Source organism: Dipodomys merriami, unplaced genomic scaffold (assembly GCF_024711535.1).
Source record: "Dipodomys merriami isolate MVZ:Mamm:240054 unplaced genomic scaffold, mDipMer1.0.p SCAF_277, whole genome shotgun sequence".
NCBI lineage: Eukaryota > Metazoa > Chordata > Mammalia > Rodentia > Heteromyidae > Dipodomys > Dipodomys merriami.
Window position 1 is genome coordinate 248,805 of NW_027204237.1, and position 57,027 is coordinate 305,831.

General features: G+C 52.5%; 1 protein-coding gene across 1 annotated transcript; it reads right to left on the bottom strand.

Annotated features, from left to right (window-relative positions):
* Nucleotides 1-212: 212 nt before the first annotated feature.
* LOC138837827 (potassium voltage-gated channel subfamily KQT member 4) lies at nt 213-50,678 on the bottom strand. Its single transcript, XM_070036822.1, has 14 exons — nt 50,365-50,678; nt 20,364-20,454; nt 19,242-19,368; nt 18,836-19,011; nt 17,839-17,964; nt 17,343-17,453; nt 17,120-17,215; nt 14,841-14,929; nt 13,091-13,252; nt 5,766-5,986; nt 4,506-4,605; nt 1,639-1,770; nt 1,075-1,204; nt 213-636 (listed from the first exon to the last, which is right to left on the bottom strand). The coding sequence occupies exons 1-14, from the start codon at nt 50,676-50,678 to the stop codon at nt 421-423; spliced, it is 2,091 nt and encodes a 696-aa protein (XP_069892923.1). The 3' UTR covers nt 213-420.
* Nucleotides 50,679-57,027: the final 6,349 nt, after the last annotated feature.

Consider the following 57,027-nt stretch of genomic DNA (forward strand, 5'->3'; position numbering starts at 1 on the left):
GGGACTTGGCAGGAGGGCTTCCCTGCTCTGCCCGGAGGGCAGGTCAGAGACCTCGCCTTGCATAGCTGGAAGCTGTGTCAGGGCCCAGGGCCCAGGGCCCACTCCCACTCTCAGCACAATGCCCTGCCAGACAGGCCAGGTCAAGCCTTGATGGAGCAGGCAGGGTACTGGGGAGCCCAGAGGCCATGGGGCAGCCGCTGCTATAGCCCTCCACATGGCCTGGCATCTCATGCTCCTGGGGGGCCTGCCACCCGCGGCAGATCCGCCGCCCACCCGCCCAGGCAGCTCAATACTGCGTGTGGCCTCTCTCCCCGCGAGGGAGCGAGTTCAAGTAAGAGAGGAGGCCCGAGGCCTCAGAGGGCGGGCGTGGCCTCCTGGCCGAGGGGCCGGCCGAGTGCCGTCCCGTCCCGGAGAAGCCCCTCAGTCCATGTTGGTGCTGACCGAGCGGGAGATGCTGAGCGTCTGTGCGGAGACGGAGATGTCCTCGTGGTCCACGGGGCTGTGGTAGTCGGAGGTGATGTCGGGATCAAAGAGCGGCACTTGCATGGTGCCCAGGCTGGCTGAGGTGCCGGAGGAGCGCAGGCAGCGCGAGTAGAAGCCCAGCAGCAGGTCCAGCTTGTGCTCGATGGACTGCACCTGGGGGCAGGGCACAGCTGGGAGGCGGGCGGGGGCGGGGCGACGGCGGTGGGCGGTGCAGAGCGAAGGGAGAGCGGGGCTGATAGGCGGTGGGCCTCGGTGGTGGGCGGGGCTCGGTGGTGGGCGGGGCTAATGGAGAGCTGAGGGGCTTTCAATAGCAGTTTGCCCAAAGCTTGGGCCGAGGGGATGGGGGTAGGGGAGGGAGTAGGGGGGACGGGGGCGGGGCGCGCGGGGAGTTGAGCTGAAATTGTTTGAGACACTCCAGGGCAGACAACTGAGAGCCAGAGTTAGAGGGCTTTTGCCTCCTGCGGGCCGGGCCTGGGGCGCAGCGGTAGCCAGCAGTGCCTCTAGGCCGCGCTTCTGAGACCCTCTCCCTCCTCCCCGCATTTCCTCCCTGAAGCCTACCCAAGTCGACTAGCTCGGCCATCCTACACCCACCTGCTTCTCCACCTTGACCACGCGTCCCATCATGCTGATTTCATCCACTGCCTCCGCCTCGGAGGGCCCCTTGTCGCTCTTCTCCCGAGTCTTCCGGTCCCCGGGTCCCCGACCCACAATCTGGTCCACCCTGTAGGAAAAAGGAACCATAAAAGGAGCCCTTCCACAAGAACTCCAAGCCTAAAAAGAGATGTGCGACTCCAGAGGCAAGAGGTGGCCACGGAGGACAAGCTGCCTTTCCCTTTGGGAGATGGGAGGCTGGTGATTATTTTAGGCCCATTGCGTTGGGCCCAGGAAACAGTCGATGTTAAGACTCCTCTATCCCCCTCTCCCCCCACCCCCGCCCGGGAGTGCAGTTCTATAGGGCCCATACAGAGGACCTATGGTTGAGTTTTACTTAAGCCTCAAAATTAGCCGCGTGCTGTGAGGCAGTGACTTTACTCAGCCCAGAAACTCTGGTCCAGCATCTACCCCTAGGTGGTGCACACCGCCCGCCCTCCCAGCTCCCAGCCCCCAGCCCCCACCCCCACCCCTGCCCAACACCCAGAGGGCTGGTGAACCCACCGAGTCTGTAGGCTCTTGATCCTGCCCAGCATGTCCAGATGTCCTGCTGAATACTGCTCAATGACGTCCTTCACATCGTATGGTCTCAGTGTCTCCTTGAATTTCCTTTTGGCTACTAGGAACTTCAGAATCCTGGTGTGGAGGGGCGGGAGGAGAAAGGGAGTTTCAGAGGAAGGGCCCAGTTCTAGTAAGGGATTCATTCTCAGTTCCTTTTGCCCCTTTGCCACCCACTTGTCCAGCTCCAGTCCTGCTTAGGCCACTGCAAGCAACCTCAGCTGGATGCCCCACCCACCACCATGCTCCCCTTTGTCCTGCCCTCAAAAGTTGATTTTTCCCCCCCAATGGTACTCACTAGACACTGTTGAAAATGAACTATACAAGTTGTGGGTGGGGATGAGAGGGAAAAACTAGGAGTGAGGGAAGGGGTGACACTGTCTAAAAAGAAATGTATCATTATCTGACTTATGTAACTGTAACCCCTGTAAATTATAAATGTAATGTCACTTCTATAATAACAATAATTTTGTGTGTATGGGGCTTGAACTCAGGACCTTGAGTTCTTTTTTGCTCCGGGCTACTGCTCTACCACTTTGAACCACAGCTCCACTTCCAGTTTTCTGGTGGTTAATTGTGGATAAGAGTCTCACAGACACTTTCCTGCCTGGGCTGACTTTGAACCACAATCATCAGATCTCAGCCTCCTGAGTTTGAGCTACCAGTGGCTGGCTCAATAAGTTTTTTTGGTTTTTTTAAAGTTTCTTTTTTTTTCATATGCCTGAATCTGTAGTCTTGGTAACCTGGGGAGGTAGGGTGTGAGTCTGGTGTCCCTCAGCTAGATGGGCCACAAGAAATATTGCATTCATCCCACAAATACTTGGCACTGCTGTGAGACCCTGGACACTCAAGGGGAGTCAGATCCAATCCTGGCTTCAAGGAGCCTAGGTCCAAGGTGGGAGACTGAGAGGGCACAGGCAATTATGGAGTGACAGGATACATGATCCAATAATGGAGAAAGAGGGCTGGGAGTAATGAGAAGGGACAGGTTTGGCTCGGGAGTTAAGGGGGCAAGCTTTGAGAGTAGCATTTTTCTGACCCCAGGGCAAGAGGTGGGGGATGAAGGAAGCTTTCTGGAAACAGGCATGGGGGTATGTTAGTTCTGAGAGGCAGCAACAGGTACATGATTGTCCAGGGTCTGTCCCCAAGCAGGGGACAGTATGAGGATACAGATGAGCTATTTGGAAGATGAAGAAGACTGCAGTCTCAAGAGTCTGGCAGAGTGGGCACTAGGGTGGGATGGGGGTTCTTTCTGCTGTAGCATGAGTGCCCAGAGCCAGGGTCAGAGAGGGGAAGATTCAGGGGACAGAGCTGAGCTGCAAAGGAGCAGTGGAATAGAGCTAAGGGGCAGCTACGAGCAATTCAGGAGGTGGAACGGAAAGGCTTCCCGGTCCAGGTTGACTGAAGCCACAGGGTGGGTAGTGGTGGTGTCACTGTCTGCAATGCAGGACCAGAAGAAGGAGTAGGTTTAGGGCACGCTGAGTGTGAAGGGTCTGTGCTGTGGTGGCTAAAGAAATAACAGTCCTCGCAGCTCAGGCACTATGTTCTAGATAATGACCACAGGGAACATGGCAGGAAGAGGAAAGGGGGTGAGGAGAGATCTCAGACTCTGGGAAAAGATCCTGCTGACTCTGATTTCAAAACAAACACAAGGGCAAGAGGCTTACAAGCAGATGTCTGAGCGAGGAAAGAAAGGAACTGAGTCCACAAGGTTTGGAACTCAGGGGCCTTTGGGGCTAGAGCTGCAGGCTGGAAATGGAGACAGAGCCAGGACTCCTGGCCAAGTATCTAGGGCTAGATGCACCCGGGCCCTGGCTATAGCACACACAGATGGGTCCCCATTGTCATGGCAGCTGATGTAGCAGAGGCTTTCAAACTTTTTAAGCCAACCCTACCATAAAAATGTATTTTATATCGCAAGCCAGCTCACACGTACATATACATGCGCACACACACATAACTGAAAAACAAAGTTCATAAACATTATTTACCCTCCCCTCAGTACGACAGATGCATTCTCATGGCTTCTTTTTTTTGTCAGTCGTGGGGCCTGAACTCTGGGCCTGGGCGCTGTCCCTCAGCTCTTCAGCTGTAGACTAGCGCTCTACCACTTGAGCCTCAGCCCCACTTCCAGCTTTTTCTGCTTATGTGATGCTGAGGAATCAAACCCAGGGCCTCATGCATGCAAGGCAAGCACTCTACCACTGAGCCCCGTTCTTTTTTTTTTTTTTTTTAATGCTTACCATAGCCCCACTAATTTGGTTTCACTAAGTTGATTTCAAAACATCTCGACCTGTAGTTTGAAAAGTGTTGCTCTATAGGAAGTCTGGAGAGAAAGAGACCAAGACACCCAAGGAGAGAGAGAGTTGAGATGAGATGCAGAGAGAAAAGGAGCCTGGGACTGAGCACAGAGAAGCTGGGAAGGCCGCATAGACAGAGATCCCAGGAGAGACAGACAGGTGCTGACATGAATGAGGAGAAGAAGGAAAGGGCCTGACATGAACTGGGAGATGGAGAAAGGAGAGAGAAGCAGAGAAGCAGATCAGGAGGAGCTTGAAGGATGGTGCCTGTGTAAAGACAGGGAGCAGGGAGTGGCCACGCCACCAGCCCCTGGAGCCAGGCCCTCTGGACATGATGCAGAGAAGCAAGCCCTGCTAGGAGCTGCCTGTCACCTGCCTACCTCTCCTGCACTCCAGGAGGGCAGCAGCTGGCACACTGGGAGCCAGGCCAGGCCTGGCCAAGAGGGCAGCCCAGATGGGGAGCAGCAGCAGGTAACAGGTGGAAGGAGTGCTCACCTCAGCTCTCAGCCTCACCTGACGGAGCGGATGACTGTCTTCACCGCAGGCATGACATCATCCACAGTGAGCTCACACTGGTAGCTCTTCTCCTCGGCTACTTCCTCTGAGGGGACCTCTGAAAAGACAAGAATGGTCTACATAGTCCAAGAGTCAGCAGCAGAGGGAATCATACCCTGTATTACATGGATCAATAGACAAAGGCCCAGCAGCATCCTGGGGCACCAAGCAGCCGAGGCTCCTATTTCCCTGGCTACTGCCCCTCATTGCCCTATCCAGGTCCAAAAACCCCAGGGCACTCAGGCCCAAAGGTCTCTGTGGTGAGGCAGGGAAAACATCTGCCTGATGCCAGGTGAATGGAACATCTGTTCTGTTCTGAGCAGAGAGGATACACACGGCCCTGGAGAAAAGCCTGCTAGTCCTCACCCCAAATGCAAGACGGGGGCTCTGGGGAAAGGGCTTTGGTGCTCTGCACATATCCATGTGGTCCTTATTCTTGTGAGGAAGGAGGAGGCTCGGGGCTAGTTCCCCCACAGCCTCCCACGTAGCTGGTTCCCTGCTACCAGGGAAGGCCCGTAAAGCAAAGATAAGAAACAGCTCCTGTGGGGCTGGTGCCCTGCACTGCAAACGAGATGACACTGCCCCCCTCCCCAGCAGAAGGAAGGGAGAGAGTGAAGGAAGTCCCCTGGCATCAACCATTCCCAGGCCTCCATGAGTCAGCACCTCCCAAAGACTAGTTTGGGGGTTCTATAACCTGCCAGGATAAAAGCTCTCTTGAGCTGTCAGCCTGGACATCTTGACACAACACAGGCAATCAAAGAGACTGGCTGTCTCCATCCTCCATCTTTTCTACTCACAATCCTCTTTCCCCAGCCTGGAACATGTCTTGCAACTAGGAGGGATCTTCCAGGGAATCTGGTCCAGCCCTGGCACTTTCCAGAAATGGCTGCCAGGTGCAGAAAGAAGCAGCAGCCTCTGCCTACATCATCATCCAAGTTGCATGCAGATATCAAGAAACAACCTCCCACTGGGCACCTGTGGCTCACACCTGTAATCCTACTCAAGAGGTTGAGATCTGAAGATGACAGTTTGAAGCCAACCTTGAAAGTCCATGAGATTTCTTATCTCAATTTATCACTTAAAAAAGCTGGAAATGGAGATGTGGATCAAGTGGTAGAGCAACAGACTTGAATGTGGAACATAAAGCTAAGAGACAGTACCCAGGCCCTCCCCCTCCCCCCCCAGCTGGTCCAGGGCCCTAGACCTCCAAGGGCTCACCCTCCGCAGAGGTGCGGGGCTTGAGTCTCAGAGAAGCCCGGAAGCGAGTGCGGTCATTGAAGCTCCAGCTCTTCTGTACCTTGGTGGGGCTGGTGGCCTCGCCTACCTGCTCGCTGCCCGGGGAGGTAGGCATTGGTGGAGGTGCCAAGTGCTGCTTGGAAGGACCTGTCCGCCGTTGGGAGCTGCCCATACGGATGCGGTCTTTGATACCCATCCGGCTGCTGGCAGGGCAGTTGGGAAGAGAACCAAGTTAGCCAGGGATGGAATAAGGGGCTAGGGGATCAAAGCTGACTTAGGACTTTGGGGTAGCCATTGGGGCATAGTAAAGGGGGACCCTGACTCCTACTGGAAACTGAATCAGAGTCAAGTGGAACACATCCCATCCCCAACCCTACCTCCCCCCTACACCCCACATTTCTCAGACAGATAAGGGGTTCACAGGAGACAGATGTCAGAGTGGAAGGTGTGAGAGAAGTCCAAAAGGAAGTCAGAGACAGACAGGAGGACAGAGGATCTGGGCCAAGTCCCAGGTGAGTGGTGGAAAGTGGAGGTGGCAACTCCTTTGGGCACAGACTGGCTGCTGAGGAATGGAGCTTACCTGGCCTCATACACATTTAGGAGGCCTTGAGTCCTCATTGTACACAGGAGCTGGCTGGGTGGGGTTGAGGAGGTATGTGTACACATGCACAGTGTGGATATACATGGTGTGTGTGTGCGTGTGCACATGTGTGTACACACGCATTGGTCAAGTCAGGGTTCTAGGACCTGGTACAGATGTGCAAGTAGTACACTGCAAAATTAGGTCTCCATTACACACAGACTTTCATATGATGGTACCCATGGCAGCTTGCAAGGTGAAGGCCCGCTGTAAAGTAGGCCCCAGAATCTGATTGCTGGGCCCAAATGAATGCCCAGGACATGCCCAGTGCCCACTTCCCTGGTGAAGTCTGTGTTTGGCAACCTGTTATTCTATCATCTTCCCTCCCTTCCCCTGCTCACTAGAGCTGATGTCCCATGTGATCTTGGAACCCACTCATCCATCCTACCCCCTAAGCACCCAGCTCACCCTACACATCTGTGTGCATTCAAACACATGTACATGTCTGGGTATGCATTCTGACTTCTCTTCTTGTACCTGGCTCCCTACCACATCCCCAAACTTTGGAGGTAGACAGGTAGGGGATGCCTTGGTCATCTCTGAACGGGCCCTGGTGAACCGATACCTGGTAGAGTAACTCTGTGTCCAAGAGCTTCAAGAACCACTCTAGCCATTTGGGTAGGACCTATGCAAACGCCCTTTACTCCATGCCCTGAGGCGTCACTGCTGCCTCCCCTGTAGTTTGTCACCGAAGGACTCCCTGTGGACAGGTTTGGGGGAAAGTCCCTTCCCAAAATGTCTGGGATTCCAGCTCAGAAGAGCATAGTCAGTCTTTGAGGAGGCCTGAGGTGTGGCAAAGGTGAGATAATAAGCCATGTTCTCTGTTCTCGGGGACTTTCGGATCAAGGGTTGCACAGAAGACAGATTCTGGTTTCGGTGCTGAGTGGGAAGCATGGGAGAGGAGTGAAGAGTCAAGGTGCTGAGGTGAGGGAGATCTCGAAACCAGGGGCACCTTCAGGAAGGCGGCCCGGATGTGGGACCATCCTTGGGGGCAGGGGCCTCTGTCCAGAGGGGAGAGGTTATAGGTAAGGATCGGGGCCCTGAAGAAAGCAGAGGGATGGCTTCTGAAATCTAGCATGCCCTTTGCTGACCCAGGATCCCTCAAACACATCCAAAGATTCCAACTGAAGTTTGAGGGCAGCTTTCCCAAACTTGCCTATGCAGAGCCATTCCTGCAGGCTCTCATGCCGGCAAGCACCCCCACCCATCCGTCCGTGCAACCCCACCCTGTCCTCCATTCCTCCATGTGGAAGAGAAGGAGAAGGCTGAAGAAGGCCTTGGCACTTCAGCCAAGGACCCAGAACTCTGGATCAATGCACCCAGCACATCTGGCTCTGATGGCATTCTGGGAAAGGGGGACAGACCTCCCTGTAGCAAGAAGTGTGCAATAAGACTATGCTTGCAGGGCTGGGAAGGTGGCTCAGTGGTAGAGCTCTTGCCTTGCATGCATGAGGCCCTGGGTTCGATTCCTCAGCACCACATAAGCAAAAAGAAAAAAGCTGGAAGTGGCACTGTGGCTCCAGTGGTAGAGCACTAGCCTTGAGCTGAAGAGCTGAGGGACAGCGCCCAGGCCCAGAGTTCAGGCCCCACAACTGAACCCCCCCAAAAAAGACTATGCTTGTACTTTGCAAGACTTGGGGAGGGATAGGGCTGAGGCTTGCACTAGAGGCCTTGAAAGGTCCCTTTTTGGCTCTGATTCTGTAATAAGGAGCGAGCTTCCGGCCTGGTTTGTGGAATTCTGTAACTTTCCAGCCAGTCAGAGACCTTGGCTCCTCTTTAATGCAAGAAGACACTCTTTTCCCAGGAGTGGTCCTGGATTCCAGCTCCTTGGGTAGGGCCCAGAAAAAGGCTCACATTAGCCTCTCTGGAACCGAAAAGCTCAAAGAAACCTTGCTTACAAATGAGCACCAAAGAGCTTGTCCCCTTCTCAGGCTCCTTGGAGCACACAAGTCTTGACTGCCAGCCTCAGCCTCTTTGTGTGGGGGACTCAGAATCTACCATCCCTATCTCACATCTGCAGAAAAAGAGGACATGAAGCCCAAAGTCATAGAGCTCCCAGAGGCATAGAATAAGCCTGGGATCCTTATCTCGGACTTTAGAGACTGTGCTCTTTTTGGGGGGACAAGTGCTCAAAGTGGGGAGTAGGGAGCTAACTGAGCACCAAGGGATGTTTAGCAAAGCCTAAAGACATCTTGGGTGGGGTTACACAGTGTGGGATGATCCTGGCATCTGATGGCTGGAGGCCAGGAATGCTGCTAAACATCCCATAATGTATGTGAAGACTCCCATGCAAAATTATTATCCCGGGGCTGGGAAGGTAGCTCAGTGGTAGAGTGCTTGCCTTGCATGCATGAGGCCCTGGGCTTGCTTCCTCAGCACCACATAAGCAGAAAAAGCCGGAAGTGGTGCTATGGCTCAAGTGGTAGAGCACTAGCCTTGAGCTGAAGAGCTGAGGGACAGCGCCCAGGCCCAGAGTTCAGGCCCCAAGACCAAAAAAAAAAGACAAAAAAAAATTATCCCACTCAAAATGTCAGTGGTGCCTAGGTCAAGAAACTGGGTTAAGGGGCTTTTGGTACCTGGGAGAAGAATGGGGTGGGTCTTGCTACAACTGCCTGGGGGAGGGCAAGCTCTAGCACAGGCTGCCCCTGACTGCTCTGCTGGACCCAGCTAGCCCCTTTCACACAGTTCCACAAGGAATTTTGTTGGTATCCATCCTCTCCCTGTCAAAGGCCAACCTAGGGATCGAGGGTCACCTGCCTCTATTGTGGTCCTTCTTTAGGGACCATGGAAACAGTCTCACTGCAGGCCCTCTGCCCTGCCCTGGTCCTTCAGTCTGTCCTGCCCACCAAGCCATTTCTGCAGAAGGGCAGGTCTGACCCAGAGTCTCCTCAGCTTCTCTCTTCACTGTGGCCCCACTCCCCACAGTTATAGGTCCCAAGCAACTTTTTAAAAGTAAAATATTGGGGCTGGGAAGGTGGCTCAATGGTAGAGCACTCGCCTTGCATGCATGAGGCCCTGGGTTCGATTCCTCAGCACCACATAAGCAAAAAGAAAAAAGCCGGAAGTACCGCTGTGGCTCAAGTGGTAGAGTGCTAGCCTTGAGCTGAAGAGTTGAGGGACAGTGCTCAGGCCCAGAGTTCAGGCCCCACGACTGGACCCAAAATAAATAATAAATAAATAAATGTAAAATATTAACTGCAAACATACTGAACTGCACGAGGTCCACATTTACAGGAGCCAGGCAGGATTCTAGAGGAAGCCCAGCCTATTATCTGCATTTCCATCTGAGAAAACTGAGGCTCGGAAAGCTATGTGACAAATGAGTGGTGGCTAGAGAGTGATCCAACCCCATGTTTCTAAGAAAGGCTATTCTTGACTGAAGCCCAGACAGACAGACAACGGCTCTGTCCCCACTGGCCACTATGCAAGGCCAAGAGGATAAAGCCCAGGATAGACTTTGGTTCTTCATGACCCAGCCCTGCTCCTACTCCCAGCTCTGACACATACTTTCAAATCCGGCCTGCACTGGCTGCTTGGCTCATGGCTTGGCTCATGGCTGCCTCCGTGCCTTGGCCTGCTTCCGTTGGACGGGGTACTCTCCCTAGCAGCTACCCCTTTCAGGGCTGCCTCTGGATCAAGTGCCCAACCAGGGCTCCACAGCCCCTCTGCTTCCTCATTTTGTGTGTTCATGGCACAAAATTACAATTATCCTTTGCATCTCTTGGGAGACCATGTTTTATTCTTCATGTCCTCAGTGGACAAAGCATGAGCTGGCACAGGGCAGCCACCATGAATATAGCTGTAACGCAGCTGGAAAAGTTGGGTCTCTGGTTAGCAAGGGAAGTCCAGACTCCATCTTTGCAGACATCTGCAAGGTTCCCAGATAAGCAGTGAGGAGATAGGAAGCTAAACCCAAGGCCTGGCACAAGTCAGAGGGGGAAGGGCCCTTAGAGAACCTCTAGTTCAATCTTCCCATTCCACAGATATTCAGAGAAGAGAAGCATTTTGGTCAAGATCACACATGGTTCTGTAGCAGAGCCAGCACACATGCCCAAGGCTCCTGTGAGTGTGCCTTCAGGCACGCTGTGCCCATGCCCCAGACCTGGCAAAGGCATCCCCAGAAGGCAAGGGGATCATTAGAGCCAAGGCAGATGACAGGCAGCAGGCACATGCACCTTGTCTTTGACCCATCCTGTCCCCCTCTCCAGTCCCAGAAGTGAGGGGACAAAGAGGAGTGGGAACAGGAGGAGCAGGTTAGGGGATACCTCGGTCTCCAGCTGGCGTGGATCCGAAAGAAACTCCGCTTATTACTAAACATCTGGCTGGAAAGTTGAGAACAAGACACGAACAGAGGTTAGTGACAGAGGCAGGTGGGTAGAGCATGGGGAGCTGCCAGGATGGGGCCGGCCTTCTGTGGCTGGTGAGAGAGAAGGATCCCCACCCGTTACCCTCCAGCCCCATCCCCAGAATGCAGACGTTCTCACGCTCTGCAGAAGGAGCTCCTGAGAACATGTGGAACCTACAGGAGTCTGGGCCTCTTCTCCAGAGTCAACTCTGTGGGAGAGTTCTAGGCATTTGCATTTCAAACACACAAACCATGAGGTGCTCATACAGGTAGTCAGGAGGCCATGCTTTTGAGAAATTGATCACAAAATCCTAAGAGGTGGAAGCTGGTCCTGGGATCACCAGCCCCCCAAAAGTCTCCTTGGGCTCGACTTCCTGAAGACTTGCTCAAGCTCCACTGGGGATGTGGCCAGCAGGTGGGGATGTATGGATGTGTGTGTATATACATTCACACATGCATTTGAGGGGGATGGACCACAGGGCCATAGGGCCACTTGGCCTTGAGCCTGGTAACTGAATTAAAAGTCCCAGCTCAGCCCCTGGAGTCCCTGGGAAGAAGGGACACTCCTTCACCATTATCATGACACCAGCCATGTTGACACTCCAGGGAAGATGGACACAGAAGATAGTAATGGCCAAGCCCTCAGTAGTAGTCTTGGACACAGATGGTGTCAGTAATGGCCTAGCCTTGAGCAGTAGTCTGTCCTGGGCCTCAGGGGACTCAGGGACTGGAGATGCTGTGAAAGGTGGCACAGGTTCCAGGCTACAGGATAACTTCCATTCCCAGTGCATCTCTGCTCAGGAGGGGGAGACAAGGGTGAAGTGAAGCCTCAGAAAGTCCATGCTCAGGTCTTACCTTGAGCTGCCAGAATGCCAAGCCTTTTGAGTTTTTGCCTATATACTGTGGTTTGGCAGGGATGGGGAGAACCCTAAAGGGCCTTCAGGCAGTGATGGGGAATCCAAATGGAGCCATATCATGGCCTTCTCTTCCAGGAAGCTCCCAGCCTGGTCTGGCCAATCAGGCTTCTCCTCCCTCCAGCTCCAGCCCTAGGTGGGGGCTCTGTCTCTCCATCTACTTCCTGTTCAGCTCTTGCCCAGAAGTGTCCTCATAAGAAGAGGGAAAAGATGCTGTCCCCTACATTCTTTACACCAAAACATCTCTATCACCCTATTCTCCAAGCCTTTTCAGCCCAAATCCCAGAGAATCCAGAGCCCCTGATCAGCCTAAACACTGTTTCTTTTCTATCAGGAGCAGAGTGACTTGAAGACTTTTCTTAAAGACACACATAGCATCAGGTGGCAGGCAAGCTTCTGCTGGCCCTCCTCCTGGTCACTGAGGGGGCTCAACCTCTTCTTTCATTTCTTGTTCTGAGCCTGGAGCTCAGAATTACACCTAAAAGTTCAAGGTCATAATGTTCACTTGGGCTGGTTCAGGGATGATGTGTGACGATGAAACACAACAAAGCTGAAAGAGGAGGTATGAACTGAACTGAATCCTTGGCCTCCAAGCTAAGTCCCTATGGAAGCTTTCCCCCCAACCCAATATGCTTGTAATTCCTCCTAATGAACATGCCCGGGACAAACACTGACTGCCCTTTCTTGGCTCTTCTTTCAAGATGCAAAAGCTCCAGAAGAGACAGGTCAAGGGGAAAGAGACGGTTGCGGATGGTGGAAAGAGTACCTCGCTGTGGAAGAAGAGACTCCCAGGAGGCCTCTCTGCTATGCACTAGCAAAGCTGAGGTCAAGGGTTGCATGGGACAAGAGCATTAGTTGTTGGCTGAGCTTACAGAGGTCCTACAGCAGTCTTAGGCACAGAGTTCTCTTTCCAGCTGGCATCTGGCTCCCGAGCGGGAGGCAGATTCAGTGTCAAGCCCTCCTACAGCAACATGTCAGGGGAGGGGGTTCCCTGCCCTCACACCCCAGAATGCTGCCCGCAATTACCTGAGCCGTAAGCACCTGGGGCCAGCGGCCTCCTCCTCTCTCCAGCTTCCCAGGAGGGATGGGGGTGCGGGGATGGAAGAGTGAGGGAGACGTGGAAACAGAGAAAGAAGAGGACAATGGCATGAATGGAGGAGACGATAGGAAAGGATGGTGAGGACAGCTCTCCCTCTCAGACCCTTGGAGTCAAAAAGATGAGTCCAGCCTCTCCAGAGAAGGCTTCAGTCTGCACCTGTCTGGCCATCCAACAACCACCTGGGAGTCCCCCAAACAGGGTCAGACACCCACATGGTGGCTGGAGGCAGATCTAAGAGAGGGCGAAACAGAGAATGGAAGAAAAGAACAAGAGAAGCAAGAGGAGGTGGCGGCCACATGGGGCCCCTACCTTTCCCCAGGGCAGAAGGAGGTGCTGCCTGGTCGGTGGCAGGTGGCAACGGGTGGGTAGCGGGAGGGCGCTCCGTCGGGTACTGGCGCCCGCCGCACCTCCAGGGGCCGTAGGCCCCCATTGCGGGCCCGTTGCACGTGCTCAAACAAGAGGGCCAGCTCTCTGCAGGAGAGGGCGCCATCAGCCACAGCTCGAACCCCAGTACCACCCCTCTTATCTATTGGGCTCTGAGCTCCTGCCAGGTCCTAATCCACCCTCCAGAGTGGATCAAATACTCCTGGCCAGAATAGGCAAAGGGGAAGGTAGGAAAGATTGGCTTTGTTCCTCCTTTTCTATGCTGGTTTCTGGATGCCAGGCATGGTTGTGCAGGATGGCACCACTCAAGAGCCTCACACGAGGCAGTAAGTGGGAGCTCAAATCCAGCTGATTCTGCTCATTAAGCTGACTGTCTGGAGGTGGAATTGTGCCGACCAGAAGGTCAGTGAAAACCCTGAAATCCCTAGGTTCCCAGTCTAACTCTGGATTTTAGGGGGAGACTGAGACCGAAGACAGAGATCTGGTTGGGTAACCAGTCCAGCTTCTGCTCCCTGTGGCATTTGGAGACTAGATTTGGAGCTATATATAGCTGCTCCTTAACTCTCTAGGCCACTTCTTCGTGCCCTCGCCAGGAGGGCACACCTCCCCCACCCACCTTCCTATGAGAACGCTGAGATCCAAAGAAGCAAAAGGACAAGTAGGCCCAGAACCTCCAGACCAGGCTCTGTTCCTTCTATCAGGGGACCCAGACCACCCCATTCCAAGTTCCCTCTCCCCTCCAGCCCCTGCCCCACTCTTCTGCCTGGGCTGTGTTCTCAGGGCAGCTCCTGCAAAAGAGGCCCTATCTGAGGTGTGCATTTGGCTCTACCAGGTGGGGCATGGGAGCCCCTTCCTAGCACTTGCTCCTTGTTCCTCTTCCTCTCATGGGAAGACCAGGGGTGGGGAGGGAAGGGAAGGAATAGGAGAGGCTAGGCAGCCAGTGGGCTCACCCAACAGCTGCTCTTGGAGAACTAATGAGGAGAAGAAGGCTCGCAGAATCGCTGACCACAGCAGTCAGGCCCAGCCGCATACTCTGTGCCCCCATACTTGCAGGACCAAGCCAGAGCCAGCTCTGCAGTCTTTATTCCTGTCCCAGGGCCTGGTCAGGCACCTGGCTCCATGTACCTTGGAGATGCTATTAATAACCCCCTGCATGGAGCTACCCCATACATCCTTAGCTTGGCCTAGGACCAGTGGAGCAGGCTCACTTCCAGGCACTGAGGCTGCTGCCTGGCACAGTAACAGTGGGCATGTAGTCATACATGGGGCATCTGGCCTTGACACATATGTTTCTGTCCATTCTAACCAGCTAGAATCTGCCAGGTCGGTACAGGCTAAGACTGCTCCCACTTAAGATAAGATGACCTGGCTGGGCCTGTCCTGTGGAATCACCTGTGGGTGAATATGCCACTGCCAGCATGTCAGGAGCCAGGACTCAGCCTGAGGGGCAGAGCTATACCATTACCCTGTGTCCTATGCTCGCCTCTTCCCAGGCACAGCAGGGAAGGGGGAAAAGTCCCCCAGGCTCTGAGTGATCTAGAGACCTGTGAAACCAACCTGGGATGCTCCCTTGGGAGCTGTCACCCCTCCCCTTTGCCAGGGCTAAGTTGGTGCCATTGCTGCTAGAGGGACATTACTGCCAACCCCCTCCCACACCCACTCCAGTAGGACCTACCTGAAGGATGGGAGGATGCTGTCATAATAGTACCAGGTAGCTGTCAAGTAGGCCCGGCTGGTATCAGTGGAATACAGGCGCCATGCAGCCTAGAGGTATGGAGATACAGAGCAATGGACATCAGTTTCTCACCCCTCCTCCAGTCCTCTACCCCTGAAGGAACTTAGGACTTAGCCAGAGGAGGATTATGTAGAGCCAGCAGCCAGTTCTGGCTCCATAGCCACTGAGGGGCCAGCCAAGACCTAAAGAGGTATGACTTTCCCAAGGTGACACAGAAGACCATAACGAGAGCCAAATCCCTCAGAGCACAAGGGGTACTGCTGAGGGTTTTGTTGTTAGATGGGTGTGGATTTCCAGTCCCAGCTCTGTCCTTACAAATTGGTTAGACTAAGGAAGCCTTGAGAGAGTTTTTGTTGTCTCGATAGTATCTCATTTTATTGCCCAGGCTGGCCTTGAACTCTGTATCCTTCTGTCACAGCCTCCTAACTGCTAGGATTACTGCCATGCAGCACCACACCTGGCCAGAACCTTAGTTTCTTCACCTACAGAATGGATTGGGCCCTTTTTACCTAGTGGGATGTTGTGATGATCAAATGAACTGATGTCTGTGCAATGCCAAGCTTGGTGCCTGGTATACAGTCAGCATTTAATGCCAGATGCCCCTAGCATACACTTCCATTGACTCTCTTATCACATCCAATAAATATCCATTCACTGGGCATCTGGTTAAAGTCCTTCTCCTAGCCCATAAGCAACATCTTAGTCACCACTGTACCCTCAGTGGGCCAGTTACAGTGTTCTGTAGTTGTTTGAAGAGTGAATGTGACTGGGTAACTTATTAGTATCTGAATGTGACTGTGTGTATCCAACTCTGTGTGTGTATGTGCTTGTCTGTGTGTGTGTTGTGTATATGTGTGTCCGTGCCTGTACATATGTGTGTGTGTGTTACCTGGAATTAAACCCAAGGCCCCCTACTTGCTAGGCAAGCACTCTATCGCTAAACTCCCATCCATCCTTCCCAGCTGTCAGTCAAAGACTATTTGGGAATACTAGAGACTGAGGAGGAGAGGGAAGACCATCACGCTCCAATCCCTCAGTATCTGTGGACTTGCAGGGCTTTAGCAGTAGGAAGAATAAAAGTCAGATAAGGAAGGACTATCCTTTTCTCTCCAGGTGCCAGTGTGAGTGGGTGATTCATCCAGGGCAGGAAGATATGGTAGCTGCTAGGCAGGACAAAGTAGAACTGGGCTCTAGATGGCCCCTCCCCCACTTCTTTGGGTGACTCTTGTCCTCAAGGGGCTGCCATTGCTGACCTCACCAACCAGGCGTCTTCCTAAGACAGAAATATTTTTACTTCCTGCTTGCCTAGGCCCCTGGCATGGGCTGGGGAGCAGCTGCCAGAGCTGTCTCATTAATTATGAGTACCACAATACCAGCTGTCTCTCGGCATGGACAGTGCCAGCCGCCTGGCCCTACAATGCCCCTTGAAAAGCTAACTCCCAAAGGACAGTGGCCATTGTGCCCCAAGGGACGTTAAGAAGAAAAGGCTGGGCTGGTGGCTGGAGATAGCAGGGAGGGGAAGGAGGGTCCACCCTGGGGAGAGAAAGTAAGAGGGGTTGAGTCAGGCTTGGGTTTAAGGATCAAAGGGAGGCATGCTGGAGTGCCGGCAGAGGTGGGCTGTGACAGTAGCCCTCAAAGCACTTCCTGCAGGGAGGTCTCTTGTCCAAGGCCTAGAGAGAGGGTCACAGAAAATCAGGGCTCTAGCCTCATCCAATGCCCAGATCAGCCATCAATCCAAGGGAAACTGAGGCCATGTGCTCCTGGCCTTCCATCTACTCCTCTGGCTGCTCCTTAGCTGTCTCCTTGGCTAATTCCCACATGGCCACCAAGTGTTGGAGTTCCTAAAAGTCTATTTCTGGACTATTTTCTCTTTGTTTGTGCAAATGCTTGAAGCATTCATGAATCCAGGTGCTGGGAGTGGACTGGGATGACAGACAGCTGTCCAGTGGGAGGCTGGCAGACCTGAATCATCTCCACATCCAGCCTCTTCCCAGACTCCACCCTACCCCAGACCATGGAAAGCCGGGGGCAGAGTTAGCTATGCAGCAGCTTTAGCAACCTCCAAAGTGGACATTTGGTGCAGGGGACCATTTCTGAAATCTCAGTCAGCATCCCAGCTCATCCCTCTCTGAACTTCAAAACGAAGTCCTAGTTGTATGTCTGGGTGCTGACTCAGCAGGTGGGTTTCGCTGCCACAGGGCCTGCTGGGGGTTGTGTACCTGGATGAGGTTGGCTGCTGGCATCCTCCTCTTTTCAAAGTGCTTCTGCCGATGTTGCTCCTGTACTTTCAGGGCGAAGCCAGAGCCGAGGATGCCCTAGGAAAATGTTGCATTGGTGGGGGGAACATGGAGAGGGGGACAAGAGGCTGTGATGGTGGCCCCCTCCCCCTCCCCACCCCAGTCTGCCCAGCCTTCCTCACCAACCCAGCAGAGGGAAACTCACAGCAGGCAGGGCAAAGAAGGAGATGCCCAGTAAGGCGAAGCCAGCAGCCAGGACCCTGCCCAGCCAGGTATGTGGTGTCTTGTCACCATAGCCGATGGTGGTCAGTGTAATCTGGGGATACAAGCAGGTTACCCACAGCACTGGACACATCTAAGAGTTTACTGGGTACACAGGTAGGTGAGAGATTGATCACAAGGGGAGGGCTTCCCCTCACCCCCCTCCCCTTGATCCCTCATAGGGGATGGTCACAACTTGTCACCAGGCTGGTCAGGGAAAAGCAAGATAGGTCACAAAGTTTGATTAAGGGGCTAGATGGGGCGGGGGGGGGGGGGGAGGGGAGGGGCATTGTCAGCAGGTCCACCAGAGGGTGGAGGGCTTGGGGGTCCAGGATAGTAACAGACCAACTCTGAGTTGGAAGGTCATAAGGGACAGATCTCAGGAAGTTTCCAGGGAGGGTCCCAGGGGGAAGGGCGACCTGTTACAGACCCTCACGCACCGTCCCCCACCAGAGCGAGTCAGCGTAGGAGGAGAAGTCCGAGTTGGCATCCTTCTCAGCCAGATACACGAGGAAGGAGGCGAAGATGAGCACCAGGAACCCAATGTACCAGGCGGTGATCAGTTCCTGGGGACAAGTTGAGGAGTGTGAGGAGGTAGGCCCCCTGGCGAGGTGGGCACCTCCCAAGATGGCCTCTGGGCCAAGGTCTGGAAGAGAACTTGGTATGTGTGGTTCAAGTGATAGAGAACCAGTGACAAAGAGTGACAGCACAAGGCCCAGAATTCACGCGCACACACACACACACACACACACACACACACACACACACACACACACACACACACACACACACACAGAAATACCAGCGGGGGCCCAGCCTGTCCACGACCCATCAGGTTCCAGGCTCAGGCCTTCACCCCATGTTTGCCTTGCCATGTCTCCTGGTCTAACTTTTAGACTTCAATCAGGCCCTCCCCAGAAACTGCCAGCTTCCCATTTGGCAGTATGAGAGAAGTCCCTGAAAATCTAGAAGTTTCCACGAGCAAGACCCCTCAGTCCAAGCCTCCTGCTCAGAGCCAGCCTGGTTGCCAGGGTCCCTGCCCACCCACAGCCTCTACCTCTTTTTTTTTTTTTTTTTTAATGTGGAACTCCTTTTTAAAAACTTTTTTATTTTTTCTTTTGTGCCGGTCCTGGGGCTTGAACTCAGGGCCTGGGCACTGTCCCTGAGCTTCCTTTGCTCAAGGCTAGCACTCTACCACATGAGCCACAGCACCACCTGCTGCTTTTTATGAGGAAGCAAACCCAGGGCTTCATGCATGCTAGGTGTTGACTCCACCTCTTGTACAGGCGGTGGGCCCTGGTTCTATGCTCTCTCCCAACCCGCTCCTTTCTTCCTTTCTGATATCCAAGACAGCTGCCTGAAGCCCTGGGGGCCCCGGCTTGTCCCATCCAGCCTCCTCGCCCCTCCCCACTCAGTCCCCTCCCCAGCGGAGCTCACCTTGCTGTGCGCATAGACCACCGAGCCAAGCAGCTTCCAGGTGCCTCCGCGCCGGTCCATGCGCACCATGCGCAGGATCTGCAGGAAGCGCATGCTGCGCAACGCAGATGTGGCAAAGATGTTGCCCTGTGTGCCCGCGGCGATGACGGCCACCGAGGCCACGAACACAATGAAGTCTGCAAGGCAGGGGGGACCAGGTCACGGGCGCACCCCTGCCTCTGGACACCGGGCAGGGGTGGGGGGAAGGAGAATTGAGGGGGGGGGTTCCTGGGGTGGAGTGGAGGGAGTGGCTTGGGAGGATCCACTGAGTTTGTCAGTAGTCAGGGTGGGGAGTCCAGGAGAGGGTCAGGGGGCCAACCCTGGGGTTTGGAGTCAGGAGCCAGGCCCAGTGGGAAAGGCCCCGTACCGATGACACAGAAGGGTTTCCTGGCGAAGCGGAAGCGGCCCTGCCATCCTCGGTAGCGGCAGCAGCAGCCAGCGGACCACACGCGGATGATGTACTCCAGGCCAAACACCACGATCATCACGAATTCCTGTGGGGATGGGGTGGGGTGAGCTCTGGTCCCCACTCTCAGGGGCCAGGGCCCAGGGCAGACAACCTGGCGCCGCCAGAACACTGGGTTAGGAGAACCAGCAACCCTCGGATTGGTCTCCTGAGGGGTTCTACTCCTAGAAGGATTAGGATTCCAGAAAGGAAGTGATGCCTTGCACATCTGTCCTCCCTTCTACCCGGTTGGCTGCCTGGGTTTTTCCTCAACCTGGCCTTTACCCACAGCCATGTGAGGCTCCCCAGCTCTGACTGGGTGACATAAAGAGGTGGCTGTCTCCAAGGAGCTTCTGTTTTGGTGTTCTGTTTAGTCAGGGGTGGAGACATTTTTTTCTTGGGACAGGGTGGTGCCTATTCATCCTGTTTGCTGGGCCTATCAATTTTTTTATGTTGCATATATTTCTTTTTTTTTTCCCATGTTTTTTCCACCTGAGCTGTACCTCCATTCCTTTTTGTTATATTTACAGTTTTTGCTCAGGCCTGGATCAGAAGCCTTCTGCTTGGCTGGGGTGTCATGTGCACACCACCTCAAACAGCTTTATTGGTTGAGATGGGGGTCTTGCTAACATTTTCTTGGGCTAACTAACTGCACTCCTCTCGGTCTCTGCTTCTGAAGGAGCTGGGATGAGTGTGAGCCCCTATGCTCAGCCTTTTCCACGTTTTTATGAGCACTTATTAATTATACAATGTGAAGGTTTATTGTGATATTTCCATGATGTATATAATAGACTTTGCTAATATCCCCCCCCCCATTATACGTGGCCCATCCTAAGGCCTCACACTGAGGTAGAGCCTTCTACACTAACTATAAAGTTGGAAATGATGCCCAGAGAGGGTCAGCCACTAGCACAGGAAATACAGCACAGCAATCTGTTCTCTGACCCACAGAGTAAGAGTCTCTCTCTACCTTTGGCCCTTGGTCCCAATGGACTGCCTCACACAGCCTCTCTCAGAAAGAGTGGCCAGGACCCCTGTGCTCACCAAGATGAGGAGACACTCGTTGGCAAATTCCTGATGCTCCTGGATAGTGGACAACACGGACAGCACCAGGCAGCTGAAGACCAGCAAAAATCTACAATTGCAGCATGAAGGAAGTGGTTAGATGGCTGGGAGGACGGGATAGATTCCCTGGTAGGGAAGGAAGCACAATTTGGGAAGACTTTAGAAATGGGAATTGGCATCAGAGTTCCATGGAGTCATGGCTCTGCGGTGGGTACAAAAAGCAGCAGCCTCCAAGCTCCGGGCTGCTTCATTTCCCGAACATCTCCCAACCCTCTTCCATCACACCCTGACACAGCTGTGGCTCAGAGAGGAAGTTACTTGGCTGTGAGGGGCATTTCTGTCCCAGCCACTCACAAGGTTGTCTGAGAGAAGTATCCCAGAGGTCAGCCAGGGCTTGAGGAAGGTCATTGACTGAGGGGGGGGGCCACCACTCCTGTGCATCCCCTTTGCAGAGTGAGGATGGCTGCACTGCCTTTGTGGGATCTCTTGGAATTCACCATGAGACAGTGACCCAGTGACAGGGCAATCAGGGAATGGAAGGGAACAGAGGAGGAGGGAGATCAGGCAGAGCTGGGCCATTGAGACCAAGAAGTCCCCTCTGGACAGCTGGGGGCTAGCAAGTAGCTCAGAACCAGGCATTCAGGAAGAAACTTCAGAACTTAACTCATCCAACACTTCCCTCATCCTCAACACAAAGGAAGAAACTTCATCAAGAGAGGAAAAGAAACATTTGTGAAACTCATACCTCCAATTAGCCACCAAAAAAGCCAGAAGTGGAGTTGTGGCTCAAGTGGCTGAGCTCTAGCCTTAAGCAAAAAGTCTCAGGGAGGGGGGAGGGAGAGGGGGGAGATGGGAGGGCAGGGATGGTAAGGGGAAACAAAGGAGGAGGCAACAATGCTTGATAAGAAATGTACTCATTACCTTGCCCATGTAATTGTAACCCCTCTGTACGGTAATTTCACAATAAAAAAAAACTTAATTAAAAAAAAAGTTCAGGGACAGCACCCTGGCTTAGGACTGGCACTACATATGTTGGTTTGTTATTATCCAAGCAAACCATATTCAAGAAATATTAGAAATTATAAGCAAAAGAGCAAAAGAAAAGTCAAAACCCTTAATTCTGCACCCTGGTGACTCTTGGTACATATGTAAGAAGCTCCTGCATTTTAAACACTGAGGTCATGTTGCCCCTGAGATTTTATAATCTGCTGTTTTCACTTAACTGGTTATGAAGCAGGCATTTAATAGATGTGCTAACTTTTGATGTGGCAAGAAAAATACTGAGGAAAATAATTCCCAACAAAGAGATCCATGTGCCCACTGCTGCCTAAGGTCTATGGACAGCTGACAAAGGCAATGAAGAATTTCTGCCAAGAGCCTGAAAAAAGGACCACAAAAGCTTAGCACAGCCCTTCCCGCAGGAGGGCACTGGATGAAATAGCTTCAAGGAGGTCTCTTCACACCACGACCCCATGCGTAGCCCTACCTCAGTGGCCTGGCTGCTGCTGCTACTACTGTATTTTAGGACTGAATCTGAGGAGTGGAGGATCTGATCCACTCCTCACCCACTCCTGTGTCTTTGTTTTTCCCCTTTTGGTGTGGGTAGTAGGGCTTAAACTCAGGGCCTGGTCACTGTCCCTAAGTATTTTTGCTCAAAGCTAGATAAAGCTCAACCACTTGAGCCACAACTCCATTTCTTTTTTGTTTTTTTGTGGTTAACTGGAGATTAGAGTCTCACAGATTTTACTGCCCAAACTGGCTTCAAACTGGGATCCTCAGATCTCAGCTTCCTGAGTAGTTAGGCTTTTTAGCATGAGCCACTGGCGCCCATATATATATGTATGTATGTATGTATGTATGTATGTATGTATGTATGTATGTATGTATGTATACATATCTATGTGTATATATGTACATATATATGTACATATGTGTACATGTACATATATGTACATGTACATATATATACATGTATATATCTATATAGATATGTATATAATGCATTTTCTTTTTAGGTCCAACACCAGGACTCCAACTCAGCACTTGACATTTTGCTCACTGACTAGCACTCAACCAACTGAGCCATGCCTCTAATACATAAATGACTTTTCTTTTTCTTCTTTTTCTTTTTGTTTTCTTTCTTTCTTTCTTTCTTTCTTTCTTTCTTTCTTTCTTTCTTTCTTTCTTTCTTTATTCATTTATTTTGGGTCTGGTCATGGGGCCTTGAACTCTGGACCTGGGCGCTGTCCCTCAGATCTTCAGCTCAAGGCTAGCGCTCTACCACTTGAGCCACAGTGCCACTTCTGGCTTTTTTCTTTTTTGCTTAAGTGGTGCTGAGGAATTGAACCCAGGGCCTCATGCATGCAAGGCAAGCACTCTACCACTGAGCCACCTTCCCAGCCCCTTCTTTTTGTTTTAAATGCATTTTCTTAACAACACAGACAGGTTTTACCATTAGCAGGTGTGAGGGGTGGTAACAACTCCTAGAAGACCAGCTCACATGTCCATCTGCCTATCAGCATCTCTTCTTGGATGTCTGGTAGCCTTCCAAACTGAACTTGTCCCCTCTCTAGCCTACCAGCTGGTTACAGACATCCAGGATAACCAAGCCACCCGTGGCTCTTCTTGTCTTTGTCCTCCACATCTTGCTCTATAGAATATTCTGCAGGGACTGGGAACATGGCTTAGTGGTAAAGTGCTAGCCCTGAGCAAAAGAAGCTCAGGGACAGTGCCCAGGCCCTGAGTTCTGAGGAAAGAAAGAAAAGAAAAGGAAGGAAGGAAGGAAGGAAATTTTGCAGAACATACCCATGAACGGACCAGTTCTCACGGACCAGTTCTCATTGTCCCTCACCAAGCCCCCATCATCTGGCCCCTGATGGATCTTCCTGCCTTTCCTCTCACTTCACACTACCTACTCTTCAAAGCAGCCAGGGTGATCTTCCTACCATGTAAAGCTGAAAAATATCACTCTGCTTGGAACGCTCCACTGACTTTCCATCACACATGGAGAGTGAAGGTCAAGCTCTTGAGCACAGCCAGCAAGGCCCTGCAAGGTCTGGCCTCCAGCCCACCTTTCCCTACTCCCTGTTAGCTCACTTCCATCCTTCTGGCTTCCTGAACATTCCTGGAACACATCTAACACATTTCCATCTCCAGGCTTCATCTTGCTTTGCTGCTTCTTCTACCTGTTGCTCCTTACTAATCCAGGTCACTGCTCAAATATCACTTCCTTGTAGAGGCGTTCCTCAGCCATCCTCTTTAACATACGAGCCTCATCTCCTCTCCCTCTCCTCACCCTGATTGATTGATTGACTGATTGATTGACTGACTTCACAGCAAGGCTAAAAAGGCTGAGAAAATGACCAGCGGGAATTCACATAAATAAACATCAAAGTCACCAAACTAGGACCCACTGTGGAAGTTCTTAGAGCTCTAAGAATATCCATTGCTGATTTGGGGTCCCCAGCATCCTTCCTAAGAAAACATGAACTTTAAGGGGGGTTGAAGTTTTTTTTCCCCCCCCTTGGTCAGTTGTAGGGCTTGAACTCTGGGCCTGGGCACTGTCCCTGAGCTCTTCAGCTCAAGCCTAGCGCTCTACCACTTGAGCTACACCGCCACCTCTGGCTTTTTTCTGTGTATGCGGTACTGAGGAATCGAACCCAGGCTTCATGCATGCTAGGCAAGCACTCTACCACTAGGCCACATTCCTAGCCCAGAGTTGAGGTTTTTAGGTTTGTTTTGCCAGTACCAGAGCTTGAATTAATAGTGTCAACATTTTTTTCTTTCTTTTTCATTCAGCATTTTTCCCCCCCAAGAATAGCACCTTACCACTTGAGGCATACCTCTAGTTCCAGCTTTTTTTTTGCTGGTTAATTGAAGATCAGAATCTTTCAGATTTCTTTGCCTGAGCTAGCTCCAAACCATGATTCTCAGCCCTCAGCTTCCGGAGTATCTACAAACATAGGTGTAAGCCATTGGTGCCTGGCTGGCAGGGAGTATTGTTATCCTCTACTGCGCAACTCATTTGAAAGGACATCCTGCATTCCTGATGAATGATTCTCATCTTCCAGATGAGAATAGGAGACCCAGGACCCAGAGACCTGCTCAAGATCACACAATGACTCCACAGCAAAGCTAGGGATGTCCCAAAACTAACTTGAGGCTCAGCGGTGCTGACCTTGGCCTTGGTCTTTGCCCTCGCACACACACAATCTCTTGGGGCAGCAGATAGAAGGTCAATGTCTGGGGTCTAAGGATAAAGGAGACAGGCAGAAGGATCCTGTGAGCTGGCTCCAGGGTTGTGGTGCTCCAAAGAGGGGAGACCCTGGGAGAGGGGGGAAATGCCCTTCTCTCCTGAGCAGATCTCTGGAATGAGGGCAGAGTCCAAAGGAGACTTAAAGGTTTGTTTTCCTGGTTACTCAAGGTGCTTATCCCCCACTCCAACCTTTTCTCCTCAGCCTACCCAGTGCTGAGATTACAATGCTTAGCTACTTGCATTTCTACAAAGTGCTCCAATGAACAGTGCTGCTGTTCTGTGTGGGAATCATAGCTAAGACTAATTGGCTCACTGAGTCAGTTACTATCCAGTTCAGAGCTTTTTAAACAACTATAGTTACTGCCATCATCCCATCCACACCTGTTCAAATTACTGCCCAGACATGGCCTTCAGGAAGTGGGAGATGGGGATGCTGGGGAGGTATTATGCCAATATTGGCTTCACCCTGAATTCACTGAGGGACCTGAAGTCATCACAGTAGCTGTTCCTGCTGACCAAGGACTTCCCATTGGCTGGATACTCCACATGCATGTGTCCACTTCTTGAGCCCCCATGGCAGCAAGCCCAGGACTATGAGTATATAGGTAGGGGTCAGAGGGTTCAGTGTGACATCTACACAAAAGAGCATATGTACATAGCAAGGAAGGGACTTTATGGCCTATAAATTATATATCTCAATGAAGTTGTTACTTAAAAGAAAAAGCTAGAGGAGTGGCTCGGGTGATTGAGTTCCTATCTAGCAAGCCTAAGGTCTTGCGTTCAATCCCCAATACTACCCAAAAAAGTTAGGAAGGAAAGAAACAGAAGGAGCTATATCAACCTTACTTTTTCAACGTGGCAAGGCAGAATCTGAACTCAAGACCATCTGGATCACTAGGTCTCTGTTTCTCTGTCCACAACATAAAGGTGGATGATTCCATGATGACTAAAGTCTCAGCAGAGAAGTGGAAGCTCAGAGGGGATGTCCCTAGGACAGACACTGGGATGCTAGAGAGATAGGGCTGTGATGGGTGGGTCTGGCAGGGAATATCAGAGCAGAAAAGAAGTTGCCACCTCTTTTATGAGCTACAGCCACCTAGGAAACCTCGTTTAGCTACAATCATCCAGGCTTACTGTGTGAAGCCAGAGATAAACAGTCCCAAGAAATTAACATCGCAGCAGTGATATAATAGACAAGATGGTAACGGTGTACGAAGGCAGTCACCTCAGGTAACTCTCGGTAGCCACAGGGAAACTTCTTGGAGGAGGTGTCTAGACAGAGTTGGGATTCCCCAGGCAGAGGCAGCATGAGGTGCAAGCAGCAGTGACGCAGGTGTGTAGGGAAGGAGCCGAGAATGGCTGGTAGTTCTGCATGGTGGGGGCCTAAAGCGAAGGGGACAACGGAGAAACCCAGAGGGACAGATCCTTGAGTGGTACCTTCAGGCACTTGAACAGTATCCCAAAGGCAATGGGAGCCATGGAAGAGTTTGAAGACAGAGAATAACATTTGTTTGTGTTTGTGTTTCAGGGCTACCACTGGGGCAGTATGGAACATGAACTAGAGTGGAGAGACTGATTAGGAAGACAGAAGAGGCTCCACAGTAATTCTGCTGAGAGGTGACGGTGGCCTGGACAGGGGATGATGGGAATCTGCAATCCCCAAAATGAGTAAGTCCACTATCCCTATACACACCCACCCTCCCCAGGTAACAGGTACCTGAATTTCCCAAAGCAGGCCACTCTGGCTGAACCTGGACCTTCTCAGTGGGTTTGCACAACAGGCTCCCGGAACCAGGCCACATTAATTACTTCAGGCTGAAACCACAAACTTGCAAAGTCCCCTCCCGAAACTTTTTGTACTCCAACCACCTTTACCCAGGACCCCACTTAAGTCCCTTCCACCCCCGCTCCCGTGCCCGCCTTATGTCTCCTGACTCTCCTCAGGTCACCATGGTGTTTCTATTCAACTCTTCATAAAGTTGATCTAGTCTGTTGAAGCATTTTCTGCTCTTTCTTTGTTCTAATACCTTCATGACTCAGTTTCCTAACAGGGGACAGGGTACCAGCAGGAACAGAGAGAAGAAGTAAATGGCTTTCAGGATGCTATGTGAAGTAGGACTTGGTGATTAATTAGAAACTCCTGCTGGGCGCTGGTGGCTCATGCCTATAGTCCTAGATACTCAGGAGGCTGAGATCTGAGAATCAAAGTTCAAAGCCAGCCTGGGCAGGAAAGTCTGTGAGACTCCTATCTACAATAAACCACTTAGAAAAATCTGGAAGTGGTATTGTGGCTCAAGTGGTAGAGTGCTAGCCTTGAGCAAAAGAAGCTCAGGGACAGCGCCCAGGCCCAGAGTTCAGGCCTTGAGTTCAAGCCTCAAGACAAGCAAAAAAAAAAGAAAAGAAAGAAAAAAAGAAACTCCTTTATTTCTGGTTAGGACACTGCATTGATAAAGCAAGAGGAATGAGCTCATGGGAGACCTGGGAAGAGGTGCAAATGATGAGGGAGATGCACTGTGGACATGTGGGGGAGAGGACACTAGGGAAGAACAGACGTAGGTGGGGAGTGCCGGTGAGGAGACACCAAATGAAGGTGGTGACTAAAGTATGGGGGCAGCGGAGGCTGTCCAGTGAGCTTTGTCACTGGGGACCTTGGCCAGGGAAGCCTTAGAGGGATTAGGGACCAGAATAGGCCCAAATGAATCGAGAAACTACAAAGGACAGAGGCAGGTGAGTTGGAAAGGAGTATTCTTTTTAAGATGAGTCATAAGTCAGATATGGCAGCTCATGCCTATAATCCCAGCCACTCAGCAGGCAGAAATTGGAAAAGTTGTGGTTCAAGGCCAGCCTGGGGAAAAAGTGAGTGAGACCCCCATCTCAATCAATAAAAGATGACACCCATCTTCCTATTTACACAGGAAGTATAAAATAGGAGGATCACAGTCCAGGCTGGTCCAGGCAGAGGCATAAGACCTTATCCCCAAAATAACTAAAGCAAAAAAGGTGGAGTTCTTCAAGTGGTAGAATGGTGCCTGCCTAGCAAGTGTGAGGCCCTGAGTTCAAGCTCCAATATAAAAAAAAAAAAAATACACACAAGATGGAAGCATGAGTGTATAGAGCTGGAAAGCTGAGGATGGAGGGAAAGGAGTGAGCAATGGTATGAAGTCCCCAGGGAAACTGGGAGGCTGGGATCCAGGGCAGCCAGGGCTAATGCTGAACAGGAAGTCCCACCCACTGCCATCAACCAGGTAGGTGAGATGGAGGAGAGAGGTAGGTAGGAGACTCGGCTGGGGCTGGAGGATAAGCTCTTGCATGGGGGTGAGTGGGGTAGAGGGTTCTGTGAGGAGGCAAATCTGTCTCAGGTGGAGCAAGGCAGGGTGCCAGATCTGAGGCAGCCCTGGAGAGGGCCCCCATGGGAACCCAGGGCCATTATCCCTACCAGCAAGAATGGGGGTTGAGCCCTAGAACATTCCACGACCTCAATGCAAGCACTTGGGGATTTTTTTTTTAGTTCTTATGGTTTTAAGGCATGATTCTCTAATGAGAACGCGGATATATGGGGGAAGGGGATACAAGCCCCCATCTCAAGGTCAGATTATAGATACACTAAAGCTCTGTCCCTTCCTTCCTCTAGGACCACCTTGCCTCCCACTCACCAGGGCCCCTCCCCCAAGACTGAGCCTTGCCAGTGTCTGGGGCCTGCCCTGGCTCCAGCTGGCCTGATTTCTGTCACTGGACTGGAGAGAGTCTGATTCCTTCCTCGTTCTCCAGACCAGGGCCCCAGAGGCAGGGCCTTATCTTTCCTCAGCTTTCAGGGACCTCAGGGCCAGTCTGTCCTACTCAGCCATGGGTCCTATAGGACTGAGGTCATAACCCCGCCCCCCACCTGCAGGCAAGAAAGCACTTTGGGGGGTTATTTGTTTAGGGTGAGAGATTATGTATCTCTAAACTGGGCTGAAACTCAAGATCAGCCTGCCTCAGCCTGCTGAGTGCTGAGACTACAGGTGTGTGCCACCACATCTGGCTTGTTGAAAAGGGGCTTTTTTTTTTATTCTTTCTTTTTTTGGTCATGGGGCTTGAACTCTGAGCCTGGGCGCTGTCCCTCAGCAATTCAGCTCAAAGCTAGCGCTCTACCACTTGAGCCACTGTGCCACTTCCCGTTTTCTGGTGGCTTACTGGAGATAAGAGTCTCAAGGACTTTCCTGCCTAGGCTGGCTTTGAACCGTGACCCTCAGATCTCAGCCTCCTGAGTAGCTAGGATTACAGGCATGAGCCATCAGTGCCTGGCTAGAAAGGGACTTCTTAAACCACAAACCAGAGCTGATATTGAAAAAGGAACTTCAACTAGACTTGACAGGAACTTCCTGACAAAAGGGTACACACAGCCTGGTCTAGAGGATCCCATGGTTCTCTAGGGGGAATGGCACTTACTCTTGCAGGGGGGATGAGGGGAGGGGCAGTAAGCAGGCTTCAGAGCGAGGCTCTTTCCAAGAATCCTCAGGGGCTGGGAGGAGAAATTTCCCCTGATCCAGCGATTCTAAATATGGCAAAGGCAGCAGGAGCACGTGATCCAGGGCCCCACACCGGCCGCTGCTGTGTGGCCGCCTCTCTGGGCAGAGGCCTGTGTTGGGGCTCAGGGCTGGGATGAGATCTAGATGGAACTTCAGTTTCTCTGCCCTCAACATGAAGGTAGGGGACACCTCACGACAGCTAAGGTCCTTTCAGCCTTAACTCCAGCTGCAGGGCTGGGAGGCAGTTGGCCCTCAATTCAGTTCTGTGTTCTCTGAGGATGTCCCTAGAGGAACAACAGCAGCCAGCACATAGTGCGAATGATGAGAAAAACATCCCTTCTTGGAGGAACAATTAGAAAACACATTTCTTTAGCTGGACAAGTTGCAAAAGCTTGACCCCTCTAGCTGGCCCTACTAGAAACAGCATCCCTTAACCTGGGCCAATGGTTCAGTGCCTGTAATCATAACTACTCAGGAGATTCAGATTTGAGGATTGCGGATTGAAGCCAGCTCAGGTAGTTAAGTCTATGAGACTCTTAACTCCAATTAACCACCAAAAAATATGGAAGTGGAGCTGTGGGTCAAGTGGCAGAGCACTGTCTTGAGAGAACAAGCTAAGGTTAGCACTTAGGCCCTGAGGTCAAGCCCCAGCACTGGCTCAAAAATAAAACAACAAAAAAAGAAACAGCGTTCCTTGGTGTGGACTGTCCCACCTCTGAGCAAAGGCTAGATTTTAGTGCCATTGGAGTTCCTTTGTGGTATACAAGCTGTATAGCCCAGAGTAGTAGCCTGTGAATGGCTCCATACCCCTCTTCTATCTGCTACTGGTCAATCCAGGCTGGGAGTTTGAGGCAAGAAGGATCCGCCTTCAGGTTCTGCTGAGCCAATCAGATTCTTTCTTGGGATGGAACTAGGAGCCATACAAAATAAGTTGGCAGGAGATCATCTCCTGGTCTCTATTCTGTGACCCCCAAATGTGCTTATCTCTTGATACAAAACCTCTGTGATATTCTACTTTCCTCTACACCTCCACATGCCAGTCTGTCTAGAGTTAGTCCAAATGGCCTGATACTCACAGGACATGAGAGGTAGAGTTTTCTAGACATGATATTTGATGAATACTATGGTTTGAATGTGATTTGTCCTCCAAGATTCTGTGGGTTGGGAGCTTGGTCCTTAGTGAAGGGCCATTAGGAAGTGACAGGATCTTTAAGACGTACAGCCTGGGGGAGTAGGGGGTCATTTCAGGTGTGATCTCAGAAGGCTTTAGCTCCAGTCTTTGGCTTCAGGTCTCACCAAGTAATCCTCACCCTCACAGGCTGCCAGGATTGAGGCCTTCACCAAAGCTGAGTCAATGCTGGTAACAGGCCTATGAGCCTCTAGAACTATGAACTTACACACACACACACACACACACACACACACACACACACACACACACACACACACACACACGAGGGGGGATGAAGATTTAGCTAACTGGAAGAGCACTTGCATAGCAAGTGCAAGGCCCTGAGTTTGTTCCTCTCCTCTGCCACAAAAAAAAAAAAAAAAAAAAGAACTGCACTTTATAAAATACTTGATCTCAGGTAACAGAAAACAGACTAATATGGTAAGTAGCCTTATCCTCTCCCACCTGAACCATCCCCAAACCCTCTGAATTGTCCTCTCTGCTTCCTTCTGCCAGGCCAGCCACATTACCTACCGCACCAGCTAAGTGAGCTGAGGGAGATGTCTACACAAGCTAGGGATAGAAGAAGGAGGAAACACAGATGTCCATTCATTGGGGGCTGGCCAGGCAGCACTGACTTCTCTAATGGGGAGCTGTGATCCTCCTAAGACAAAGATGATCAAAATGAAGGGGAACTAAGGACTAGAATATAGGCAGCCGTGATTTATGAAACTGAAAGACGATGGTCAGCGGAAACCTTCTACTGGTTCCGTAAAGCAACTCCACCTACAGTCAGGTGGCCTAATTCTACATGCTGGGTTGGCCTAAGATTTTGTTTGAATGAAGAGCTTTGCTTTTTTCATAAAGCATGAAATCATCAACTTGCAAACTCAGATCCAAGCTCCTTAGCATGGTTACAAGGAAGACCCCACCCACCAGGCCACTTTATTCTCTGCTCCCAAGTGACTAGCTGGCACTGGATACTCCATTAGCATAATTCTGCCCCCACCACAACCGACAGAGCTTTTATTTTCCTTCCTTACCTTTTGTTCCTGGCCCTATCTTTGCCTTCTCTGTTAGGCTTCACCTTCGGCTGTTAGTTTCCCAAAACTCCACTTACTCACCTCCAGATGGAGTAATTTCGGTTACTACCTTCCAAAGACCCAGAGGTCATGTCCTTTCACATTGCACACCCTGTGTCTGGCACACATGGATGCTGGGTGTTTATTGAGAGAGAACATACCCCACACTTGGTATCACCCCTTCTTCAGAATGCCGTACTGCCCCCCTCTTGCTTCCATACCTCAAACTTTCCTGATATAGGAAAGATTCTGAGGACTCTACACAGCCCATAGCCCTGGCGTGCTCATTCATTCATTTCTTCAATCATCATTAACCATTTACTGAGGATTCATTGTGGGCCAGGAATAAAGATACAGGAGACCCTGCCTTCAGGAAGCTTACATTCTTAGGAGGTGGTGTCAATAATAAAGGAGTAAAGGTTCAAGTTGTCAGATGCTGATAGGAAAAAAAAAAATGAACTGGGAAAGGAAGACATGGAATACTGGTGCAGGAACAAGTGGGCCAAGGAAGCAGCTTTGAGAAGGAAAAGCCAGAACAAAAGAACTGAGTGAGCTGGACACATGTCTGTCATCTTTATCAGGAGGCTGTGATCTTAAGATCATGATTTGAAGCCAGCTGGGGCAGGAAAGTCAGTGAGACTCTTATCTCCAATAAACTATGCAAGAAAGCTGGAAGAATGGGCTGGGAAGGTGGCTCAGTGGTAGAGTGCTTGCCTAGCATGCATGAAGCCCTGGGTTTGATTCCTCAGTACCACATAAAACAGGAAAAGCCAAAGTGGCACTGTGGTTTAAGTGGTAGAGCTCTAGCCTTGAGCAAAAGAAGTTTAGGGACAGTGCCCAAGCCCTGAGTTCAAGCCCCAGGACCAGAAAGAAAGGAAAAAAAAACAAAATTGAGAGGGTGCCTAGTGTGTTTCAGAACACTCAAGAAAGGAGTTGTCCCTTGGCTGTAGGCATGGCTCAGCAGTGTATCACATGAGACCCTCCGTTCAAACTCCACTACTAGGAAGGAATAGTTCCCAAGCAAAGTGGACAAAGGGAGCCTGGGAGGAAAGGAGGACAGAGACAGTGCAGGTAGAAGTGGACCCCTGCTGACGGCAGTGGATTTGGGCTTGTACTCCAGGTAAGACAAGATGAGGAACTGTGAGCAGGAACAGCAGGATCTCATTCATGTGCGGTGCGCAAAAGATCCCCAGGCTGCAGAGGAGAGGACAAACTTGGGGGTCTGGGGCAATTTGCCACACCTCTAGTTGGGAAGCTAATGGTATAATCCTTGCAAGATACGCCTGCAACTTGCTTCAAGGGGAAGTGGAGGTGGCAAGATGTGATCAGATACTGGCTATATTTTAGCACTGAAAGATCCTTCAGAGATCCATTAATCCTCTGGCTTATAGATAGGAAAACTGAGTCCCAGAGAGGGGCCTGGCTCATGCAGTTGATAACAGCTATTCTTTTGATTTCTCCTCTTTTATGGCATCTACCCTTACTTCCAAAAATCTTATTCTGGGACCAAGAAGGGCCCTATTCCTGCCCTTCCTGCATGTGCCAGGGTGGCACTGGCTCTGAGTATTTCCTAGTTCCCTAGCTACTTGAGCCTGGTGGGGGTCAGAGTCACCTCTAAGGAGGTTTCTGTTCTCTGAATCAGCAGACTTGTGCCAGGGGGAGAGGGGAAGGAGGGAGAGCTTAGTCCTGCCACTTGGTTTTCAGTACTCCCAGAACAGAGAGCCCCAAGAGCTGACAGGGTGGAACAGGAGCTTTGGGGAGGGCAGAGCCCCCAAGGGAGCTCAGGCGCCAAGACTGAGCCCAGCCAAGGAGTTCTGCACACTCAGCCATTGAGAACCCCACCCAGTGGGAGGTTTGCGGGCATAAGGGGGTGGAAGAGGAGAGTTGCAATGCCTTTGCTACCAATAAGCAAAGCAGCATGCAAACGTACAGGTCACACCTAGGGTAGCTGGTTACAGCTGCTGACAGCCAGGCACCTGGTGAGAATCTCAAACCCAGAACCAGCCAGACTAAACCCAATGGAGCCCTGCAAGCTGAGAAAGGCTGGCTGCAGCCTTGGGTTAGGAAACAGCCCTTCAAGTTGCCCAGCTTGCAGTCCCAGCAGACCAAGTCCTCTAAAAGGCAGAAGCCTGCCTGGTGGCTCTGAGAGAGAAGTAAGTATTAGGGAATAGAAAAGAGCTGGGAATCTAGGGCGACAGATCCTCTAGCCCTAGAGGACCCAGCTCTGTTGCCAGTCTACCGAAGACTTGGGAAGCAGTCTTGAGTCTTGGTGTACTTCTCTGCAGAAGGGTGGAGGAAGGGGCTGGGAGGGACCTACTTCTCGCTGGTTCCGCTGAGAATGGGGTCTCACTCAGGCTTCCCGAATGGCAAGTGACATCCTGGGTAACTTCTGAAGCTGTTAGTCCGGGGAGAGGGGAGTACTTCAAAGTTGTGGAGTCTCTGGAGAGGGCCTTTTACATTTCATTTGCATGGGAAGTCTAGATGGGACGTTCTTCTGTCTACAGAACTCTCCCACAGTTGAAGAATGATACGGAAAAAAGGAGGTAGGCTAGACCAAAACAGAACTTGCAATAGCCCATTAACCGCAGATCACCAGAAGGGGACAAATCCTACAGTATATGGTCCTGATGCTCCCTCTTTTTCTGAGGAAGATATACCCTGAACGGATCACCGTCAGAGCAAGGCTTGACGCAACTCTGCCTTGGCTGTGGGACCTTGGCCGAGTCAACTATTCCTCTGGAGACTCAGTTTCTTAGTCTGTCTGACGGGATCAATGCTCTCTGGGATCAAGGCTCTGTGGAGGCAGGGGTCTGACAAGCTTGGGTTCACCCCGGGACAAGGAGGCTGACAGCAGGCGGGGGAAGAGGGAGGGGCTCCTGGAGACTCCTCCCCCCCCCCCGTGGTCCTGTGCCCTGTCGGTTACAGGAGACCCTTTCTCTACCGCAGAGGTTGAGTCCAGCTTCCGCCCCCCCCCCCACGCGGTCAGGGCGTGGGCGTGAGAGAGGCAGAGGGGCGTGGCCACTGCTGTGGGCGGGGCGCGGGCGGGGCTTCGGGGACGCCAGGCCCAGGGGCGCGAGGGGCGAGGACGGCGAGGTCTCGGGTTTCCTCCCCGCCCCACCGGCTTCTTTTTCCGTTTCCAAATTAACAATTGAAAACACGGCGGCCTGAAAGGCGAGCAGCGGGCCAAGCGGAAAGTGTGAAGGTGCCGTGGCGTCCCCGAGACCTGGGACGAAGAGGGAGGACGAAACACCCGGACCGTCCACCCTACAAGGCCGGATGGGGGGGGCGCGCTGGGCACCCCAGTACCCCACAGCTCCAAGGCTCCTGAGTCGAGACCTGACCGGATCCAGTCCCTGGCACTACCCAGGCTAGAGTCCCAGGACCCAGTGCCAGGCTCCGGGTGGTGCCAGTTCCCGAGGGGACGAAGTGGGGGAGGGGTGCCAGGGCTGGGTTTCCACTCCCGGGCCGAGCGCCCAGGAGGGGCAGGTGCCAGGCAGCACCTCAGAGCACCATCCTTGAGGGCTCCCAGTGTCAGATCGTTTCCCGTGTGACCTTAAGAAATGAAGTCATTTCACGGTACTGGGACTCAGTAGCCTCATCTGGAAAATGGGGAGAAAAACACACACACACACACACCCTTCACACACACACACACCCTTCACACACACACACACACACACACCCTTACCATACACCCACCAAGCAGAGCAGGCATGAGAGGAAGAAACAGAAAATACATGAAGTTGGCTGGCTGCCCAACACAATAGTAACTATTAATTGTGTTGTTAATGATGCTGAATCCTTGGCATTCCACTACCTATTACCATAGCCAAGTGAGCTGCCCACTAATGGGGTTCATGCTTTGCATTTCCCTCCTAAAGCAGGCCCTGATTGATGGATAAAAGAAACTGAGACCGGAAAGGTCCTTGTAAGGAGCTCAAAGTTCCACAACAATGAGTGCAAAGAACTGGGTCCTGACCCCTTGAACCAGGTCCCTGGTATAGAAAACATGGTCCTGTCTTAGTTGTTTGCTCTATGTCCTGAGAGGCAGGTGCCAGTAAGTAGTAATGAGCAGGGTCCCTGCTTCCAGGAACCCAAGGTCCCAGGCACAGACAGAGAGAGCCAGGGGCTGGACACAAGATAGTTTCAGGTCCTTCTTTCCACCATAACGCAAGCTCTGTGGATACAGAGACTTTTGTTTGCTCAGTGTTCTTTCTCCATCCTGAAACAAACTGGCAAGGATGGAGGTTCTAAGTGAGCGCTTACTGAGTGAATAAATGTATGAAAGAGCACGACCGGGGGCTGGAAGGTGGCTCAGTGGTAGAGTGCTTGTCTCGCATGCATGAAGCCCTGGGTTCAATTCCTCAGTACCACACACACACAAAAAAAGCCAGAAGTAGCACTGTGGCTCAAGTGGTAGAGGGCTAGCCTTGAGTAAAAGAAGCTCAGGGACAGTGCTTGGACCCTGAGTTCAAGCCCCAGGACTGGCCAAAAAAAAAAAAAAAAAAAAGAGCAGGAGCAGTGTGTCATTCCCCTGTGTGAAGGGGTTGACTTTGGGGGTAGGGGTTAACATGAGGTGCCCCTCCCCAAGGTAGTTGGAGGAGGAGACAGACAAGTAGGGAGACAGAGGAGAACTTCAGCTGGTCCCAGAAGGCAAAGATCACTCCTTTTTCCTAGCCACCCCCACCCCCACCCATCTTTCCAGCTTAGGAATCCTGACCTCTCTAGAACTCAGCCCCATTCTCCTGCCCCAGCTGGCCTCCTCACTGGCCACCAGTAGTCCAGCCCTCAGCCCCACTCCAGTCTAGTGCCCCTCCCTCACTGACAATCCTATTACGGCTTCAGTTCAGCAATGAAAACCAAGCTCCTTAGACAGTGACAGAGGCTGTCCACAAACCAAACATCACACACACTCTACTTCCCCGTGGCTGGTCCATTTCCACCTTAGAAACTTTTTGTGAGTGTATGTGTGTGCTGGTACTATTACAGGCTTGAATTCAGGGCCTAGACACTGTCCTTTAGCTTTTTTGCTCAAGGCCAACACTCTACCACTTGAACCACAGCTCCACTTCCAGCTTTTGATGGTTAACTGGAAGAACTTCACAGACTTTCCTGCCTGGGCTGGCTTGGAACTATGATCCTCAGATCTCAGCCTCCTGAGTAACTTAGATTACAGGCATAAGCCTCTGGTACCCATTGCACCATGAAGACTTTTGTGCTCTCTCCTCTCCTTGAAACCCTCTTCCACAGCAAGAACCCTGTTCTGTTTTGGAAAGACTTGCTCTAGCCCCTGGCCTTTGTCACTTTCTTTTCTGACAGTCTGTGCTGGGGGCTGTTCCTTCCTCTGCCTGCTCCCATGCTACCTCTTCCTGGAGACCCTTCCTCTACAGCAGGGCCAGTCTGACTGGCCCAAGTGGATGCTCAGACTGACCAGGAATGCCCAGGAAGCGAACAGGAAGACCCAGGTTGCCAAGCACTTGAGACTTAGTGACCTGTGATTTCTGCTGGGTCCTGTGAAGCCTGAGGGTTCTGGGAAAGGGAGAGAGAGGGCTGATGCAAGCACTCACCTAATGCTGGCGGGGAGGAGAAAGTACAAATGGAAATCTATATACTGTAAGGTTTAAATCAAGCTAACCTGCTATTAAATAAAACACATTCTATCCATCCTGACACATACACCTTCATAATGATCTGGAAGACCATGTTTGAATTTAAGTTTGGGGGCTCCTTGGAGTCCTATGCTGGAATCTGGCAGAGAGAGGATAGCCAGGCCCTGATGCCCTCTGATCTTCAGCCCATAGTATACCCCCATTCTCTTCCCACATTGAGCCTATCTCACCGAGAGGGAGCATGGGCAGGTTCCTGTGGAGCTGGGCCAGGTTCCTTCTACACTGTAAATCAGCTGCCTCTCCTTGGGTTCACATACCAGTGGCTCTGAAATCCAGAATTACTTGGAATGTGTTCAAGAGCAAGAACTGAGGACCACCTATAGGCTCCAGGTATGCAAGGACAAATAGGCTGAGTGGCCAGAATTCTGGACCCCCACTCTAGACGGGAGAAGAGCACTGTTTTGATCCATTCTGTAATGTGTCCATGGTTCTAGGTCAGGTTTCATTTTTGACAACCATATCTTCTGCTTAAAACAGGTCAAAATGCTGTAGTCTGGACAAACCATTCCCTTGTCTGGCCAAACGGGGGGGAAGCCAAGGTTACCAGGCTGCTGTGACCACAATCATGCAGCGAGCTACAGCAAACCCAGGGTATGATCCCTGACACTCTTGTCTCCCTTCTGGACTTTAGCTTCCAGGACTACACAGGGTCTCCAATGCGACAGTTCCTCCAAGGTGGTAATGCCCAGTCACCATAGGTTTGACAGTGGAGCTGGACCCTCAGCTCAGATCACCCAGCTCAGGGTGGATTGAAGAGCCAGCCCAGGCCAGAGAAGGAGAGAGAGAGAGTCCTGGTATAAATAACAGTGGGGGGCCGGGATGTTTGGGCCTATCTCCCGGGCGACAGCTGTGTTTACTGCCCAGCAAGGGGGGGCATGGCCCACACATTTGCCTCCCTGACTTGTAGCCAAATTTCTCCAGGAAAGGGTGGCCTAGGATTAGCCCCAAACACTCCAACTCTGTACCCTAACCAATTGTCTGTCCCAACATAGGCCCTACAATTGTCTGCCCTAAACACAACCCCAGGCAGTTCCCAAGTCCTTCAGCCTCAAAGGCTGGCCAGCACTGAAACTCTTTCAGTCCTAAATGCCCAGCCATTTGCCCCACAAGTCCTAGATCTGCCCAAATGCTGGGAGGATGGGGAGTATGAGAAGGGAAGAGAAGGCCCCAAGCAGAAATTTGGATGTGTGCCAGCATCTGAGCTTGGGCCACTGGGCATGGGGCAGGGACAAACCTCTCCCACGGCCCTGGCCAAGACAGAGGGAGGGCTGCAGCCCCTAGAACAAGAGAATACAAATACCTCTCCTCAGACCAGGCCCATCTCATGCCTGTCATGTACTGGGCATTAGATGGCGAGACCCAATCATAGGAAAGTCTAGCAAATGCCTTCATGCCACAGGCAATCCCTGTCTTGGCAAGGCAAACCAAGGGTAGCAGCTGTACCAGGCCCCAAGCATGGGACACAGGATTCATACAAGCTGAGTGCCAGCCAGTGGGGGCCAGCCAAGCCTACCATTCACCCACGGCTCTGCCTACCTACTTCATGGGTCTTTCTTGGGATGCCAGCTGATTGGCTCTATGTGCTGTGTCTATCAGAGGCAGTCAGAGCCTTGGGCTCTAGCCCCATCTCAGCCCAATGACCTTGGGCAAGTCATTCTTCTCTGAGCCTCAATGCAATACTATCTCCTCCAGGGCTGACTGGAGAACTCAGTAGGACTTGTTAAGCATGAAAGATGAATGCTTACAAGGGGCCAGGTATACTTTAAAGTGATTTGTAGAGCAGCAAGTGGGAGACGGGACCTCCTTCCCAGTAAAAGGTAGCATTTTAGACTCAGAGTCTAAGGCTCCAGGAGGTTAAGGAACCTGCTGGAGACCACCCAGAAGGCATTTGAGCCCAGGCCAGTCTCAGTGAGACTCCACAGAAAGGTGGTTGTTTTCTATCACTGTGTGGACAAGTATGCCTCTTGGACTGAGCCTGGACTCCATCTGATCTGAGTGCAGTCCCTGCCCAGTTTGGAGCCTCAGTTTTCCCATCAGGAAAATGCAAGAGCTGGGTCCTGTTGGAAGAGCAGAGCTGCCTGGGTTCCCCTCTCCAGACTCCCCACCACCATCTCAGCCAGTCCTCTTCTAAGCCACTGTTCTAGAGCTACCCCCCTCCAAACCATACACCTCATATTCTCAGGACCTGATCAGACACACTTGGGGCTTCCCTCACCCTCCTTGCTTCCACAGCACCCCCAGCTCAGCATATGCCTGCCCCAGGCCAAGGTTTGCATACACTGTGTAATTTTCCCTACAGGCAAAGTCTTAGGGCTCTAGGCCAGCTTGGGGCAGGCAGAACCTGGGCAGGGTTCGTGGGTAGCTGTGGAGCAGGCACTCAGGGGTCTTGGGCCCTGCAAGGAGGCAGAAAATGAGGAGGCCATGTGAACTGGCACACTCAAGGGGTCCCTGTCAGAATTCTCCCTTTTATCCTAGCCAGTCCCAGAAAGGAGTTTTAAACAGGAACCTGCTTGTCATTGCCACCTGCAGTTCCTGTCACCTTCTCCAGGAAGTTGCTACTCATCAGCCTGGTGCTCTCCCCAGCCTGCCCCTAAGCAGACCCAGCCTCTTCTTTGGTCACTCTTGCCTCTTCAGGGCTCCCACTCTTTTCTTGCTGCCCCTTGAGAATGCCACCCTGGGCCTTCTGAATCTTCGCCTGCGCTAGTCCCTCTCCCGGGGGAACCTTGTTTCTTGCTCCCCTTTACCTCGCTGGCTCTCACTCCCACTTGCCTTGTGTATCTCAATGTAAGCCTCTTCCTCTGAGAAACCTTCACTGATGGCTGGTCTTGGCCAATCTGTGCTCCTGCAGAATTGTACAGCCCAGGAACAATGGCACTTAATAACTGTTATCCTGGGAGCCCAGCCTCCCAGGGACTGGGGGAGGGTCTGATTCACTGCTCTGTCCCCAGCACCCACCTCCCCTGAGGGACTGCAGGGGAAGCTTTCCAAAGGAGAGGGAGTGAGTCCCCATGTGGAGTGGGTAAGAGCAGGATCTTGGACTTAAAAAAGATCCTTGCCTCTAGAGCCAGATCTCTGGGGTTTGAATCCAGGCGGGTTGCTTATCTAACCTCTTTGTGCCTCAGCCTCCTCATCCAAAACATGGGCCTGCATCACAGAACTGTAGAGGGGACCACTGGAGACAGAGAAAAGTTCTCGGAGCAGCACCCGGCAGGCCATGCATGCTCAATAAACACCCACTATTAGTATCTTTATTGTTACTGGGAGCCAGACCACTGGGGAAGCTGAGCCTTAGGGCAAGAGATGACTGCTGGCCACTGTCCAGCAAGGCCTGGCCTGCAGCGCACTGTGGGTGCCCAGGTCCACTGTAGCCCTGCAGTGGCTGAGCACAGCCCAGGGACCCTGCACACGCAGGCTCTGCTGGCACTCTGCTGTGTGCACTGAGCCCAGAGAGCTCAGGCCCTGAGCACCTGCTGCCACTTATGCCTGGGTGGAAAGGGTGTGTGCTTAGCCTGAGGCCATCGTCACTGTGTATTCTTCTAGACAACACCAACCCCTACCTCTTAGGGTTCCTGCGGGACTCAGTTCTCTGTGAAAAGCACTTAACATACGTGCTACCAGTCAGACCAAGGATCTTATGCCAAGCGCTATGTTGAGGACTCTGAGCCTGGCTCGTGTGAGGACATTATTTTCCCATGGTTCCCTGGGCCTCAGCTGGTACCTCTCTGAGCTGCCATCCGGGGATCCTGACAGAAAGAACTGCCAGTCAGGCCAACCTGCTATTATAGGACCCACCTGCCTCCTCACTGTCTTTTCCACAGGGCTCAACTCAGTGCAGGTGAGGGAGGACAGGAGCCCAGCCCCCCAAGGAAAGTGAATGTCTGGGATGGGAAGATAAAAATATTTTTTAAATGCAACGCGCCATTCTTCAGATTACTTTGTGAGCTCTGTGAGGTGGGAGCTGGAGATGGTATTGTCATACTATGTGGAAGGAAGCTGGCGCCTCAGAGAGGTTCAGTCACCTGCCTGGTATCACACAGTCTCTAGAAAACAAAGGCAGGAGCCAAATCCAACCTGGCAACTCTGAGTACACTGCTACTGAGTCTGGCTGGCCCAGTCCAATTTTGGGCAAGAGCCCTGGGCTGGTCCTGGAGAGCAGGGCCTGAGGCTCCTCTGTTCCCCTAATTCCTCTCTCCATCTGCTCCCCAGACTCCTCCTTTGCTCGCCCCACCGATCAGCTGGAGGAGGTAGGATGCTGCCCAAAACACTTTGGGAACTTCATAAGGTTGTCAAGTTTTTATTTTGCCAAGTAAGGGCATTTTAAAAAATTCTCAGTCCATCGTTTTTATAAAAGAAAGGACATAATCTCAGTCCTTTAAATGGAATAAATTTAGCTTCATGAAAAAGTCACCAAGTTGTCCTTATTTCCTTGGATTTTGCCTTAGGCCACGGAAAACCACCTTGGGTCTGCTGATGTGTTAAACAAACCATTTGAAAATCTGGGCTTGGAAGTCAGCGTCATAGTTTCAAATCCTGCCTCTGCCACAAATAAGCTGTGCAAGTTGGTGTGCCTGATTTCCCTTCTCTTGTCTATAGAACTAGAACAATAGCAGGGTCAGCCATGTAACAGGGATGAGAAGAATCAGCTGGCCTGGGGTTTGCCAGTGCTCACTCAGGAACAGATCAGTGGTTCCTCTCCTGGGCCTCTAGCTCCACACAGTCCTTAGGATAAGGCCGTCTCTATAGCTCAGTGATCAAGGCCTGGCCCTCGGGTCCTGGGCATCTCAGACTGCAGACAGCAGAACTCAAGAGCCCTACCTCCAAGCCTTCACTCTAGCTGTTGCAGCCATCTGGGACATGCACAAGGAAAAAAACCACCAAGGCTTACTGAAGACAGGACTGAGTGCTTTCTCTACTTGTCTCCAGTTGGCAAAACCTTTCTCCTCCTCATGACCAGGCCCCAAGACCACCTTTATTTCCTCGCCCATCTACATTCACTCATTTCTAACCCCATGCCCTGCTCAGGGCTCTCAGCCTACACACTCGGATCTCATCACCCAATTGGGAAGAACCAAGAGTACCTGAGGGTGAGAGAAACTGAGCTCTGAGGATATTGAATGACTCCCCCAGCTGACTCCCAGGGTGGGTCAAAGAAGCAATGGTCCTTTGAAGAACTGGGCTTTGAAGGATGTAGAGGAGTTAGTCAGAGGCCATGGTAGACAGAATAGGGGAGGGAAATAAAGCAGGAAAAAAAAAGCCCAAGGAGCAATAAACAGAACAGTTGGGGGTTCTGCAGGTCATTTCCGGGGAAAGAAGCAGAGAGTACCTGGGAGGAGGGCTTTATGATTTGGACAGTGGGAGTAGGGTGGGGGGTTTGGTGGGACAAGCTGTGAGTGAGATGCGCAGGGAAGGTGGTACCTCGCAGGAAGGTCAGGGATGAAACTGGGGAAAGAGGGAAAGGCCATTCTCAAGGAGGTATCCCTTGACGTCACAGGAGATCACCCATGAAACTATACAGGGAGGAGGACCCCAAACAAGACTCCAATACTCAAAGGCAGAGTGAAGAAGCAGAGGGACTGAAGGAACTCAAGAGGCAAGGAGGAAGCCTATGTTTCAAGATAAAAAGCAGTGGGCTTGGTGGTGCATGCCTGTAGTTGCAGCCCTTGAGGCGGCTAAGGCAGGAGGGTTGAGATGGAGAGATGGAGGCCATCCTGAGCTACCCTCACATCCTGAGCTACCCTGTCTCACTTTTAAAAAAAGAAACCCAGGGGAGAGGCTGAGGGTGTGGCTTGGTGGTAACACATTTGCCTAGCACGTGTAAAACCCTGGGCTCCACCTCCATCGCTGGGAAAACAAAACACAACATAACAGGCATGGGAGGGGCTGATGTTCTCACTCGGCCTTCTCCTACCCCAGGTTGTACCTCGGTCCCCTGCTGGACATGACTGCACCCTCTGTTCCCCATCCCAGTGTCTCCCACCAAGCTGCCACCAATCCCAAGGTTGGAAGGGGACAAGGGGAATGGATTCAGAGGCTTCTCCCTTCCCTGAGGATGGGAGCTCCTGGGAGGCAGCCTTCTTCCCGCACTACTTTCCAACAATTCCCTTCCACTGAGCTGTATCCTCAGGCAATTAGGTCCCTTCTCCTGGCCTCAGTTTCCCCATCTACACAACAAAGTTGTGGATCTGTTGGAGCTCTGTGGGCTCCAGCTCTGCTGTTGGGTAACAAGATGGGCAAGGGTAGCAAGGCCTGTTCTGGATCTGACCTGTTGGTCCTATCCGCAGAGGGACCAGATTCCCACTGTACCGGGGCTGGTCCCTCCGGGGAAGGTGCTAGTCTTGAGGCAGGAGCAGAGGTATCCAGATTGTGCTGACAAGGCTGATCCTTCTCCCACCATCGCTACCTAACCCTCTGCTCACTCTTCACCCCTCCCCTCCGCCGACAGCCAGAGCCCAGCAAAAAATAAACCCAAAGACGGTGACCAGGACAAGCCTGAGGCTCCCCAGAAGGGTGAAGATGCAGCCTGTGACCCCAATTCCCAGCAGGTCCCCATCTGATCCCCTTTCCAATGTTGTCCTCAATTTTTCCCATGCTGTAGAAGAATTCCAATCTTGGGCTTGATGAGGACAATTAAACCTTGTCTAGTCTTTCTGGATGGGGGTTATACAGTCTTAAAAAGAGTACCTCAGGGCTGGGAGCTGTGTTAGATTCCTCAGTACCACATAAACAGGAAAAGCCAGAAGTGGCACTGTAACTCAAGTGGTAGAGTGCTAGCGTTGAGCAACCAAAGCTCGGGGACAGTACCGAGGCCCTGAGTTCAAGCCCCAGGAATAGCAAAAGAAAAAAAAAAAGAAAGAAAAAAGAGTACTTCAGAGACTCCCTCCGACCTCCTATTTATCGGGCAGTTCCTCCTGCTGTTTGACCTCCAGCTCCTCTGCTCCATTAACCTTTAGCAAGCTTCCCCCAGTCCTACTCACTTGGCTTAGGTGTTTGAGAAACCAGAAGAGTGGACCCCAAGATTTCCCTCCAGCTCCCTGCTCTACCTACTGTTCCTCAGACTCTAGGAGGGAGAGAAGGGAGTGGAATCCCTGATCTCCCTGCTCCTTTTCCTTCCTCCCTTGGGCACTGCCCACAGATTCCCAGTCTCTTGTCCGGGGCTGCTCTTCCTACCAACACCTTCCAGGTGCCAATCCCCAGGGCGCAAAGATCTTGCCCTGGCGACAGATACCCAGAGAACCAGGAGTCCTGAGAGTCTCTATGGAGACTTGAGCCCCGATCAGTACCCTCCTCCAACCTGCAACTTCCCTTTGGGCTAGCGGGCTCCTAGGCTCCCTTCTCTTCTAAAACATAAGCACCTCCCCCCTCAAATCCCAGGTCCTAAGACTGAAGCTCCTCTCCCTCCTCCATTCTTCTCTGTGTAGGCAACACTGAGTGTCTTCAACCCATTTTACAGAGGAGGATGCTGAGGCTCAGGATAAGGATAGAATGGGGGATGCTACCTTCAGGAAGAGTAAAAGCACATTTGGACTCTGCCCTCATTCCAGAGACCTGCTTGGAAGAGAGGGGCATTTCCCTCCCCTCCCACGGACCCCAGCTACCACTCTGAGCACCACAACCCTAGAGCCAGATGGCTGCTCCCTGTGGCACACAGCACACTTAAGTCCACACAGACATTGGGAGCCACGGTCGTAGGAGACAATGGAGCCCGGCGGGCCTACAGGCTGGCCAGCATCCTTGAAAGGACTCCGGCACCTCAAGCCTGGCCCAGCATTGCTGTTCATTGACTACAATTGTAGAGTAAAGGAAGACCCTAGTCCATGCACATCCCAAGGCCCTGGGTGCCATCCGCTCCCCCAGCCTCCCTCTCCTCTGGGATGAAATGAGGATGATGATGGACTCACAGACACAATGGCTGTGAGGGTAAAGTGAGAGAATGCAAGAGGCTCAGTGGAGGTGGGGAGTCATGTACCCACTTCAAGGTCCCCACTTCCTGTGGGACAGCTCTGAGGATATACAAAGCCCCCCTTAATCGCCCTAGGCCCCTCAATTCCAGCACAGGGGTACTGCTCCTTCTTCGGGCCAGGCCCAGGCTGTAGTGCCTCCCCAGCCTGTTCCCAGGCAGCTTGAGCAACTTTGATGGCTTAGAGAACCTCAAATTAATCACCCGCTCAAAGTGCTGCCATCTGCCCAAGAATAATCACCTCCTGAAGCACTCCTGGCTCCAATATTTCGCCTGGGATTGAAGTCAGACTTCCAGCAGGGCTTCCTCAATGAGTAGAAGGAATTCACTATAGAACTGGGGAGGGGTAGGCAGACGATGAGAGGTCTAACCTGACCCCAAAGGGGACCACAAGAAGGAAGAAGAAAAGGGGTGCTGAGAGAGCAGAAGGAGAGGGAGGCAGGCGATTTAGAAACGAGATGGTTTCTCTACGCTTCCACTCTTTACAAAGAACAAATGAAAGGTCAGGGGCTCAAAAACAGCAGACAAGGAATGTGGGTCACACTCCGACAGCTGCCCAAGCCCAACACAAACTTCAGTCTTCCCTGATGGTTAGGATGAAGAAGGCTGCAGGAGGGAAGGCCTGGTCTGGGAGGCAGAGGTCTTGGTTACTACCTGGCTACGTGTGAGCTTTGAGGAGTTGGACCCCCTTCTAGATAGCCATCACTACAAGGAAGACCACAAAAAGCTGAAAGGAAAGGGGTGCAAGCTTGTAGAAGGCCAGCCATCCTGCTCTTCCATAGTTGTAATGCTGCAAGGAGGTCTCCCTCCCTGCAACCCTTCTCTACACACACACTCTCAGGTCAGCCTGTACCCATGGATAGGTAAGGGAAAAAACTGGAGGACGAGAGCCAGCTTGGATCTGTGCTCAGGTCTGCCCTGGAGCCCTAGGCCAAGATTGCTAGGAAGCAAATGGAAAAGTGGGAGAAGCCGTGCATTAGTTTCTTCTCCTTGGATGGATACTGTATGTACATGAGGCCATGGTGTGTTCAAGGGATGTTTAGGAGGGCATGCACCAGGAAAAGCAAAGAAAGTGTGAGTACAAGCTGGGTGTCAGTGGTCACACCTGTAATCCCAGCTACTCAGGAGGCTGAGATCTGAGGATCATAGTTCAAAGCCAGCCGGGGCAGGAAAATCCATGAGACTATTAACTCCAATTTAACTACCAGAAAATCGGAAGTGGCACTGTGGCTCAAAGTGGTAGAGCACTAGTCTTGAGAAAAGAGCTCAGGGATAGTGCCCAGGCCCTGAGTTCAAGCCCCATAACAACAACAACAAAAAAAATATTAAAAATACCAAAAAACAAAGAAAGTAAGTTCATTGGTGCTGGGGATGAATGACACTAGGATGCTGCTCTAGGGGCCTGGGGTTGGAGTACCGGCTGTGGCTGAATTTGACCTTCAGCCCTGACAGTCTCAGAACAGTTTTAAGTCAGACTCCGTTTCCTTATCTGTAAGACAGAGAGGAGGCTGGGGAGGCTGCTGCAGAACGTGAGAGCGGCTAAAAGCACTAGCATGGTGCCTGGCACACAGCTGCATGCACTCAGGAATTCCAAATCAAATTCTCAGGGCCACGCTGGATGGCCACAGGGAGCAAAGAGAATGATCCTGGACAGTCAGAAGTCTTGCAGTCTGGTCCTTTCCACGTGCACCAATTTACCACGTGACTTTGGTCTCCAGGGCCTTAGTTTTCTCCAAATGGAACTGTCAAATGGTGAGGACCAACCAGGCGGAGACCCCTGAACATTCCAGGTTCCTTTTGCCTGAATGATTTCCAACCCAGTTGGTCATCAGGGTAGGAGGCTCGGGGAGAGGGGTCTGGGATTAGGAGTCTGAAGGCCCCAGGAATGGCTGCCACCTCCTCTCCTCCTCATTCCCACAGCTTCTGACCCCAGGGACAAGGCTGAGAGAGGATGTTTACAGAGCCTTAAACCTTCACATAGAGAAAGTCTGCTGGGCAGTGAGGGGGGTGGGGGGCTGGGAGCAGCAGGCAAGCCATATCACAGTGATTTGGGAAGCAGAGAGAGCCAAAGGGCTTCACTCTGTACTACCCCCTTCCAGCCCTGGGCCTCCAGGGAGGCTAATGTGGCCTTCAAGAAGGAGCAACAAGGGGGTGAGCCTTCCCTGAAAGGACTCAGGAAGCAGAATGGGTAGTGATGGGTACTTAGCACAACTCAGAGAGGCAGGATCTGGGAAGGGTTGAAGGATGCCAAACACCAGGGCCTGGGGCACAGGGGTAGGGGTGGGGTAGGGTGGAAAAGGACTTGGAAAGAGGACCAAGGGCCTAAAGAGACAGGAAGAGACCGAGGGGCCCCTTGATCTACAGTTCAAAAGGAGAAGACAGGAGTTGGCACTACTCATTTCCTAGAGGCGCAGCTGCTGGCAGGCGAGGATGACTTGGGGATTATCTCTGCCCACTTCCTCCCCTACCCCCCTACCTCCCCACCTCCCGCAGCCCTAGGTGCCTGGAAAAGATGCAGATTCTGTGAAGGGCCCATAGGTACTACTGACAGGTACGAGAGAAGTGTCCCACCACTCTCCTAAATTTTCTCTTAAAGATCCTTCTTTAGGGGTCCTCCTGGCACAACCTACATCTCTGGGAAGGGAGTCCTAACACTGGATGTCCCTCATTTGATTTGCCTTTGAGGGAGATGTATGGAGCTCAAGAAGCACTTCTTGCTGCTGCAGTGAATGGCTGAGAAGCCCCACATCTGGAGCTCCTCAAGAACAGGTCCAGGGCTGGGAAGGTGGCTCAGTGGTAGAGTGCTTGCCTAGCATGCATGAGGCCCTGGGTTCTATTCCTCAGCACCACATAAACAGAAAAAGTCAGAAGTGGTTCTGTGGCTCAAGTGGTAGAGTGCTAGCTGTGAGATGAAGAGCTGAGGGACAGTGCCCAGCCCCAGAGTTCAGGTCCCACGACTGACAAAAAAGAAAAGAAAAGAAAAGAACAGGTACAACAATAACAGCTCCAATAATAAGATCCATCCCCCTTGGTCTGAGCCACCTCACAATGGAGGCCTGCCCACTTTGGCCACTTATAGATGCAAGGCTCAGAGAGGCCCAGCTAGCAACACATGATCACAGAGCACTCAATTGGTGGGGCTCTTAGCTCCTTGGCCCCCTTGACCTCTGAGATGGATGAGTAGTTTCCTGAGATTCCCAAATATCTGGACATTTTCACACCACATTTCCTCCCATAGAGCTCCAAGAAATACTTTAGCCCTGGGTTCCTGGTGACAAGTGGTCAGGACAACCAAGTCCCTGGCCAGGGCATTCCTGGCATCCGGAGAGAGCAGGATGTGGGGCAAAGGTGTCAGCAGATTTAGCTCCTAGAGAGGAAGAAGAGGCCATCCCACAGAAGGTGGCAACTGGAGCTGGTTGGGGTTAGGAATTGGGTCCTTCACCTCCAGTTAACTGTTAAGGGACTAGGAGACCAGATCTGGGGACTAAGGAAGCCAGCTGGATTGACTTCCCTTCCCTGGACCCAGACATGCCTTGGGGGGAAAAAATCACCTCCAAGCTCATGGAGGGCACAGGTATGCCCTGTCAAAGTCTCAGCCTCCATGGACAGCAGGGGGGCTGCCATGTAATCATTCTTTTTCTTTGTTTGGCACAGTGCTGGGTCCGGAACCCAAGGCCTCAAGCACACAAAGCAAGTGCTGGGCCTCCAGCCCTCTTACAGCCATTCTCATTGAGCAGCCCTTGCCTCTCCCTTAGACCCCTAACACTGAATTTCACTATTCAGATGGTCATCTCAGGCCTCCAAGGGGCTCTGGTAGATGGACTACTGCTCACTGTTGACCTGGCCCCAAAGCCAGACTTCATATCCTGTACATGTCCAAGTCTGCTGTCTGCCTGAACAAAGTCAAGGCTGCCACCCCTAGGTACTCAATGGCCAAGAGAGTTCTCTTTCTCTGCCCTTCCAGGTACTATCTTTCTCCCTTCACCTCTGAAGTTCTATGAGCCTGGTTGGGGCAGAGGCAAATAAGCAGGCAACAGAAAGAGAAACAGCTAGACTAAAAGCAGGCAGCAAAAGACAGGTAGAAGACTAGCCATTAGATGGACAGGTGGATAGACAGATGGACACAGAGGCACACAGCTTACCAGACCAGCCCATGAAAGAATGAAACAGGCCAGTAGAAAGAACAGTTAGGTGCACATGGACAGGCTAACTCATGTACAGGTGGAAACGCAGCCTTGCAGAGGGTCAGCCAATCAGAGCTGGGGGACAGTCAGGTGGACAGTCAAGGTGGTCTCCCAGGGAGCCTAATATCAGAGGACCCCAAACTCTGATGGCGACAAGAAGGGATTAGTAGTCACACATTGTGTCTCTAAGGCGTCTCCCAGTGTCCCAGCACCAGGCCCAGCCTTTTAACTGATATCGACGGGGCCTCTCATGTTCCTGGCCTGGCCAGGCTGTCCCTCAAGACTGAGCTCTTAGCTGCCAAAATTCGCTCTTTACATCCAAGAGGGGTCACTGTTTTTGAAAGTTGTAGAAGCCTGGTGAGGGAAAGGAGGGGCTGGCAGTGTCAATGTTTCCAGACATACCCCTCTCCTCTTTCTTTTTCCCCATGTCCAGAGCCAGGCCTGGTATAGCCGGCCAGCAAAGGCAGGCAAACTGGGTCCAGCCTGCAGGGCAGAGCTGGGCAACACAAGCAAGGCAGCCCACTGCTTCTGCTTGCCGAAAAGTTGGAGGTAAAAAGGCAAGACTAATAAAGACACTTGTAAATTTGGAAACAGCACACTGCCCCTAAACAGGACCCCTAAACATCTACAACCAGAAGAGAGTCGTGAGCTGGGGTTTAGCGTGTCTCTGGATAGGGGCAACTCTCAGGGGAGTCCAGGCAGGATTCCATCCTAGCTACAGAGCTGGGAAGACGGTGGCAGAGAGTGTGAGGCCCAAAAGATCATCTTTGGGTCTGGGGCCCAGGGAGACAGTCGGGAAGAGGAAAAGGGAACCGCACACGGTGGCCGCAGACTTTGCCAAGTGGAGGGAACAAGTACCTGGGAGAGAGGCGCAGGGGCTGGGGACGCGGAGGGAGCTAGATAGAAGCGGTGAAGGAGGAGGTCAGAGCAGAGGGAGCGGGGTCAGGACCGGGAGGCCAGGCGCTAGGGTCGGGAAGGGGATGATACCTGAGGCTCGGCCCGACCAGGAGAGCGGTGAGGGTCGGCCGCGGGGCCCGGGGGCCGCGGGGCCGGGGACGGGGGGTGGAGTCGGGGCGGGGCGGCGATCCCCCGGGAGCCGGTAGGCGCTGGGGCCGCCAGGAGGCGCCCGGAGGGGCGCGGGGTCGCGAACTCACATGAAGACGTGGTAGACGAAGGCCCAGCCGCGGGGCCGCTCCAGCACGTTGTAGACCCAGTTCTGCAGGCGGCGGTAGCGCTTGTGCGCCGTGGACGAGCGCTGGCCGCAGGCGGAGCCCGAGCCGGAGCCCGGCCCAGGGAGGGGCGCGCCCGGCGGCAGGGGGCTGCCCAGGAGGCCGTGGCGGCGCGGGGAGCCGCCCCCGCCCGCCTCGCCCTGCTCGCTCTGCACGGCCGTGAGCGCCACCAGCTCGGCGCGAGGGGCGTCCCCGGGCGGGGGGCCCAAGCCGAGGCGGCGCGGGGGGGCCTCGGCCATGGGCGGCGCCGGTGGGAGGGGGGGCGAAGCCACTCGGATCCGGGGCGGGGGCGCGCTCGGGGCGCTCAGCGGCACATGGCTCGGACCCGGGATCGGTGGGGGGCGATCCGGGGCGCTCGTGGGCAGCGGGGGCTAGGGGCCGGGCTGGGGCCGCGCCGGGGCCGGGGGCGGGCGCTCGGAGCCTTGGAACGGCCGGAGCCCGTACTGACCGCCCGCTTCCCCGGCGACTGGGGCGGCTCTTTCCGACTCCAACTCTCTTATTACGCGCTCCATGCCGCTCGCCTTTCCACCTGCCGCCGGCGCGCCGCTCACATGTCACCCTCCCCCGCCCCGCCCCTCCCCCGCCCGCCCCCGCCCGCCCCGCGGCCGCCTTCCCAAATCGGGAGGGAGGGAGCGAGCGAGCGAGCGAGCGGAGGGAGGGGACGCGCGCCGGGGCGGCGGAGCTGGGAGCGCCCGGGCCGGACCGCGTGGCAGGGACAGCGCGTGGGACCGCGAGGCTGGGCGTGTGCAAGCGGTGTGCACGACTGCGGGAGGGGGGCGCCCCGTGGCCTTGAACGTCGGACTCGGGGGTGGGACCGCGTGTCGTGGGTGGTGGTGGCCGCCACCGTGCACGGAACACGGGGTCCGGTGGGGTTCAGGTGTGCGTGGTGCACGAGTGGCTACTGCGTGTGCAGCGCCGGCGTGGGTGGGATGGCGCGCGCGCGCGTGGGAAGCCAGGTGTGAGAAGTCCCGGCTGCGCTGCGGGCTGGTGGTGGCCGTCAGGAGGCGTCCCCGTCCTCTCGAGCCTCCAGTGCATCGTGTGCCGCGGGTGTGTCGAGTGCGCCCCAGGCGGAGCGAGCGGTCCGGGAAGCAGCCGCGGCGGTGCCGTTAGGCACCTGCCGGCTTTGGTGCTCCAGGACCGGCCGGATGCATCCGTGTGCGAGGAGCACCGGGCCCCAGGTGTGTCTGCTTCCTCCCATCCCTTCCCTTCTGGGTAGTGGGCGGGGCCCCGGCTGGCAACTCTGCCCTCAAGAAGAGCTTTCCCCACAGCCCACCCCATGGGAAACCCTCCCTGCCCAGTCCGGGAACCAGGCTGAGATCAGATGGAGGTGTTGGGACAGAGACGCTGGCCCAGCATTCAGGGAGTCCCCAACAACCCCGACCCAAAGACCCACCGCCTCTCGCCCAGAAAGCAGAGACGTTCTCCTCCTTCCCCGCCCAGCTGAAAGTTCTGAGTTGTCTGACCTCTGTCTCCAGAGCTCTCCCAGCCCGGCTCGGGGTGACAGTTGGGATTTCTTGTTGCTCCGTCCCTCTTCCCCTGCCTAAAGCTGTGGCCACCCCAGCCTCGGCCCCGCCGCCGCCCCCAGGCCCCCGCCCCGCAGGCCCTGCCCCAGGGCGAAGCGCTTCCGCAGCAAACTCTTCGCTGTTCCTTCGGGAGGATCTCGGGGGACGCAGCGTGGAGCGAGCGGGAGGGCGGGCGGGAGGGGCGGCGGAGGGGGTGGGAAGGCGAGCTCGATACTCAGCTGTCAGCAAAGGCAGCATTGATCTGCTGAGTGCCGGTGGGGGAGGACGGGAGGAGGGCTGTGGGCGGAGTGGGAGGGGCTGCAGGCACTTGAGAGAGGGCCCCCGAGCTCACACCCCAACCCCCTAGTGACGTTTTCCTCTCTGCGCAGCTGGGGTGCCTTACGAGGTCTGACCTGAATCTCTCCTATTGCTCCTTGGCTCCGGAGGTGCTCAGGGCCAAAACCTGTGCTCTAGGCAGGTTACACTCTGATCTTCTGCTGGCAGCAAGAGGTTTGTAGACCCCTAGAAACTCCAGGACCTAGAGGATGTCTGGATTGAGCTATCCTCTTCCTATAATGGCCCGGCCCTTCCCTTCTCTACCCCGTGAAGCACTGACTCCCCAAGTCTTAACTCAATCCACACACTCCATCCTAGCCCAGAGGTCATAGGCCCTGGTCTGGATATAAACCAGGCAGGAAGAGGGCAGCCAGAGGCACGGGGCCCTTTGAAAGCTCTTCTATGGCAAAAAAGAAAAAGAAAGAAAAGAAACTCGAATTCAGGTTGCCCTTATCAGCAGCACCCTGAATACCTAAAATTGGGTCTGTCTTGGGAAATCTGATCCTGTAGCTCAGCATCACCTCTGAGCCCAGTGCATCTCTTTCCATTTGAGGGATGACAAAGGTCCCTTCCCCTCCTTATGTAGGGCCTGCAGGGAGAGGATCTCAAATCATCTTAGCCAACTCCAACTTCAGATTACCACCCCCCACCCCAAGGCAGCAGGAAGAGGAAGGAGATGAGTTACAGCTAGAGGGATAGAAGTTAGACCATGGGAAGCACCTTTGTAGTGCAGGTGCGTGTGCATTGGAGGCACAGGTTTACTGCTATGCAGATGGAAGAGACCAGGAACACTTCCACAGGGGAAGAAGGGGAAATAGTTCCAGAAGGCCCTAGCAAAGTTTAGTCGGTGTGTGTGTCCATGGGAAAGTGGAGAAGGCAGAGGAGAAAGTCGTTCAGAGAGGACAGGTGGCCGCTGAGTGTTAGCAGTGGCTTTCCTGCCCCCATCTGGATTCCCAGGACATGACTGGGAGGATGGACTTGACTCATGGCAGCCCTTAGTGACTAAGGCACTTTTCTGAGCAGGCAGCTGTCTCAGGCTCTCTCAACTGGCCTCTGCTGGAGGGCAGCTTCCACCTGTTCCCTTGACCCTGTCCCCATCCCCAGGCCTATACTTCTTCCTAGTGACCAGCCTCATTCATCTCCCTTGGGCACAAATCTCTCTCCAACTCTGCCCTTCAGATTTCCCCCAACTAGAAAGGGGGCAGCTCCTTGATGGGCTGTGATCCGTCACTGTACCCATCATCCATCAATGGAGCAGGTATTGATTGAGGGGAAAGGGAGGAGGGAGAGTGCTCTCATTTGCCAGGTACCACCCGTGTGCCAGGCCCCATCCCTAAGGGACAGACAGCAGTCATTTGCTGAGAAAGTTGGGGCTCAGGGAGGAGCAGGACTCACCTAAATATAGCCAGTGGGCTTGTCTTCTGGCTGGCACCTGGTACTGGGTCAGTGCTGGTACTGAGGAGATCTAGATGTGGTCAATGCCTGTTTTCTAGAACTCACTTTTGTCAGGAGGTGGGATACCCAGGCCTGACAGGTTTGAGATGTGGAAATGGCCAGGACTTTGGTCCTTGGGGCCAGGTTCACACCTGTTATTGACTCTCATTATGGACATAGGTTATCAGGAGTTTGGAATCTTCTGGAATGGAAGAGTGCCTTAAATGGGCAGTTTTCAGACCTAAGAGCAAAGAGTCCTTCTTACTGACAGAATCAAGGTGGCACAGAAACAGGGAAAGCATCCAAGTCGAAGATCTTTGGTTCCCCCTCCCTCCTTAGATCCTAGACAGACAGACAGACAGACAGACACACATACACACACACACACACACACACACACACACACACACACACACACACACCTGCATTTTCATACTGCTCTAAGAATTGGTGGAGGCCCAAGGAAGGAGAAGTCTCCACTGACAATGTTAAGTAGGAACCTTCTAGGGGACAGGAGTAGGGCAAACTTGGGCAGAAAAGTACAAGTAAAGCCTGCAGCTGACATCACTTAGGCTGGAGTTAAATGCTGACCCTTCTGCAGGAGACTTTCCCTGCTTTGTCTCTTGGAGCATTCCAGCAAGTTTGTAACGCTGTTCACACCTCCATCTATACTTCAGAAGACAGACTCAGTAACTGATTTGCCTAGTAGTGCTCCTGACCTCTGGGCTGCAATGTGTATAGGTGAAATGCAGGGATGGGGAGGAGGGGGTGCTCCTGAGCAGGAAAGAGGAAGCACAAAGTACAGCCAGGAGATGCAAGGCCTTGAATGCCAGGCTGAAACATCTAGTTTGGATAGGAAATACAGGGCCTGAGTCTGGGCCTGGGCCTGCTGCACAGGCTGAGGCTTCCCAGAAGATAAGCTAGGAGGGGTGTGGTGGGAGATCCTGGCAATAATGGAAGTCAACAGTACCAGGGAGCAGGAAAAGCCTTGAAATTCAAGTCATGGCTGGGTTCCCAAACCTAGCTATTTCTTCCCCACTTCCCCAGATTTCAGGAGGGTGGAATGCAGTATGCATGAAAAGTCTGCACAAACCAGACCCATTGAACACAGTCCTTGCCAGTCCTCCTTTTCTTTTCCTTTTCTTGTTCTTTCTTTCCTTTGTGCCAGTCCTGGGACTTGGACTCAGGGCCTGGGTGCTGTCCCTTTTTGCTCAAGGCTAGTGCACTACCATTCGAGCTACATACAGCTCCACCTGGCTTTTTTGGTAGGTTAGTGGAGATAACAGTCTCACAGACTTTCCTTTCACCCCTGGCGTCAAGCTGCGATCCCCAAATCTCAAAATCTTGAATGAGCTACCAGTGCCTTTTTAAAAAAATTTTGTTGCCAGTTCTGGGGCTTGAATTCAGGGTCTAGGCACTGTCCCTTAGTGCCCAGAGCACTTTTTCCACTCAAGGCTGGTGCTCTACAACTTGAGCTACAGCTCCACTTCTGACTTTTTGGTAGTTAACTGGAGATAAGAATCTCACAAAGCCAGGCACCAGTGGCTCATGCCTGTAATGCTAGCTAGTTAGGAGGCTGAGATCTGAGGATCATGGTTCAAAGCCAGCCAGGGCAGGAAAGTCCATGAGATTCTTCTCTCCAATAAACCACTCAGAAAACCAGAAGTGGTGCTGTACCTCAAGTGGTAGAATGCTTACCTTGAGCTGAAGAGCTTAGGAACAGCACCCAGGCCTAGAGTTCAAGCCCCACTACTGATAAAAAAAAAAAAAAAAAAAAGAAAAGAAAAAGAATCTCACAGATTTTCCTGCCAGGCTAGCTTTGAACCACATGTGATTCTTAGATCTCAGCCTCCTACATAGCTAAGATTATGGGTATGAGACACCACATCTAGCTGAACAAACATTACTGCTCGTGAGGACTGATAAGGAGTATGTTCATGGCGTGATGTCATGACATTATTACCTCTGGAAATCCACCAAGAGCAGGAGATATAAAGGAGACAGAAGGCTGCATCCCCTTCTTCCTTCCCCTCCCCCCAAAGGACAAGAATTAGATCAACTAATGAGAGAGAATAGTGCTACCTGGGGAATTTCTCTTTTGAGTGTGCCATTGACCTAACCCCAGCCTTGAAAAAGCTAGCCAGACCAGTCAGCTCTGAGCCACAGGAAGTGTGAAAGAGCAGTGTCAGTGAACTCAGTGAAAGTGAACCCCCATTGATCCTAAACGGGCTGGAGGGGGGCCCGGCCCACCTGGAGGAGACACAGAGGGAAGAGGAGGTATGAAAATGAAGGTCAAAGCCATTCCTTCTTGGACTGTGCCTCCTCTCCCTTGAGGATTATTCCTGTTTACTGCTGGAGGACCGTGAGGAAGGCAATGGGATCAGGGTTCTGCTGGTAGGCTCCATGCTGGCAGTCAGTGGAGCTGTTTGGGTACACAGAGGAAAGTCTGTTCTGAGTCACTTAAGTGAGTAGAAAAGCTATTCCCAACTCTTTTGGCCAAAGAAACTTGATTGAGAGCTCTAGGAGGGAGATGATAAGAGCAGGAACTGGAGACTAAATGGTAGTGAAAAGTGTTCAGAAAATGTAAGAGAAACAGAGGTTCAGGAAGAATAAGGGGGCTCAGAAAAGGCAAAGGGGTTCAGTGAGATGGTGGGGAGACTGAGGGAGACTTCCAGAACAAGGTAGGTTGATTTCAAGCTACCTAAAGTTCCTGAAAATTCCCTTGTATCTGATCCCAGGATGATTCAAACATCTATAGGAATCCTTTCTGGAATTATTAGATATATAAGATAAAAGATGGAATATTTCTTTTGGAAAGAGGTATACAAGATTAAAGCAAGGACAGTCAGGAAAATTGCTACAAATTGTCTCAAGGATAAACTTTACAACATAATAGAAGATATCAAGAGATATCTCTTTCATGGAAGAATTCATCCCTGAAGATCTGGAGATCATGGAACTAGCTGAAAGGATGTTTGATATTGTTAAAAAATCTTTAAGATAGCATTTGGTAAATGCTGTTGGCATCTTTACAACAAGAAATACATCCAACAAGGACATGGAGAAGTGAACAGAGCTACCTAGAAATTTTAGAAATTAAAGTAACTGACATTAAAAAAATCAAACTGAGGATTTATTTAATACAACCAAAGGGAGAATTAGTGAATTAGAAGCTAGAACTTGGGAGCTCACCAAGAATGAAACACAGAATAATAAGGCAATGAAACATAGAAGACTGAATGAGAAACTCTAGCATATATATTATTAGGTTGAGATACTGGAAAGTGACCAAGCTCTTTCCAGAAATAAGACATGA

Excerpts from the sequence above, each read along its gene's own strand:
- LOC138837827 (XM_070036822.1), bottom strand. The coding sequence starts at position 50,678 with ATGGCCGAGGCCCCCCCGCGCCGCCTCGGCTTGGGCCCCCCGCCCGGG. Across the intron at positions 19,012-19,241 it reads GAAACCCTTCTGTGTCATCG|ACTTCATTGTGTTCGTGGCC; the intron begins GTACGGGGCCTT and ends CCTGCCTTGCAG. Across the intron at positions 13,253-14,840 it reads AGCATCCTCCCATCCTTCAG|AGAGCTGGCCCTCTTGTTTG; the intron begins GTAGGTCCTACT and ends CCTCTCCTGCAG.